The following is a 68963-nucleotide window of genomic DNA, read 5'->3' on the forward strand; positions in this document are numbered from 1 at the left end:
TAGGAACCACGAGGTTGCGGGTTCGATCCCTGGCCTTGCTCAGTGAGTTAAGGATCCGGCATTGCTGTGAGCTGTGGTGTGGGTTGCAGATGTGACTTGGATTCTGCATTGCTGAGGCTCTGGCACAGGCCAGCAGCTACAGCTCCAATTGGACCCCTAGCCTGGAAACCTCCATATGCCATGGGAGCGGCCCTAGAAAAAGGCAAAAAGATAAAAAAACAAAAAACAAACAAACAAAAAAAACAAGAAACAAAAACAAATGTAGCATATCCTAAACAAATCTCTGCCCTCCACTCACTGTCCTAATTAAGGCACCACCAGGTGCTCAGGCTCAACATCTAGAGGGCATCCTTGATTCCCTTATACTCTTTTATATTCAATATTCAAACCTTTAGTAAGACATAGCAGCTATATCCAAAACACATTCCAAATCTGTCTACTTATAATCTCATTGCCTTCTCCTAGCTCCCCTCCATTTCTTCTCATTAGAGTTTTGAGTGGCACTTTCAAAACATGAATCTGACTGCATCACTTCTGTAATTTGATAGCCTCCCTTGGTTTCCAACTCACTTGTAATAAAATCCAAACTCCTTACTGGGGCCTCAACATCACCCCATGTTTCCTTTCCTCTCTCTGACCTTCTGTCCTGCTTCTCCCCGACTCTGGCCTTTCCGCTGTTCCTGGAACATCCAAGCTAATTCCCCATTGAAGACTTCACATTTGCTGTGTCCTCAGCCTGAAAAAAATCTGTCTCCAAATCTTCACAATGGCTTTCTCCTCCCCCAGATTCATATGTCATCTTCAATGTCACCTCCACAGAGGGGGGGATCTTCCACCATCCACTGCCTAACACTGCTATGATACATTCGCAGCACTTGGGGTTGCCTTGAGTCATGTGACTTGTGGATGGAATTTACAGCACTAGCTTTTGGAGTGTGGCTCTTAGGACTCATTTGCAGAAGAGACCGGGCATCCAGACTACTCAAAACTTACCCAGTCAGCACCAGAGGAAATTTCTGCCTCATAACCAATTGAACTCCCACAGCAAGGACAAAGAGACAGAGGTCTCCAGAAGTGCACATACAAGGTAGATTCTGAGTCTAACCCAGGTGTGCTGAGTGCATGGGAGCAGGAGTGAAAGAAGAAGGCACCATCTGAAGGGAAGGCTTGTAGAGGAGGGATACCTGATTGGGGGGCAGCGCCACCAAGCTCTACAATCAGAAACTACCTCCCCTTGAGAGTAAGGGATGGAAAAAAGGCCTCGCTAGTGGAAGATCCTTCAGGAAACAAGAGGCCTGAGGAGTAAAGACCCTTCTCTCAATATAACGAATATAGTTTCAGGAAATTGACTGAAAAGCAAGTCAACTAGTTTTTCTCTAGAAGATCCTCTTCTAATCACGACTCAATACTGGAAAGAATATAGTCTCTGTGATGGCATGCAACCTTTTAAAAAAAAAAAAACCTGGAACAGAATGGGATTAAGATGGTGGAGTAGAAGGACTGGAGCTCACCTTCTCTCATGAAAGTAACAAAATTACAACCAACTGCTGAACAAACTTCAACAAAATAGACTGGAAACTATCAAAAAAGATATCCAATTTCAGAAGACAAAGAAGAGGTCACATCAAGATGGCATCAGGGGCAATTACATGATATAAGCAAGCCGACACCTGCCAGGTGGGCAATCCACAGACTGGAGAGTAACTTTACTGCAGAGACTCACCCACAGGAGTGAGAGCTCTGAGCCCCATGTCAGGTTCCACACATGGGAATCTGGCATTTGAGAGGCATTGAGGGCAAGTGGGGCTTGTGCACAGGATCTCTACAGGTTTGGGGGAAACAGAGATTCTACTCTTGAAAGGTGCACATAGGTTTTCATGTGCACTGGGGCCCAGGGCAAAGTGGAGACTTCACAGGAATCTGGGTCAGACCTGCCTGCAATTTTTGGAGGATCTCCTAGGAAAACAGGGGGTGAGTGTGGCTCGTTGTGGGGGAAAGACATTGGAGGCAAGGGTCTCAGGAATAATCATCAGCATAAACTCCTCTAGGGGGGCCATTTTGGAAAAATCTGGCCCCACCCATCAGGGCTGAGAAGCCCCAGGCCAAACAACAAACCAGGTGGAAACACAGTCCTACCCATCAGCAAAGAGGCTACCTAATGACCCCTAGGCACACAGTCACCTCTAATCATACCCGGAGACAAAGCCTCACACACCTGAGGGACAAGAATCAGCTCCACCTACCAGTCAGGAATCCTGCAGCAAGCCCCCATACCAACTTCAGCCACAAGGGGGGAAGACATAAAAAGCAAGAGAGGCGAAAACACTACTGTGTGCTAAAAGGAGACCACACCAAAAATCTATACAAAATGAAAAGGTAAAGAATTATGATTCAAATAAAGGAATCAGAAAGAAAAAAAAACAAAACAAAACAGAAAAACAGCTAAGTGATCTGGAGATTACCAACCTCCATGAAAAAGACTTTAGACTAATGACAGTAAAGATGATTCAAGATCTTGGAAAAAGCTGGAGGCAAAGATTGACAAATTGCAAAAAACACTGGACAAAGAAATAGAAGATTTAAAGATTATGCAAGCATAGATGCAAATTACAATAACAAATAAAAAATTCACTAGATGGAACCAATAGCAGAATACAGGAGGCAGAAGAACAAATAAGCAAGGTAGAAGACAGACTGATGGAAATCATTGATGTGGAAGAGAAAGAGAAAAAAAAGATTGAAAAGAAATGAAGACAGTCTAAAGGAACCCTGGGACAACATTAAACACACTAATATCCATATCATAGGGGTGCCGGAAGGAGAAGAGAGAAAGGGCCAGAGAAAATATTTGCAAAGATAATAGCTGAAAACTTCCCTAACATGGGGAAGGAATCACTCACTCAAATCCAAGAAGCATGACAAGTACTATATAAAATAAACCCAAGGAGGAACACCCCTAGACACCCATTAATCAAACTGGCCAAAATTAAAGACAAAGAGAGTATATTGAAAGCAGCTTCAAGTAACATACAAGGGAACCAAATAATACACAAGGGAACAAACAACATACAAAGGAACCCTGATAAGATTATCAGCTGATTTTTCACAGAAACCCTGCAGGCCAGAAGCGGGTGGCATGATATACTTAAAGTGATGAAAGGAAAAGACTTCCAACGAAGATTACTCTACCCAGCAAGGCACTTATTCAGATTTGAAGGAGAAATCAAAAGCTTCACAGACAAACAAAAGCTAAGAGAATTCATCACCCACTAAATCAGCTTTACATTAAATACTAAAGAAACTTCTCTAGGTGGAAAAGAAAAGGCCAAAACCAGACAAAAATATTACAAATGAAAAGGCTCACCAGTAAAGGTGTACACATAGTAATGACAGGAAACCATCCACACACAAATATGCTACCAAAACCAGAAATCATGAGAAGAGGAGGATACAAATGCAGAATACTAGAGACGCATTTCCAATTAAGAGACCACAACTTAAAACCATCTTGTGTGTATATATATGTGTATGTGTGTGTGTGTGTGTGTGTGTGTGTATCTATATATGTATGTATGTATATATAGACTCCTATATCAAAACTTCATGGTAACTGCAAATCAAAAAATCTACAACAGATACATACACAAATAAGTAAAAGCAATCTAAACACAACACTAAAGATAGTCATCAAACCACAAAAGTACAGAAGAAGGAAAGAAAAAAGACCAACAAAAATAAATCTACAACAATTAATAAAATGGCAATAAGAACACATATCAATAATTATCTTAAATGTAAATGGACTAAATGCCCCAACCAAAAGACACAGACTGGCTGAATGGATTCAAAAACAAGACCCATATATATACACTGTCTTCAAGAGACCAACTTCAGTTCTAGGGACACATAAAGTGAGAGGATGGAAGAAAATAATTCTTGCAAATGGAAATCAAGAGAAAGGTGGAGTAGCAATACTCATATCATACAAAATGACCTTAAAATAAAGGATATTTTAAGAGACAAAGAAGGACATTACATAATGGTCAAAGGATCAATCCGGGAAGAAGATATAACAATTGTAAATATATATATATATATGCACTCCATGGAGGATCACCTCAATATATAAGGCAACTGCTAACAACCTTAAAAGGAGAAATCGACAATAACACAATAATAGTGGGGGACTTTAACATCCCACTTACAACAATGGACAGATCATCCAGACAGAAAATCAACAAAGAAACAGGCCTTAAATGATGCATTAGAACTGATGGGCTTAATAGATACTTATAGCATATTCCATCCAAAAGCATCAGAATACACATTCTTCTCAAGTGCACATGGAACATTCTATAGGATAGATCACATTCTGGCCCATAAATCAAGCCTCGGTAAATTTAAGAAAAGTGAAATCTATCAAACATCTTTTCCAACCACAACACCATATGACTAAAATCAACAAGAAAAAAACTGCAAAAAACACCAACACACGAAGACTAAACAATCAACGGGTCACTGAAGAAATCAAAGAGGAGATTTAAAAATACCTAGCAGCGAAAAAAAAAAAAATCATACATTATTTGACTGACAGAAAGGGCGATCTTAAACTAGGAATTTTATAACCCACTCTACATTTCATCTCCCACATTGCTGGTGGGAATGCAAAACAGTGCAGCAATCTGTAAAGTAGCTTATCACTTTTTTAATAAAGTTGAATGTGTTCATTAAAAAAAAAAAATTCCTAGAAGCAAATGACAACAAAGACACAACAGTCCAAAACCTATGTATGGGATGCAGCAAAAGCAGTTTTAATGGGGAAGTTTATAGCAATACAAGCCTACCTCAGGAAACAAGAAAAAACTCAAATGAACAACCTAACCTTACACCTAAAGCAACTAAAGAAAGAACAGACAAAACCCAACGTTAGCAGAAGGAACAGAAGCCATAAAGATCAGAGCAGGAATCAATGAAATAGAAATGAAGGAAACCATAGCAAAGATCAATGAAACTAAAAGTGGGTTCTTTGAAAAGGTCAACAAAATTGATAAACCCATAGCCAAACTCATCAAGAAAAAAAAGAGAGAGGACTCAAATCGATAAAATTAGAAATGGGGAGTTCCCTTCGTGGCTCAGCAGTTAATAAACCTGACTAGGTTCCATGAGGACGCAGGTTCAATCCCCGGCCTCGCTCAGTGGGTTAAGGATCAGGCATTGCCATGAGCTGTGGTGTAGGTTGCAGACATGGCTCAGATCCCGTGTTGCTGCACCTGTGGTGTAGGCTGGCAGCTGTAGCTCCGACTTGACCCCTAGCCTTGGAACCTCCATATGCCTCAGGTGTGGCCATAAAATAAATAAATAAAATAAAACAAAATTAGAAATGAAAAAGAAGTTACAAAGAACATCATAGAAATACAAAGGGTCATAAGAGACTACTACAAGCAACCATATGCCAATAAAATGGACAGCCTAGAAAAAATGGACAAATTCTTAGAAAAGTATAATCTTCCAAGACTAAACCAAGACAAAATAGAAAATATGAATGGACCTGGAGTTCCCTTTGTGGCTCAGCGGTTAATGAACACAACTAGGAATGATGAGGATGTGGGGTTCAATCCCTGGCCTCACTCAGTGGGTTAAGGATCCAGCGTTGCCATGACCAGTGGCATAGGTCACAGACATGGGTCAGATCTAGCACTGCTGTGGCAATAGGGTAGGCCAGCAGCTGTGGCTCTGCTTCTACTCCTAGCCTGGGAACTTCCATACGCCACAGGGGTGGCCCTAAAGAGACAAAATAAATAAATAAATAAATAAATAATACAAATACAAAGACAATATCTACAAAGCTACAGCCATCAAAACAGTATGTACTGGCACAAATACAGAAATAAAGATTGATGGAAAAGGATAAAATGCCCAGAATTAAACCCGTGCACCTACAGTCAACCAATCTATGCCAAAGGTGGCAAGGATACACAGTGGAGAAAAGACAGTCCTTTCAAGAAGTAGAGCTGGGAAAACTGGACAGCTACATGTGAAAGAATGAAATTACAACACTCTCTTACACCATACACAAAAATAAACTCAAAATGGATTAAAGACCTAAATACTATAAAACTGTTGGAAAAGACAGTTTGAACACTCTCCAACATAAACCACAGCAATACCTTCTCAGATCTACCTCTTAGAATGATGACAATGAAAACAAAAGTAAACAAATGAGACCTAATTAAACTTAAGTTTCTGCACAGCAAAGAAAACCCTAAAGAAAACAAAAAGACAACCCACAGAATGGGAGAAAATATGTGCAAATAGAGACTGACAAGGGATTACCATCCAAAATATATACACACCTCCTAAGTAAAGTTAGTCAGACAGTGAGACACGAACATCATATGCTATCATTTACATGTGGAATCGAAAAAAAGCAATCAATGGGAGTTCTGTCATGGCTCAGCAGTTAACAAACCTGACTAGCATACACGAGGATGCAGATTCAATCCCTGACCTGGCTCAATGGGTTAAGGATCCAGCATTGCCATGAGCTGTGGTGTAGGTTGCAGATGTGGCTCAGATCCTAGGTTGCTGTGGTTGTGGTGTAGACTGGCAGCTGCAGCTCCAATTCCACCCCTAGACTGTAAACTTCCTTATGCCATGGTGTGGCCCTAAAAAAAAAAAAAAAAAAGACAAAAAATTTAAAAATAAAAATAAGGAATTCCCATCGGGCGCAGCAGAAATGAATCCGACTAGGAACCATGAGTTGAGGGTTCAATCCCTGGCCTTGCTCAGTGGACCCAGAATTGCCATGAGCTGTGGTGTAGATCGGAGACGTGGATCAGATCCCAAGTTTCTGTGGTTGTGGCATAGGCCGGCGGCTGCCGCTCCAATTAGACCCCTAGCCTGGGAACCTCCATATGTGGCCCTAAAAAGACAAAAAAAGACAAAAAATAAAAATTAAAATTAAAAAAAAGATACAAAGAACTTATTTGTAGAAAAGAAACTGACTCAGAGACTTGGAAAAACTTATGGTTATCAGAAAAGTCAGGCTCGGAGGGAAGGCATGGGCTGGGGGTTTGGGATGGAAATGCTGTAAAATTAGGTTGTGATGTTGGTTGTACAACCACACATGTAATAAAATTCATTGAATTAAAAAAAAATCTGGAACATTGCTCACTCTTGGCTGGTACACGACCTACAGCAAATTAAAACACACGCTGCCCTACCCCACCTCCAACACCTCTTCTACATGAACTTGGTTACATAAGTTAATAATCATCCTACTTCTCCTGTCTTTCATGTCATTGACAAATTAAGTTGCCTTTCTCTTTAGTGGCTGTACCATCCTTCTATATCTCTGTGAATATTTTGCCTCAATTGTAGGCTCCTCATTTCAACCAAGGAAGTAACATGGAAGTAACAGACTTATTGTGCAGAATGATGATACCATGTTGAAGGTGCTTTAAAAAAAAACTGTAGAGAAGAAAACTAAACCCTCCCTCTTTCTCCCATCTTCCCAAACTCACCCTCATGATTCTCCATGTGTTGAGGGCTAGGCCAGGCCTGCTCATGCCTCTTGTCATTTTTTGTTTATATTAAATCCACAGAGATAGTTTACCTGAATGTCCTACCTTGGTCAGTGTTAGTCCCACTAAGACTGTAACTAGTGGGAGAGGGATTATTCTACCAATAAAATCATGAAGCTGTTAGCAGAAGACAAGAATGGATGACGCTGGAGACTAGAGATGGGGTTGGGTGGGGGTGGAATGGATAAAGATCCACATGAGGTTACCAAGTGACTTACTGATGGAAGGTGTTTTCATCTTGGTCATGTATTTTACATATTAATTTGATGACAGTGACCAATGAATATATTATTTAATATTAATTGAATATATTAAGAGAGGTCTCTTTCTCTGTGCATGGGCTCAGCAATCAGGGACAGCTACTCAGCCTGGTGATTGTCTTGAAGTTACACCAGAGGAAAGACTCATGTTCCACTGAGGGTACAGACTCTCTTTTCCCGTGAGCACACAAATTCTTTTCATCCACTTCTCACAGGGCACAGGCCTCTCTGCTCTTCCCTTTTTCAGTTTTATGACTGAGGTGTATCTAATTCCCGGTACTGTGGTGTTTATGGACACCCATAAACGGAACATTGGTACACTGTTTTTTCACTTTTGCTCTATGGTTAACTTGGGGGAAAAACCTAGTCCCGTCATGGATGGTTAAACATTAACATTTCCTCCCATGAGTCTCTGAAACATGCCAACATTTATTACATTGGCTTTTTCATTGTGGATTTTATTTTTATGTTCTTTGTGAACCGAAGTCAATTGTAGAGCTCATTTATTTAGGCCTTTGGGTTTTTTCCTTGTAAAGATTCTGACAGCTATTTTTAATAGCCCATGTATTGTATTCAAAAGTAGAATTCCAATATCATTTGTGGTGGTGGTGATAGGGGGTGGGTGTGTGTGTGTGTATGTGTGATTTATGTGTGGATTTTTTTCCTTTTTTTAAAGACTCTGGCAGCTAAGAGAATATTTGTACTTCCTTTTTTTGAAGCACAATTAAAACAACAGTTTAAAATAAAGCACTTTAAAGCTTCAATTTAATAAATTCCGTCATCACTCACGAGTGCCATGTATACCACTGGTCACTGCTGCTATGTTTTAAGGAGTGGCAGAAATGACTGGGTGTTCTGTTTTTTAACCGCTCGGAAAGGGATACGTTGCCAGGCATGTGTTTAGAGTCCCTAACTCCTCTTCTTCCCTCCACACTGATCATTCAGTCCATCAGCGATCCTTTAAGAAGTACCTCTAAGCATCAGACTATATCCTGCCATGCCTATTCCCATTATTAGTATCCTAGTCCCAGCCACCACCATCTCTCATCAGATCTATAGGGAGAGGCTCCTAAAGGTTTCCCAACTCCCACTCACAACAGGCTGATTCTCCAGACAGCAGCCAGAGTTATTTTTCAGTAGCATGTCAATTTGAGGTCAGAACCCATTTTGAGGCTTCCCTTTGCACCCAAAAGGAGATCCTAACTCCTCCATATGGTCACCCTCAGGCCTGATATAAAGCACCTGTCAGCCTCTTCCACTCAGGCACTATGTCCTTGTCATACCTTAAATAAACAAGCTCCAGCCCATTGCAGGACCTTACATCTGCTATTAACTCTGTCTCAAACACTGTCTTCCAACAGGGGTCCAGCTCTCTTCTTTTTATCCACCAGGTCTCGTGCAAATGGCAGATCCTTGTAGGGGCCTGCAGGGACCATTCTTTCTAAACCACTGCTGCATTCCCATTCTGACTCATTCTCCATCCCTCAACATTGCTCTTATTGTTTCCTGCAGAGCATATATTCATATCTGAAATTATTTTCTATACACCTCTCTATAAGCTCTGTGAAAATAGGACTTTGTCTTGACTGCTAATTCCCCAGCTCCTACAACAGTATCTCACAGTATGATCTCCAACAATACCTGTAGGAGGGATGAATTCTACTTGTGAATATCTTTATTCCCAGGAGCTACTTATGATCCCAGTTATCATAACAAAGACAGCTTACGTGGGTGCTGAAAAGGTAAGATGAGATGTCTGAAAATGAAACAGAACTGGAAGGGCCCCTAGAGATCCCAACCACTTCAGACAGCCTCCTCCACTGGACCAGATGGCACTGTCACTGAAAGACTGTCAGTAATTCCTGGCTTCCTGTACCTGAAAGATCGCTGGCAAGAATTCAGAGTTACTTGAGGGTATAGTAACTCAAAGGATGAAAAATGACAAGGAAGCACCTGTTCTTTAGCAGTCAAAGGGAACCAAAAATCTAGGCCTTCCAGAATATCCAGGCCATGTCTTGACATCATAGAATCTGCCCAACCTCCTCTGCAGGTGAAGGCTCTGGCCCTACTTTACTAGCAAGCCCGTGCACGGTAAGTGTAGTGGCAAGAACTCTGCACTTGGAGTGAGAAAATATCTTTAAAGTTTTGTGACTGGTCAAGTTTCAGAGGAACTTATTCCCTTATCTAGTAAGTGGAAATGGTGCCCCTCCTTGCCAGGTCATCATGGAGTGTCAGCAAGGTGTGACTTCAACAGAGCCCAGCCCCGTGCTTGTACACAAGCCCTTAGTGCATGTCTGCTTCTTTCCTGCCTTCGCCCTCTGGAGGTCACTTCCTTTTGTCCTTGATATACTCATAGAATTTGACTGGCAGGTCATATATGCTCTAAGAACATCAATATATAGGCTTTTAAGGTTTGTTTTCTGAGCCTCACATAATCAGAAGAGTTAGGTCTAAACAGCCAGATATACAGTCCTCCTTGGATAGTAACAGCTTTAGATTTTGAAAACACATTGCTTTCAGTGTGTTTTATTCTTGGCGCATCACTAAAATGACAAGCTGCTTTCCTCAGAATGTATCAGGAATTCTGTTTCTTAGCAACACCCCTCCCACAGGCAATGAAAGAGAGAACAAAATTCCTTTGGGCATTAGGAATCTGCTCATCATACTGAAAATGTGGCCAATTTTCTCTTCGATGCAGAATTAGAAATCAGTCCTCCACCTCTGAAAGACAATACAATTGAGACCCTTCAAAGTAAAGCTTTTGAAAAGTTGAACACATTTCTCATTCCAGGGCCTGCTACTGAAGGGCTTATTGTAATGTATTAGGTCTCACAGCCTTGCTCTGCAAGATTCAAAATTAAGAACGCAGCTTTTTCAGGAGTTCCTGTGTGGCTCAGTAGTAACTAACTCGATTAGTATCCATGAGGACTCAGGTTTGATCCCCAGCCTCCCTCAGTGGGTTAAGGATCCGGTGTTGCAGTGAGCTGTGGTGTAGTTTGCAGACATAGCTCAGATCTGATGTTGCTGTGGCTGTAGCATAAGCCGGCCCCTAGCCTGGGAACTTCTCTGTGCTGCAGGTGTGGCCCTAAAAACACCAAAAAAAAAAAAAAAAAAAGAATGAAGATTTTCTAATTCTAAACTCTCTCCTCCTGCTACTACCCTCCAAGTTCATCTCTCAAGAAATTATAACTTACTAGTTTGGAATATCAGCTGCACTCTTCAGTTTTATAGCTTAGATTTAGAAAATGAAAAATTTACATTTTTGATCAAGTATAAAATAAGCTCACTGTAACTATTAAGTTTTTTTAAAGATTAAAATCCAAATAAATCCAGCATTTATTTTATTACCTACTTTTCCACCAAATAATATTAATAGCTATTACATTTACTAAGAAATTGTGTGCCAGGTATTTTATTTAGCATTTTATTTTATTTTACTTATTTATTTATTTTTGTCTTTTGTCCTTTTTTCAGGTCCGCACCTGTGGCATATGGAGGTTCCCAGGCTACGGGTCTAATCTGTGCTACAGCTGCTGGCCTACGCCACAGCCACAGTAATGCCAGATGCGAGCCGCGCCTGTGACCTATACCACAGCTCATGGCAATGCGAGATCCTTAATCCACTGAGCGAGGCCAGGGATGGAACCCCCAACCTCACGGTTTCTAGTCAGATTCGCTTCTGCTGCGCCATGACGGGAACTCCTCTACTTAGCATTTTAAATGTTTTATTTACTCCTCAGAAAAACCCTGTGAGGCAGGCATTATTAATTCTCATAAACTATGGAACTGAGGCTTAGAAAAGTTAAATAACTTGCTCAAGGTCACATAGCTAGTAATAGAGACTCACACATCAAGTAATATATCAATCTTTACACTAGTAAAGCATTTATTAATTTTTAAGTTTGTGTTCTGCTCATCACTGCCACTGTGCTGATTTGTTGAATCTAACCAAATAAATAAATAAAATCACATGTAATTTTACATTTCTTGAAAAGGCAGTATTCAGTAGTTACCTAAGGAAACTGAACATATCCATAGTTAATACTTAATCATTTAATACTCTAATTGTATGTTTCAAAGATGGTATGCTGAATGAATTCAAAGTAGTAAAAAAGCTCCAATGAGGTTTGATTTATTTTCAAAACAGATAAACCTCTCACTAACCAGAGCCAAACTATGTTTTTAGCTGTTTGATATTCAGGATGATTTACCACATCTTCCCTGGGTCTGCAGTTCTGTCCTAGCCTGTGGGTAACTAGGAGACTAGCAAGCAAAACAAATGCGGTCACAATTATTTAAAGTCTGTTCCCATCTGAGGGACTCAATTTGTTCTTAGACACCTGACCTTCAGATGGCTATCATTTTCTATGCCTAAAAACAGTCTTGTCATTATAATTAAATAAGCCACTCCTTAGCTTTAGCACGAGCACTGCAACAAACATACTATCTGTTATGCGGTTGGCACAATCCAACAAAGATTGTTACCATTTAGCTAGATATTAAATGGTATCTTGGGAAGGATCTCTCTTCTCTCTCTCTCTCTCTCCCTCCCTCTCTCTCTCTCTCTCTATATATATATATACATTTGTGTATATTTATTTGTATGTATATATTTTTATATATGTGTATGTTACATGGAGTGTCTTCAGGGTCAACAAACAATATGTATTAAGGGAGTGCTTATGATGAAAGGATACATTAAATACACATTTCTTTTTACATATCTAGTTCATTGCTAGAGGCATATGACATTCTCTTAAAGGGCCATTAAACACTAAATGCCTCACATATATGCAAATAAGAATAAAAATAAAAGTTGTACACTGTATCCTTAAGTAATCCATGAGTGAATTAGGGGAAATGCATTACACAAACCGTCATCCTTCCTTCTGCCCTGGACTTTGCAGGAGAGTTTACTGAGCTCGTTCTACACTCCGTGACTACAAAATGAAGACTGCTCTGTGGCTCAGGGGTTTCTCAGCTCCAAGTCTTGGCCTCGTTACAGGTTGTTTAAAGCAACTTTGCTTGCTTGTGGCCAAGGAAAAACAATGTTCACATTCAAAACTGAATTTCATGGCACACTCAAGGTCACAACTACATTTCTATGCTTTCCTGGTCCATGAACCAAGTATAACTGATTTCAAAGGAGAAGATCAATATAAGAATAATCTTGGATGTTCCCATGTGGTACAATGGATTAAGGATCTGGTGTTGCCACATCTGTGGTGCAGATCTCAACTGTGGTAGGGGTTTGACTCCTGGCCCTTCCACATGCCACAGTTACACAAAAAAGAATAACCTTGATTCATCTTTAACTTATAAAACTGAAACCCCCTTAATAGCTCCAGTACTTGGGACCCAGCAGAGGAGCAGGGCCTGAAACAAGACTGGTGGGTGAGCTTAGTGGAGACTCTTTTCTCATTTCAAACACATGGAAACGACGGATAAATTTACCTCCTTCCTATCATTTTTTTTTTTTTAACAGGAAGATGAGCTAGTAAGAAAGGAAGGCCCTTAAATTTTAGGAATGAAGAGGGGAATTCAATGCCAGGGCCTAAATGCATGAGCCAGGGCCAACACCGACAGAGGTAGGAATTTCTAACAGTGAGGGAATGAGGGCTTAGCACCCACTGAAGCCATCTCCATGAGTCCCAATTAGACTGGAAGCTGGCATTGAATTCTACACAGAATGTAAGGAACCTAGGAAACACTATCCTTGAGTAAAGGGGCCAAGAAAAGCTTAGCTTTCTAGTCCAGCAAAGCAACAAGGAGCCTTTGTTGTCTGTCCGTCACTATGGATTGAGTTAAAAACAACATGCTTTCATGAGAAACTGGAACTTTAAGCCTACATTTTGCACACAGGCACACCTTGGGAGCATTGCAAGCTGGGTTCCAGATCACTGCAGTTAAAGCAAACATCACAGCAAAGTGAGTCACAGGAATGTTTTGGTTTCCAATGCATATAAAATTATGTTTGCACTACACTGTAGTCTATTAAGTGTGTGATAGCATCAAGTCTAAAAAAAATGTACATACCTTAATTTAAAAATACAGCCTTGCTCAAAAATGCTATCATCTGACAATGCAGAGTTGCCACAAACCTTCAATTTGTAAAAGACAATTAAGCGCAATGAATGCCTATATAGAACCCAAATTCACTTCACCCTCTTTAATAGGATACCCAAGTTGAAAACTTGATATAAAAACTGATTCTGAAACCCCTGGGACCCTGGTTGCTCTGTAAAGATACTCCCAAAGCCCTGAACACAAGTCTTCCACTTGAAGAAATACCACATGCTGAGGATAGCTACAAAAATGAAATTACAAGAGTTCCCTTGTGGTGAAGGGGCAGTGGGTTAAGGATCCAGCATTGTCACTGCAGTGGCTTGGATTGCTGCTGTGGCATGGGCTCAGTCCCTACCCAGGAGGAACTTCCACATGCCACCGGCACAGCCAAAAAGAAAAATTAAATTAAATTAATTAAATTAAATTAAATTGAATAATTAAATTAAAACCTCCAAGAGACAAGGAGCCATCCTGAAGAGAGCAGCTCTATAAACAGAGGGATTGGCATGCCAGGCTCTCAGTATAATACACCTGCAAGGGACGATAAAGTAGGAATGCTTAAAATGATGAAATTGAGATTCAAAAAGGAACAGGAAAACTTGAACAAAATAGAACTTCTAAAAATAAAAGCATTGAAATTTTAAAACTTCATAGTTGTGTTTGCAGATTAAGCAGAAATGACAAGATTAATGAAAGGAAGAAAGATCTATGAAAATTAGAGTCTAGTACAGAGAGACGGAAGATACGAGAAAAGGTAAGAGACGAGAGATAAGTTTAAAAATATGTCTGATAGGAGTAACAAAAATGGAATAAAGAGAATGAGAAGCTTCTGCTGTGCCACAGTGGGTTAAGGATCTACCATTTCTGCCCCTGTGACCTACATCACAGATTCAGCTATTGGCTCAGGAACTTCCATGTGCTGTGGGTGTGGCCAAAAATGAAAAAGAATGAGGAAGGAAAAAAAAGAATAAACAAAGATATAATGCATGATAACTTCCCAGAATGAAAGAAAGGCATCAGCCCACAGACTGAAGAATCACGATGAGTCACAAGCAGGACAAATAAATCCCAATCTAGTCACATCAGAAGGAAACTGTAAAATGCTGAAGACAGACAAAATCACAATGTAAATGAGGAAAAAAAAAAAAAAAAACCACATGACCCACAATGGAACAAAGAATGACAGGACTTCTCAGAAACATTAGAGGCCAAAAGATAATGTAATAGTCCCTTCGAAATGCTGAGGGAAAAGCTGCTACCCCTGTCCCCAAAAGAATATTAAAGTACTTTAATATGTATCTTTAAAATGTCTAAAGTGCTTTAAAAGAAGACAATTTCTTCACTCCCTCAATGAAGGAATACAAACGCAAGTAATAAGTAATGCCATTAACAAAACTGGTAAATAAGAACATCTGAGCACAAACTAAAACAACAACACAATGATTCACGCGGATGGGAGGAGAGGATAAAACCAAGGTGAACCATCAGCTTAGATCTGTAACCACCCAGATGATGAGAGAGGTGACAGGAGTTAAAACGTTGCAAGGCTCATGTAGTACCCATAGCTCTGTTGAGTCAGTTTGAAGGTTGTGCAAGCTTTCTAGAGCTGTCATAACACTTCCCCATAAACTTGGCTTAAAACAGCAGTAACTTATTCTCTCATAGCTGGGGAAGCCAGATTCCAAAATCCAAGTGTCAACAGAGATCATTCCTCTGGAGGCTCTGAGAAAGACTGTTCTGTGCCTCCCTCCTAGTTTTTAGTGGCTGCCCGCAACCCTTGGTGCTCCTGAACTTGTAGCTACACCACTCAACCTCTGCCTCCGTGTTCACACAGCTTCCTTAAACTCCTGTAGGCTGCAAATATACTGAAGGTTAGGGCATTCTCCCCTGCTGTCTGCTGTCTCTTTTTCTGTCTCTTATGGGCTCATGGCCCTTTCTCATCCCAGATGATCTCATCTCAAGATCCTTTCCTTAATTATATCTGCAAAGACCCTTATTCCAAATAAGGTCATATTCTGAGGTCCTGGACAGACATATCTTTTGAGAACACAATTCAACCCAGTACACATGCTACAAATATATAAAGGAAGCCACTAAAAATGTCTTTGAAAAAGTGGAATGTATAAATTCTAAGCAAATTTAGAAACACAGAAAACAATCTCCTTAAAGGTAGGAAAGAAGTAAAAGCTAAATAAAAAGCATGGCAAATAAGACATTAGAAATTAAGTCCAGGAGTTCCCGTCGTGGCGCAGTGGTTAACGAATCCGACTAGGAACCATGAGGTTGCGGGTTCGGTTCCTGCCCTTGCTCAGTGGGTTAACGATCCGGCATTGCCGTGAGCTGTGGTGTAGGTTGCAGACGCGGCTGGGATCCCGCGTTGCTGTGGCTTTGGCGTAGGCCGGCGGCTACAGCTCCGATTGGACCCCTAGCCTGGGAACCTCCATGTGCCTTGGGAGCGGCCCAAGAAATAGCAACAACAACAACAAAAGACAAAAGACAAAAAGACAAAAAAATAAAATAAAATAAAATGAAGCAAAACAAAAGCCCCATGTCCCACTGGTGATCAAAGCATTCACATACTTGGGTTCCATTCCAACACTGTCCTCAGTACATTCTCCTTTGATTAATATTCTGAAATCATTTTCACCTGTAACATTAAGGACCAAACTGTAAACTAAGGTTGCAAAATAGAAAAAAAAGAAAAAAAGTGTTTTCAACCCAAATTCCTCCTATTCTAGTGGTAGCTAAGGAGTTAAATTTTCTGGATCAGTTTTAAGATTTTTTAAAGGTAGTTTTAGATGGCCTAAAAGAGTAACAAAAGGTTAAAACTGTGAGATTTGTTTTCAATTCCTCACTCATCTTTATTTTTCCTGCCAATTCTACCTCTTAATAAAAAAAAAATTATTTGAAAGTCCAGACTAGAGAAAACAGATCTTGTTAATGAACCTGGTAGACTATGACTGCTTTTCAATCATGGGGAGCATGGATTCTGAATGCACAGCATGGGCCAGATTTAACGAGTTCAGAATACAAAAGACATCACTTGGACACATACACACACACACACACACACACACACACACACACACACTTTCACCCACTCGAAGGATAGCTCCTATTATTTTATGTAAGGAAAATTATACATGTCAAATAAAATATAAAGTACAAGTTTTAGCACAACAGTGATCTCAAAAAGACAATGAAAATTCAATTAATGGACCATGCACTTTTCCTCTAACCCTCTTTTTGGTAAAAAAGATGAAGTAGCTAGACAGTCCTAAAAACGTGAACAATGTTTTTTGTTCAAGTGTACAAAGCAATATAATGTAATCTTTTTTTTTTCTTTTTTGTCTTTCTAGGGCTGCACACATGGCACATGGAGATTCCCAGGCTAAGGGTCAAACCAGAGCTGCAGCTGCCAGCCTACACCACAGCCCCAGCAACACCAGATCAGAGCTGAATCTGAGACCCACATCACAGCTCGCGGCAACACCAGATCCCCAACCCACTGAGCAAGGCCAGGGATCAAACCCACGCCCCCATGGACACAGTCAGATTCATTTCCACTGAGTCATGACAGAAACTCCAATATAATGCAATCTTAATTCAAGATCTTTCTCAATTCTTATTAAACCTGAAAGTTAGAAAAACACTCTGCTCTTAGCAGTTGAAAATTACGTTTGCCTCCTTAAAAATAGTGCTCCGTCTTCAATGGCTGGGTTGTACTATTAATCTTTATATCCCCATGCACTGCATAGTGCTTGATGGTCAAAAAACTTATTGAATGTATGAATTTACACTTATCAATTCCTCCTAAATTATTTCTCTTCTGTCAGAAAGTCTTTCCCCTAATCTTCAGTAGATTTGCAGCCTAGAGGAATTTAAGGTCTGATAGTCTGATCTAACAATATTCTCTCATGTCACTGAATGGAGGCAAAGTAGTTGGGGGCCTAAAGAAAAGCCAGTGCATTCAGTACAGAATCTACAAGGTGGTCTGGGAATTACCAGCAATTCTCTTATTTGGGCTTTTAGCGCAAATAGTTCTGGTGTTTCTCTCTAAACATAGAGTATAATTTCCTTTTAGTAAATATCTTTCAGAAAATAATTAAAAGACTCTTCCAAGAGTTCCTACTGTGGCACAGTGGGTTAAGGATGTGGCACTGTCTCTGAGACAACACAGGTTTATTCCCTGGCCCAGCAAAGGTTAAGGATCCTGCATGCCACGGCTGTGGCCTAGGTCACAGCTGCAGCTCAGATTCAGTCCCTGGTTGGGGAACTTCCACAGGCCACACATACAGCAAAAAAAAAAAAGAAAATGAAAGACTCTTCCTTAACCTTGCCCTCAACTACTCCTAACAGTTCTCAAATATCTCTTCATTGCTAAAGTCTATTCGGAATGTCAGGAAGACGAATTTCACCAACTGAAATTCTGATTGTATTTCAGTAATACAACTTCTAAATTTAACATTAAAAAGCTTGAAAAGCAGCAAAAGCAGTAAAAAGAAACTTGAGCTAGATTTGCTGAACAATCAGCAGAGACAGGAAGGAGAAAACAATTTTAGTTAGAAACAGGTTAAACATGTGTATTCCTACTTTAAAATTTTATACATTATGTCTTTTATACATTTGTTTCTGATGGTGAGCTATAGCTTGTAGTCAGAAGCTTACACAACCCTAAAGTTACTCTCCTTGATGCCTATTACAAAATAGTCACTAAAAAGTTTTTTGGGGGACAAAAAAGGCCTTAAGAAATCTTGGAAAATGGTGTTTTGACTAAATATGATAAGGGTAACAACAAAAATAGAAAAGAAATGTGCATAAGCACTGTATTATACTAGGTAAATTTCCCACAAGGATGCCAAGTTAGCACTTCTAAAACTACTTTATATGTGCACCAGGGTTGAAAAAATAAGTGAATAAAATGTAGAAAATGGGATTTGGGTTTGTCAGTGACAGGGAAAGGAGTTCAAATAAGCAAAGAAAGCTGTAATGACTGCTGTGGTTTGTTTTAAATATATAAACATACAGAAACATTTAGAGACAGGTGTGCATACATGTGTTGTTTTGTTTGTTTGTCTTTTTTGCCATTTCTTGGGCCGTTCCTGTGGCATATGGAGGTTCCCAGGCTAGGGGTCTAATCAGAGCTGTAGCCACTGGCCTACACCAGAGCCACAGCAATGCGGGATCCAAGCCGCGTCTGCAACCTACACCACAGCTCAGGGCAATGCTGGATCCTTAACCCACTGAGCGAGGCCAGGGATTGAACCCGCAACCTCATGATTCCTAGTCGGATTCGTTAACTACTGAGCCACGACGGGAACTCCATACATGTGTTAATATACACTCACCAAGCACAAATAAGCACATCCAACAGTCAAATCTTGGATTTTTTTTTTTTTTTTTTTGCATTTTAGGGCCATATTGGCAGCATATGGAAGTTTCCAGGCCAAGGTTCAAATCAGAGCCTTAGCTGCCGGCCTACCCCACAGACACAGCAATACTGGACCTGAGCCACCTATACAGCAGTTTGCAGCGACGCCAGATCCTTAACCCCCTGAGTGAGGCCAGGAATCTAACCTGCATCCTTGTGGATACTAGTTGGGTTCTTGACCCTATGAGCTACAAGAGAAGCTCCTCACATCCTGGATTCTAAATACCATTCTCCAATTAGAGCAACAGGGCTCTAGAGAAATGGATGATTGTAGGGCTGGGCAGAGAAAGCATAAGACAAACCTGGAGTATCTTACAGTGTCAGAAAGCAAGGAAGGCTAAGGAGGAAAAATGGGGTCATATCAAAATGACATGGCTGACAATGGCCAAAGCTGAAACAATCTGAGCAAGAAGACAAACTACTGTTTGATTATAACCCACACAAAGTATACATCCATACGCCTATACTGAAAAATGATTGAATGAGGGAGAAGGGACAAATCTCTTACAATAGAATTTTGAATTAGATATGATAGATAGATAGATAGATAGATAGATAGATACCCCTCTCTAGGAAGAGGAGCTGAATTCCTTTCTTCCTTGAACAGGGCAGAATTTAGCAACTCATTTCCAAAGACTAACATATGAAATGGAAAAACAGTAACTTGGAGTTCCCATCATGGCTCAGCAGTAACAAACCCAACTAGTATCCATGAGAAAGTAGGTTTGATCCCTGGCTTCACTCAGTGGGTTAAGGATCCAGTGTTGCCATGAGCTGTGGTGTAGGTGGCAGACACGGCTCAGATCTGGCATTGCTGTGGCTGTGGTATAGGCCCACAGCTACAACTGATTCAACCACTAGCCTGGGAACTTCCATATGCTGAGAGTTCGGCCCTAAAAAGACAAAAAAAAAAGAAAGGAAGAAAGAAGAGAGGGATGGAGGGAGGAAGGAAGGGAGGAAAGAAAGGGAGGAAGAAAGAAAGAAAAACAGTAACTCTCCAATAGAGAAAGAAGCCCCCCAAATACCATTTTAACCAAGTGATCTAGGTTATCATCAGTGTTGTCCTGTTGGTATAATGCACCCTTGAAGTGATGTAACGAGAAGGGTACATAGTCGCCTCATGGTATTCTTCCCCAGAACAATCACAAGAAAATATCAGATAGATCCAAAGTGTAGGACATTCTACAAAATATCTGACCAGCATGCTTCAGTAACGTCAAGGTCTAGGAAAACATGGAAAGACTGAGAAACTGTGAACAGACTAAGGAGTCACAATGAGTAAATGGAATGCGTGGTATCTTCGATCTCATCCAGGAACAGAAAAAAGACATTAGTTGAAAAACTGTGAACTTCAGATAAGGTCTATAGTTTGACTAACTGTATAGTTGGGTACAACTGTATTGCACCAAAGTTAATCAGTTTTGATAAACAAGTACCACGTATGAAAGACATTAACTTTAGAGGAAGTAAGACGAAGAGTATACAGGAATTCTCTGAATGATCTTCACAACTTTTCTGTAAATCTAAAATTAATCAAAATTTTTTAAAGTTTTGAGATATTCATAGAAATGAAAATATTCTACAATCACAAGTTGTATAATTCATCTGTAAAACAAATAATTTTCATAATTCAGTATATCGACTTGCTCAAAATAAGTCAGTGATGTAGAAAAAGAATGAAATATCAAAAACATCAGCTTATTTTTAAGCTTAATAGAAAAATGAGAAGGCTTTAAATGTATAAGCTCTTCATGTGTAACTAAATCTTTCATAATTTCTTTAATAAGGTGAATTTAGATGAATAGACGCTAACACATCTTCCACGATAAAAAGGAAGAAATTGTCACTTACTGGCAAAGAATGTGGACATATTTTTCTGATTTTTTTGGCAAAGATCACTCTGAAAGGGCAAGGAGAATATGCCTAATATTCCCCTAACAGTCCACTATAAATAGGTCACACTCATTTAAATTTATCCTTAACCTCACTCTATTTTCAGAATTTTAGCTACCACCAGCTACTTTACCAATTTGTTTGGGAATTCCAGCCATGAGGCAGTGGATTAAGACTCTGACTGCAGCTGGTGGCTGTGTAGCTGTGAGTTCAATCATTAGCCCTGGGCGGTGGGTTAAAGGATCCAGCATTGCCCGCAGCTGTAGCTCAGATTCAATCTCTGGCCCAGGAAATTCCATATGCCTCAGATGTGGCCATTAAGGGGAAAAAAATTGTTTGTCTTGAAAGAACTTAAGATTTAAAACAGAGCAACAAATAAAAACCATACCTAAGCATTAACTGTATAACTGGGAAGGTATGAGACAAGGGGTTTTCTTTCTGTTTATTTTCAAAAAACTTACACATTTGACACAGTGCCTGTTACTGCAAGAATTCAATATTATTGATTGAATACTAAACTGCTATTACTTTTAAAGAATCAAGATGATCAGGATGGCCTCCCAGAACTCGACACACAGCCGCCCTTAATGAAGAGGAACGTCCCCAGCTGGGACACTGACAGCCACTGGGCAGGAGGCTCCAACGGGAGCTGGTGACCCTGGGGATATCTGGCGACAAGGGAGTTTCTGCCTACCTGGTATAAGACCATTCCAAATGAGTAGGGACTATCCACGGAGCAGAGGAAACAGGCTGTGAAGACCTGATGTCTCTGGCCCTGCAGTTCCCAGGGCTTCCATCCCAGCGCCTGCGCAGTGAGGCTCCTCAGCCCTGGACCACCGCCACGTGGACACCGGCGTCACGTGGCCCTGAATACTTTGGAGGGTAAGTGGGTCGCCCTGCGTGATAGCAGGACCATCCTGCTCTCCTCACAGAGCCTACCAGAACCCAACATCGACAGCCCTTTGCGTACACATTCGGCTAAGTTCTAGAAACATCTCCAACCTTTAAAGAAGTACCTGCAAGAAAATCTAGTTAGAGCACGTCTCTTTTAGAGCCCTCACCCTGGTTATCCAGTCTTGGTTTTTCCTTTGATGGTGTGTCCTTTCTTTCATTTGTTACCTTAAGCTGTGATGTGACTTTTTTTTTTATCTTCAGTTGAGCCCTTGTAATGACACATTCAATAAATACATTTTGTTTAAAAAGTATCAAGGTGCCTACTAAATTTTAGAACTAAGCATTACCACAAGTATCATTTATAGTTTTGTAATCTACAAATACATTCACTTATAAGGATGAAAGGATTTTAGAATTAAGTATCAATCCTAAAATCAATTAGTACCCACTCTTATGTAAATGAGAGGGGAATCTGCTACTTACAAAATTATACTGGTTTTTGGAAAAGAAAAAATGTAAAATAATAAAGCTCAAACATGCCTAAAACAAATTGAGTAGACCTCATTTTCCTTTAATACACAGAATCATTTTTTTGTTCTGTTTTATTTTGTTGGCCCCATCTGCAGCATGTGTAAGTTCCCAGGCCAGGGATCAAACCCGTGTCACAGCAATGACCGGAGCTGCTGCAGTGACAATGCAGGATCTTTAACCCACTGTGCCACAAGGGAACTCCAGATGGAATCTTTTTTTTTTTTTTTCTTCATTTTGTAACCGAGTCACTGTGGGACTCTTGGGCACACAAGACTTTCTGTGTCCTCCACTTTTTGTTTTTAGGGAATAAGCTTCAGCCTCCATGACCTTCCCTGAGTTCCAAAGGGCAGGTTCAAACAGTTGCTAATCAGGCAAAGGAAGGGATGCATAGACAAGGGAGCTGTAGTCAAGAGACAACAGTGCAGTCTTGGGGCTGGATCCCGGTTCCTTTTCAAGTAATATACATAACAGTATCTTTGGGCCCTTCTGCAGAACTGAAACCTCCAAAAAATGGAAGATGTTAACTACTCGATGGAGCACTCTTCATTCCAGAAAGGACACCAGAACCAGTCCTGGGACCTCTAAGCACCAGCTTTGAGAAACAAATGCAAGCTTGCCTCTACACTGACACCTATCTGCTGCCTAATTTTCCACTTCCAAAACTAAAAAACCACCTCCTAATGTATTCTGGGGGCGGGGGGGGTGCGGGGAAGGGGCACAGTCTTTAAGGCATTAGCTTGCTGTGGCCCCCTTTGCCTGGCAAAGCAATAAAAGCTATCTTTTTCTCCTTCACTCAGAACTCTGTCTTCATGTTTCTAGGCTGAGTTTTGGCAATATTTTGGCAATGTCAAATACTTTCAACCACTCCACTCCTTGACTTACAACAAAACATACAGTGATTATTAAGCACTCAAATTGTTTTACGGGAGTATTACAAATCAAATCCTTCTTTACTGTGAACATATGTGCCTCAAGTGTATTACTCATAAAAGTGTGAATTTTCATTTTTAAGGGAAAAATGAAGGGAACTTCATTTTTATTTTTAAAATCAGACTTAATAAAAGAGCTAATTATAAAAAACGGGGTTGATTTTAGGAAAGTCTTGTTTCAAAGAGCCTTTATAATAAACAAAATGTAAGGTCATGTGTGTGGCACACAGGAACCAACTACTTCCCAATTCCTACAACCCCAAATCACTAAAGAACATTTTGGACGGGCAGAGATGGAGGGGGAAAAAAGGATTAAAGGTATCTTGAGAAAATAGAGTATTTGGAGGATATAACTTTTTGTTGTTCAAGTTCTAAAAAGTATTTTTACCCTTACAAATAAGGGTAAGACTTTTGTTTTTAGAGACACATCCATGGTATATCGAAGTTCCCAGCTAGGGGTCAAATTGGAGCCACAGTTGCTGGCCTACACTACAGCCACAGCAACACAGTATTCGAGCCATGTCTGTGATCTACACCACAGCTCATGGCAACCCTGGATCCTTAACCCACAGAGCGAGATTAGGGATCAAACCCTCGTCTTCTCAGATACTAGTCAGGCTCATTACTGCTGAGCCACAGCAGGAACTCCAAGACTTCCTTTTTACATATTGGTGGTGGCAGCTGGAGACAACCATAGAACCAAGGGTAAAGAAGACTAATGATTAAAAGGATTCTGTCAAAAGGATGACAGATGGAGTTCTCCATACGGCTCAGTGGTAACCAACCCAACTAGTATCCATGAGGATGCAGGTTCGATCCCTGGCCTTGCTCAGTGGGTTAAGGATCCAGTGTTGCTGTAAGCTGTGGTACTGGTCAAAGACGTGGGTTGGATCCTGCATTGCTGTAGATGTGGTGAAGGCTGACAGCTGCAGCTCGATTTGACCTCTAGCCTGGGTGCTTCCATATGCCACGGGAACAGCCCTAAAAATCCAAAAAAAAAAGACAAAGCCTGTACTTGTTATGGACAAGGTAATGATTCAAAAGGGGAGAAAGCCCATACAACTGAATTAAGATAGAAGATACAATTGCATTAAGTTAACATCAAGTATTGAGTTAATAAGATACACTAGTATTTGGTGCAAATTTAATTTTATTAAACCTTACAATGAATGTTGTGGCATATCATTTTCCATTGTGTGACAATTTATTGGCTGGCATCTGAATAACAGTACTTTTTGGAAAAAATACACAATGGGAATTGACAAAAGGAAGAGAAACTAGTTGTTTAGTGATATATGAGGGCAAAAAAAGAAAGGTGACAATCAATTAATTTTAGTTTTCTTAGCATCTAACTCTAAAATGGTTAAAGTTCAAAGCAATAATGCTGCTGTCACAGTGTACAAGAATATGGTTATCTTATCCGGCCCCCACACTTCTGAGAAAATTATTACACCTGTAAATTTCAACCTAAGGTTTCTGTTGGATAGTATCACTTTAAAGAGCTACTTTTCCAATATAACCCAAACAATTTTCCCAATCACAGTAGATGGGGGTCTCTGAAACACTGTACATTAATGTAGTCATTTTACAAGTGAGCAATCACTTAACTTCAAATCATAATGGGCACCAAATTATCTTTTGCTGATTTGGGCTTATGTCCCTATCAGATTTATGGATAAGAAAATGGCTATTTTTGAAATCTGTAATCCACCTGTCTTTATAAAGTAGACTGATATCTAATGTTAGTAAGTCACCATTTCTTTTACAGAAATGATCAAGGGTAGAACATCTAAAATTCGGCAGGCCTTAACGGGGCATTTTTATAGAAAGTAATCAAAATGAATACATTAGCTCCAGCCAACATTATCAGACTACAGTGTACAGTTAAGTGTGACTCAAATGAGTACAATTGGCTCATTAAGTAATAAATTATTCATCTGTTGATTAAAAAACACAAATTTAAGGTTTTTTTTTTTTAAATTCAGTCTCATAATTTTGAGAATACTTTCTGACAAAGGCCTTAAACAGTGTCTGAGGTCACATTTATTAACCAACTTCCTATAAAAGAAAGTGGACAATTTTCAGCTTTTAAACTGATTTTTCAAGAGATCTAACAGCATCTGGGGAGATGGCAAACAGAGGAGAAATGTATCCTAATTAAAATAAGGCATTTCAATTATCAAGACTGAAGAAGAGTTTTAAGTTATCCATATTCAGTGGTGGGAAAATGACATGTAAAGAAATCCTTATTTTATACTGGAGTTGCACAATTCAAATTCACCTATAAAATAGTGAGCAGTGCCTTACTATATAAGAGAGTTGTAAGTCCCCTCCCCACCAAAAATGAGGAAGGAATATTAAATCACTTAAATTCCAACTGCTCATCTTTTGCCCCCAAATTATTGAGCTCAATTAATGTAGACTACTATAACTTGAAAAGTTTTCCTTTTTTTGAAAAAAAAAAAAAAAGAAAAAGTAGCTCATGTATATAATTCTTATACCACAGGGTAGAGGCAAATGATTTCAAAAATTGTTGTCTGATATTTCTAGATATTTGTCTAAATCACAAATTATTAATATATGTGGCAGTTCAAATATTTCAAATTTGCCCATAGTAAACCATTTCCATCCAAACCACCTTTTTCAATGGTGAAAGTAAATTTACAACCTAGTAAAATGAGTAATGATATATTTTTTAAAATTAAACTTTGATTTAACCAGAAAATAAGTTTGTTTTTTGTTTATTTACTCTTCTTTATTACAAGTTTCTTTACTGAATAAAGATGAAATAAACCTAATGTGACTGCAATGATGACTCCTTAAATACCACTATATCAACCCTCAAAATAAAATGTCAACACAAAAATTCGAGTGAACAAGCTCACATTAAACTCACAGGTAAACTGAGTTTTTCTCAAACCAATAAGGAGCTTTTTATTCAGAACAATTTCATTAAGACATTTGCAGGGCAAATATGCCATCATAAATTTTATTCTGAATAACAATAAAGTGCTGAATGATAATTACCTGAATCTTTTTTAGTACTTTTCACTTATCTTTTCTTAAAAGAGCCCTTTCTGTGGCATTAGCAAAGCTGTTTAAGGAAAAAAAAGCCAAGAAAAAAGAGAAAGAAGAAAGAAAAGAAAAAAGGAGGGAAAGAAAGGAAAAAAGAAAAGCTAATTTTCCATAAGGGAAGAGGAAGCACTGCAACCTTTGTGTTTAATTATGGTGACAAATAATTGAGGCCAAAGTAATTCATGCAAGTTATCTTCAAAGCTAGACTTAAGCTTGAAGAAAGAAAGAACACTGTTACTGACCTTTGATACTACGGCAGTAAATTGCATACTAAAATACCTTAATTATTCTAGATGCCTAGATCTGGCTTGGCAAGCATCATGCCACTGACATGCTTTAGCTCTTTTTTTGTAACTAAAAGTGATTTGCAGTTCAATTACTAAATATTTCAATGTGACTCATTAAGCTGTGTGATAAACTTTGAGGTTAAATTTAAGCAAATTCTCTACACCTAATCACATCATCAGCATAAGCAGGACAACGCTGGCGCAGCATGAAAGGTGGGTCACTTTATACTCTTCCTTTTACTGCATGATATATTAAGATGACAGACCTAAATTTCAACTGGGTTAATGAGTTAGAATAGATTTGTTTCCCAAATTTAGCACACAATAATTTCAGTGGATTAGAGAAACCTCAGATGTAAAGAAAGAAACAACAAAAAAGCTTGAGCTCTGGTAGCCAACCAGAAGCTCTAAAAATTGTCATGCTACAGGAGTACTTTCATAAGATGAACTTTGTAACATACTTAACAGTGTTTGGAGTTGAAGTTGACCAACTGCTGCATAGAAAATACGCTAACATACAACAGTCAAGTTTAAGCCGGTGCATAGAGAAGATAAAGCACTTATGGTAACTGCAAATGGTAACAAGTCCATGAAGTTTTGTACAAACATGGGTCCATCAGGGGAAAAAACTGATAAGTAGAAATGGTTAAGTTAAAAATGAAGTGGAAACAGGGACAAGCTTGGAGAAGAAGCAGAAAAAAAAGACCTTCAATTGTATAAAATTGACAAACCTGAAAAGTAAGTATAAAGACACCACTGAAAAATGGTTAATTCTGTTACAAATACCCAACAGAAAATAAAACCAGAAGGGACAAGCCTTTGGCAGATGATTCTAGAAATCTGAATATGATATTACATTTCTCAATAATTCACAAACAATATATTATATGGTATATTTATATTAAATACTGGGAAACCAATCCTGTAAATTTGATGCTTATCAATGCTTTAGCCAATGAGAGCACAATGAATTCAAGCTAAATGAATGCTGGTGTAATCACAACAGTGCTCATTTATGAAACAACTGTTACCAATTCGTGCTTTAACAGTGCTCAAACACAGTCAAATCATCATCTGTGAAGAGAAACAAAGGTCTCTAGCTTCTCTGGGATATGCCCTTTATAGTATATTCTATGATTCACTATGACACGAGCAGCAAGACACTGCAATGTGGTATGATTTATGGGCTGGATCAAATTTTTAGCTATTTCCTTCTCATCCAGCAAGTCACTAGCAGTTTGTTTGTGCAAGTTTGTGGCATCAAAATGTGCACCTGATTTAATAAGAAGATTCATGATGTCTGGATGGTTGTTCAGAGCAGCGATATGGAGGGGACTGTTGTCATCGGAATCTCTGACGTTCACATCAGCACCACATTCTATCAGTATCGCAGTAACTTGCAGAGATGGAAATTTACAAACAGGGTAACGCCCTACGCACGTAGTATTCTTGTCCACAGCCAGATGAAGAGGACTGAAGTTATTCTTTCCCCTCGGATGCAACTTAAGAAACCTGTATATAGTTTGTTTTTTGAAATGGTCTTGTTCTAGAGTACAAGGAACTTTTTCTAACAAGCAAATCAAGTGCAAAATGATGGAAAGAGCCTTATTCAACTGTAATGGGTCAGCTGGACACTGAGTTTGTTTGATAGCTCGCTCTATTTCAAGGACACTTTTGCAGAGTATGCCCATAAGATCATCAAATGTAACAGTGGTGCCCAGCAGGCCTTTAGCCCTATCCTGTAGCATAAAAGAGAACAGTTCTGCAAAAGATAATAAGCTGCTGGCGGTCATTGGGCTTAGAGGGTCCAAATTGTTCTGCTGCATATCCAAAGCATACTTCCATAGGTTGATGCATCGTTTGAAATTTCCAGAGTCTGCATAGACAGCGCCTCTGTATCTAATATAGTAAGAGGTATCCGGATGAGAAGGACCAAGAATACGTTCTCTAATTAATAGTGCCTGCATTCTCATCTCATCAGGATCAGCAATGAGACCTTCTAGCTCTTCTGCACTATTTACCTCCTTGGCATAATCATAAGCCATTATTAGTGTCTGTGGTACTGGTTTGCTAATTATATTAGTCCTATCACTGTACCTCATGTTCATTGCCTTTTTCCAGTATTTCAAAGCCCCAAGAAGATCTCTTTTTTTGTCTACAAATGTAGCTCCCAGAAGCTCTAGAGCATTGATCCGTTCAGTCTTGCTGGTCTGCGCATGGTGAGTAAGAAAATCCACAATATTTGTGTGACCAGTCACACTTGCTGAGAGAAGGGGAGTCATTCCATAACCATCCTTTTCCATCTTGGCACAATACATAAGAAGCATCTTCATGATGTCCAAACTTCCAGATTCTGCACAATCATGCAATGCCGTATTACCTTAAGGAGGAGGGGGAAAAAGACAACATATTGAGGGACCAGGATACAATATAATACATGTATGCACTTTAGAATCTAAAGAAAAGCAGGCAGCTCCAAGCTGCCCTCAATGGGACATACTTTAATTTGGTTACAAATAAGAAAAAATGATCCCTAGCACCTGAAATTAATGTCTGACACACAGCAGGGGTAAAAAATATTAAGTTCTTCCAATAAGTGAAATGACCAAATTAGGCACAATAAGATATTCAAAGTCACTTAGTGAAATTCGAAATTAGTCAATAGCCTAGCAGTATTTTTCAATGTTTTCAAATGAATATTCTACAACTAAAAACAGATGAAATGCAATTAACCAGCTCTTCAGTTTTGCTGACAGTCACTTAACTTTCTGGGTCAGATTCAACATTCAAAGTCTATAATACCTAACTAAGGTTCTCCAATTTGATTTTAAGAGGTAGAAATTATTTTTTCAATATTTCTAATTGCCAAGTGAACTTCAGCTGTTTTAGTCAAAAATCTTGGTAACAAAGTACTTTCTTCAAAAAGCTCCTGTAAGAAAAACAAGTCCGCTGAAAGATAAAAAATATGTGGGTGGTTCAATATGAACTTTAAAAGGAGACATCTGAAGTGTCCTTTCATAGTGGATTATTTCCCACTGTAATTTAATTTTCTTAAACATCCCTTTTAGATGTACTAAATGTTCTAACACTGTCCTGTTCTTCCCACACATGAATTAAAACTGAAAACAGGCACTGGCACATTAGTAAAAGCCTGGATGGATGGAACATATAAAAGATTACAAACACTCAAGTTATTTTAGCTACCTAAGTTTAATGATAAACATCCTATTAATTATCAAAACAGAAGTTATCATGGAGACTTTGCTATTTGGATACAATGCCTACAGAAGATTTCATAATGAATCATTTTAGGCACATTTGTGAAAAAGAGCAGGCTGAGAAGGCTATCCTTAGGAAGAATTGCTTGTAAGCATGGCCCTGGGCTGGCAACTAGAAACTTGTTTGGTTAACACTTTGAAAATACAAACTTTCCCCAAATGATAAAGGGTGGCTTTTATGCTGACTACCTGCTTTCCTTCCGGGAGCCTGGAATTTTGGATATGTGCTCAGCAAACAGCACTTAATGTTACCAAAGCCCAATACAAAACCTGGGCACTGAGTCTCTAATGGGTTTCCCTGGGCAGCAGCATTGCACACCTGCATTACGTTGCTACGGGAAGACTGTGCTCTTTGTGACCTCTCAGGGGAAGGATAGAGGTAAAAAAGCCTGCACAGAGAGATCCCTCTAGACCCTACCTGTGCCTTCGTCCTTATAATCAGCTGTACATCCTTATTCCATCACTGTAATAAACCTTAGCCACGCATACAACTGTACATTGAGCTATATATGCAAACACGGGTATGGCCTTGGGGACCCCTGACACTGCATGTGTACCAAAAAGTGTGGTTTAAACCTGAATACATCACATAATGAATCCATAGCTAAAATTTGAAAAGTTGTAACACATTAGGACTTTAATCTCTTCACAAGTTTATCCTGTTCTTCAGTCTTCCATGATATCTACAGAGACTAAATTAAAAAGGGGACTACATAAAAAAAAAAAAACCCAGGATTTCAAAGATCTACAATAGGATGGTGTCTGATGGAATGTTTTGTCAATGTGTATGATAACCAAACAGAGACCCCAGAACTTCTGAGTACTAATGTTCATTTGCTCAAAATGCTTTCAATTAAACATTACTACTCCTCAGTATATTTTAAAAACCTTTTTAATTACAAATCCCTAATATTTCCATTTTCTCTAAGAAATAGACAATATAATAGAAATATAAAGAGAAGGTTTAGATGGCATTCTTCTCTATTCAGAGTTACAAAATCAGTAAGAATGCACAAAAGCCAGATTTTAAGTTAAATGAATTGCTGTACTGGAAAAATATATTTTTTGAATATACCTGTATTCAAAAATGGTTTATTTATTTAGCCTTTTTTTTTTTTTAGGGCGGCACCCATAGCATATGGAAGTTCCCAAGCTAGCGGTCAAATGGGAGCCACAGCTGCCAGCCTACACCACAGCCACAGCAACGCAGGATCTGAGCCACATCCACAACCTACACCACAGCCCATGGCATACCAGATCCCCAGCCCACTGAGCAAGCTGCATCAAACCCACATCCTCATGGGTACTACTCAGATTCGTTCCCACTGCACCACTATGAGAACTCCCAAAATGGTGGGTTTTTTCCTTTTTTTAAAAAAAGGAAGAGTCTCACCCTCCCACTAAGAACTAGAAGAGATGAAAATGCATTTTTAAAAATCTACATGACAGCATGTAAGAGCTCACAAGGGGATAACGTTCAGGAGAAGAAAGTAAATTAGCTAAGTCCAGAATTTGGAGAAGCTTCTCCCAGTGACCTCCACCAATTCTGGAAGAAGCAGCTGAGTAACTGGGCAAAGCTACTCACAACGATGCAGTGCTAGAGGAGAAAAGCAGAGTCTAGAGTCCACTAAGAAGGGAATTTTAAAATTCCCTTACACTTCAGGTTTACAGCTCTGAAGGGCTGCACTCTACGAGTTAAAGTAAACTGCAAATAAACCAGCCATGATAGGAACTGAAATGCAATTTGAAATCTTTATATTGAATTAAAGTAATCCAGGACTGATAGTACATGTAATCAAAAGTCAGACGTGAATAAAATACTATTTAGATGAAAATAGTATCATATTAGGGCTCAAGTTATTTTTATATATTCTTCATGTATAATGTTTGGTATCCAATCAAAAATAATAGACAGAAAACAAGGAGCCACAACACAAAAACCAAGAGAAATAAGAGCTAAGAGAAGATCCAGATAATGCAGTTATCAGACACAGACTTAAAAATAATAATTACGCTTAGAATATTCAGAAAGTTTTAAAAAATTTTCAGAATTAGAAAACTGGAAACTACAAAAAAGAACCAAATGGACCTTCTAGAACTGAAAAAGTCAACAGGTGGCTTTAAAAGCAGACTACACACAAATGAATATAGAGAATTAGTGAAATAGAAAATAAGTCAGATAAAAATACACAGAAAGAAAAACCAAAGTGAAAAGATGGAAAAGCAGGAGACTTTGATAGGGGAAACAATGTCAGAAGGATTTAACATACTTAAAAATAGAATTCCAGAGGGAAAAAATGGGCCCAAAGCAATATTTAAAGAGATAAAATCTGATAATTTTCTGAAGTTGATGAAAGATTAACCCACAAATTTAATACGTTTACAGTAAGAACGATAAATAAAAGGAAAGTCGCACAGAAGCACACTATAGCAAAAGTGTTAAAAACTAAGGACAGAGAGAAAAGTCTTAAAACCAAAGAACAGGTGAAAATGAACTGCAAAAGAGCAACAATTAGACTGAAAGCAAAGTTCTAATCAGAAACAAAAGCAGCCCAGGGGACACTGAAATATCTTTAAAGCATAAACGGAAAATAAAGCCAACTTAGAATTCTGTGAAGCAAAGGACCACTGCAGGTGAGAAAGAAAAGAAAGAGAAAAAACTAAGATGCTTATTATCTACCAACAGACAGACCTAAACACTATATTCTTTTTTTGAATTTTTTTAAAATTATAGTCGATTTATAGTGTAGTACCAATTCCTGCTACATCATATATATATATATATATATATACACACACACACACACACATTTTCTTTCTTATATTATCTTCCATCATGGTCTATCCCATGATATAATTCCCTATACTATACAGTAGGACCTCAGTGCTTATCCATTCTAATAGTCTACATAAATATTACAGAGTATTCTTTAGGGAAAAAGAAGATGAGCCACATGGAAGCCTGGAGAGGTGGGCAAAAATATTGACCAAAAAAGGGTAATTTGTCAAATAACCTAAATAAATACTGACTTTAAAAATAATAATGTCTTGTAACAGGGCTTGAAATACATATGGAAGAAAAACGATTGACAGCAATAGCATAAAAGGAGAGTAACTGAAATTAAAGTATTCTAAGATTTCAGGATTACTTGCAAAGAGGTAAAATTAGAAATTTGTTTGCCTTTTATAAAAAAGTCAAAGTAGTACTATCTAGAGTGACCACTAAGATAATAGAAGGTATGCATGCAGGTAATTACTAAATACCTTCTAATAAAATGATAGATGTATGTATATATTATACACATGCACACAATATAGGCAAAAAAGGAGAAGCAACACAAAACAGGTAGGACAAATAAAAAAATCACTAAGTAGTTAGGAGATTAAAACCCAAATATATATAAGTAGTTACATTAAATACAAGCAAACTAAATGTCCCCATTAAAAGACAAAAACAATTGGACTGAAAATACAAACACATAAAACTCAACTACATGCTGCTTACAGGAGACATACTTAATGTCAGGATAGAATAAGGCTTAAGTGAATAAAACAGATATACCCTATGCAAAAACTAACCATAAGAAAGTTGTCTAATATTAAAATAGCAGAAGAAAACTTTAAAACAAAACACGTTATTTGGGATAAAGAGAAACGTTTTCAAATGACAAAATTCAAAACCACATAAAGATATAATTCTAAATTCACTTTCACCTAAAAACACAGGTTTGAAGTATATAAAGCAAAAATCAACAGAACTACAAGCAAAATCAGATCCATTCAGAGAACATTTGAACACACCTTTCTCAATACAGGACACCACGACAATTAAGGATATAGAAAATTAAATAAACATTATGGAGTATCATTTTTTTCCTAGGGACACATGGAGCATGTACAAATACTGATTACATTCCAGGGCATAAAATGAATCTCACACAAACGTCACAGGACTGAAATTACTGAGTATGTCCTAAGTCCAAAATGCAAGTTATTTTAAAACAAGCAAACGAGCAAAACAAACAAAAAGAAAACCCTAGGAACATCTCCACATATTTGAAATTTAAAAATACACTTGTAAATAGTCCATGGGTCAAAGCAGGAATTCCAACGGAAAGTAGAAAATATTTTTAGCTGGATGATAATGAAAACATTAAATAAAAAATCTTGTGTGATATGGCTAAAACTATGCTTAAATGCACACTAGAAAAGAAAGGCCTTTTGAAAAAACAGCTAAGTAAGTTTCCATCTCAAGAAGTTACAGGTGAAAAAAAGTAAATTAAACCTAGAGAAAGTAGAAGCAAATAATAAAGAGCAGAAGTAAACGAAGAAAAAAGGCGCCGGTATGATAGAACAGCCATTTTTCCCCTAAATTTTATGAACTACTGCCCCTTTGTAATCTTATGTTAATAATTATGCAAGTATAAACTTGTCCTACATATAGAACCCTGCAGAGAAATCAGTAGTAAAATAAAAACTCATGTCTCCCAACTGCCATATCAATGTACTGCTCACTTCTAAGGTATTATTTCAAATGCTACACTCCAGTGATTAAGTTCTTTCCAATAAAAACCAAACCTCATAATAAAACTTCCACCAATCACATGACTTTCCAACTCAAAAGATTTCATGCTTCCTCTAAGGAAAAAGCTAAAACTCTTTTAAGATTTCCAAATTCTATAGCATTGATTCTCAAAGCACTATCTACATGAGGCTAAGAAAGCAACAAGGAAGAAATCCAGTTTCAGAAGGCATGTTATAGGAAGTAAAGCTTAATATTGGTATTAAGTGGGAATAAATATAAGCCACATTATAGGAAGTGGATTTTTAAAAACTAAGAAAAATTTCCCTTACCCTACCTCTCCAGCCTCATTTCTCGTCATCTCCAGCATGAATGCTGCTCTGTAAATCTAGCCCAGGAGCCACCAAACCTCTTCTGTAAAGGGCTAGATAGTAATTTTAGGTTTTGCAGGACATAAGATCTCTTGTTGTAATCGCACAACTCTGCCATATAATAAAAAGTATCCAGAGGCAATATTTATACTGATGGACATGGATGTTTTCCAACAAGACTTATGGACACTGAAATATATGGCTTTTGTGTAATTTTCACATCATGAAATATTATTCATTAGATTTTTTTTCAACCATTAAAAAAATAAATAAATCATTTCTTAGTTATCATGCAGAACAAAACGGGGTGGGAAGGATTTGACCTCTAGGCCAGCTTGCCAACATCTACTCTAACCCCAAAGACATTATTTCAATACCTGCCATACACAAGGCAGAGAAAGTGCCCAGGCCTCGGGTCATTTTACCCTAAGTTCTCTCTTCCAGCACCAGGAGAGTCAGTACTGCTTGACATCCACTTCCAGGCCTCATCTCTTAATTTTCCTGTAATAAATCCTTTCTTTCTTCTTTCCCTTAACTTCTCACCCTTCAAGTTTCACCAGAAATTTCAGCTGCTCAAAGAGGCCTTCTTGGTTATACCATGTCAATTTATCATTTTGAAAATGGCTGGTGAATAAAAGTTTTACTCATCGTGGTAAGTACCCATATTACATCTATTATAATCTTACGTAATACCTTACATAATATAATGTTACTACTTCACAAATAGGTTTTCTCACCTTAACTGTCTATTCCGAAGTTCACAGAACCTATACTTCCTTTGTATCCGGCATAGCATGAATAAGTGATTGTTTACACAGGACTGCCCCCAATCAGCCACTTAAATCATACAAGTGCTTCAACAAAGCATTCATAAATGTATCAGTTTGGGGAAGATTACTTATACTCACTAGGATCAGAATTATCCATTTTTAAAGTACTCCCAAGGAGCACGCAAAATTAATCTTTTTTTTCTTTCTTTCTTTTTAGGACAGCAGCTGCAGCATATGGAAGTTCCCAGGCTAGGGATGGAATCCAGCTGCAGCTGCTGGCCTACACCACAGCCATAGCAACACCAGATCTGAGACACATCTTCAACCTACACCACAGCTTGGCAATGCCGGATCCTTAATCCACTGAGTGAGACCAGGGATCAAATTCCCATCCTCATGGATACCAGTCAGATTCATAACCTGCAGAGCCACAACAGGAACTCCAAAATGAATGTATCTTTTTAATGAAACAAAAAAAATCCTCATAAAAGCTGTAAAATATTTAACAAATACAAAATGTCTAACATAATTTAAATTGCTTTTTCTAGCAGTAACAATTCAACAGATTCCACTTTTCGTTAAGTCTTCACAGTTTAATCTTTGTATGTTTTTTGGTATAAGTCAAAGGATCATAGAAAAAATAGATTCTGACTCAGATGATCTGGGGTGGGTTCAGGTGATGACTATGCTGCTGGTCATTGCTAGTTTGAGCAGAAAGGAAACAGAAGAGGAATCTTAGCTTCTAGCTTACTATACAGATACTTGCCATACAGCTGACATCAATACATGTGAATATAAGTTTAAAAGGAGGATTAGGTCACAGCCCTGTTTTACACTATATAGAAATCAATACTCACTGTTCCTCTTTATTCTAAATTTAAACATTATATGTCATGGCAGGAATAGGATGTTTTACAACTAGATTACAGTTTGATCCACAGAAAAGTTCCTGTCTATGTAGCAAAAAGTATCAGTAAACCCTGTAGTCTATTCTTAGTAATTTTTTTTGTTTAATAAATAAAATCTAAGTGATACACAGTCAAATTTTTAAAAATCTGTAAAATAAAATCCAAATTGCTCTAGACAATTTCATCAAAAGAGTGAAAAAACAATCCAAAGAATAGGAGAAAATATTTGCAAATCATATATTTGATAAAGGACTTGTTTTCAGAATATATAAATTACACTTACAACTCAGTAATACAAAGATAATTTTAAATTATCGGAGCTCCTGCTGTGGTGCAGATTAGAGAGAAGAACTCAACTGCAGTGGCTGGAATCACTACAGAGACACAGGTTCAATTTCTGTCCCAGAATCAGGCATTGCTGCAGCTGCACCATAGGTCACAACTACGGACTGGATTTAATCCCTAGCCCAGGAACTTCTATATGCCACCAGTGTAGCCATTAAAAAATATATATATCAACTTCAAAATGTGCAAAGGATATGAAGACACTTACTTCTTGGAAGCTATACAAATGGCCAATAAACACATGAAGAGATGCACAACATCACTAGCCATTGGAGAAATAGAAATCAAAACCACGATGAGATACCAATTCACACACACTAAGAAAGCTATTTAGGAGTTCCCGTCGTGGCGCAGTGGTTAACGAATCCGACTAGGAACCATGAGGTTGCGGGTTCGGTCCCTGCCCTTGCTTAGTGGGTTAACGATCCGGTGTTGCCGTGAGCTGTGGTGTAGGTTGCAGACGCGGCTCGAATCCCACGTTGCTGTGGCTCTGGCATAGGCCACTGGCTACAGCTCCGATTCGACCCCTAGCCTGGGAACCTCCATATGCCGCGGGAGCGGCCCAAAGAAATAGCAAAAAGACAAAAATAAATAAATAAAGAAAGCAAACAAAAAAAAAAAAGAAAGCTATTTAAAAATGAAGAGTAAGGAGTCCTGTGTGGCTCTGTGGGTTAAGGATCCTGTGCTGTCACTGCAGTGGCTCTGGTTGTTGCTGTGGTGTGGGTTCAATCCCTGGCCTGAGAACTTTTGCATGCTGTGGCGGGGGGCAAAAAAAAAAACCAGGAGGATATTAACAAATGTTGGTGAAGGTACGGAAAAATCAGAACCTTCCTTCAATGTTGATAAGCCTGTAAAATGGTGCAGTCACTCTGGAAAACCGTTAGCAGTTCCTCAAAAGGTTAAATAGAGAGTTACCATGTGACCCAGCAATTCTATATGTATCGGAGGGAAATGAAAATACACATCCACAGAAAATGTACATGAATACTCACAGCAGCATTAGTCCTAACAGTCAAAAAACAGAAACAACCTTGAGTTCCCATTGTGGCAGAGCAGGTTAAGAATCCAATCAGTATCCATAAGGATGTAGGTTCTATCCCTGGCCCGGCCCAGTGGGTTAAGGATCTGGCAATGTCACCAGCTACAGTATAGGTGGAACATGCGGCTCGAATCTGGCATTGCTACGGTTGTGGTGTAGACTGGCAGCTGTAGCTTGGATTTGACCTCCAGCCTGGGAACTTCCATAAAAACAAAACAAAAAAAACCCCAGAAACAGCCCAAGTGCATATTAACTGATGAATGGGTAAGTATATCTATACAATGGATTATTCAGCAATAAAAGGAATAAAACACTGATGATACAAAATGGGTGAGTCTTGAAAACACTACACTAAGTGAAAGAAGCAAGTTGCAAAAGACCACCCACTACAATTCCACCTAAGTTAAATGTTCATAGCAGGCGAAATTAGTTGTTATCTATTAGTGCATTTCTGGGTGAATGGAAGAGAGAATGGGATTGACCATTATTGAGTATGGGTGTTTTTTTTTTCGGGGGGGAGTGATGATGAAAAAGTAACTGTGGTGATAGTTGCACAAACGTATCACTAAAAACCAGTGATTTAGGAGTTCCCGTCGTGGCGCAGTGGTTAATGAATCCGACTAGGAACCATGAGGTTTTGGGTTCGATCCCTGGCCTTGCTCAGCAGGTTAGGGATCAGGCGTTGCCATGAGCTGTGGTGTAGGTTGCAGACGCGGCTCGGATCCCGCGCTGCTGTGGCTCTGGCGTAGGCAGGTGGCTACAGCTCTGATTAGACCCCTAGCCTGGGAACCTCCATATGCCGCGGGAGGGGCCCAATAAATGGCAAAGAGACAAAAAAACAAAACAAAACAAAAAAAACAGTGATTTAATACACTTTAAGTGGGTGAATGGTATGTGAATTATGTCTCGAAGCTGTTTTAAAATCAAAGTATTTGTGTTTTGGGTGAAGTAAAAATCTTGATTGATAGAAGCCGCAATGAAAAGGTCTTTTACTGTAACAAATTTGGAAATGCACAAAACAATTCTCATCTCTCTTTAACATACTGTGCTTGACATCCACTCTTCAAATTTGCACATGGGGCTAAGCTGAGTCTTTAAGAGAGGTCCACTAATACAGTATTTTATTCATGGAATAGCTAATTGATATGTATTCAAGGAGCAAGTGGGAAGAGAGAGAAACAATGTAGGTATCAAAGGAGCACCAGAAGATTCCTCTGTTCAGAATGTTGACCTTCCCCAAGCATACTCCAACAGCAGAGACACTCAAGAACAGGAGTTTGAAAAAAGGAATAAAAAACTAACTGTATCAAGATGACCATGTGCCCTCCCTTCATTAATTCTTCGTATAAGGCAGGTTAGCTAGGAGCATAGAGAAATTTAACAAAACAGGTCCTTGAGCTCCCATTTAGTTAAATGCTAAAAAATGTATAAAATGCATTCTTAAGACACCAGGGGGCTGAAGACTTGCCTACGAAATGGGTCTTAATCCCAAGTAGAATTTTCAAAGCTAAGATCTGAGCTAAGGATCAAGACTAAAATCAACTAATATTAGTATAACCTGATGAAAATTATACAAATTGATGAAAACATCAACATTACAATTCAGTTCAGACTCCATATTCAACTGCATCTCTTCCCAAAGGGAGGGGGAAAAAAGAGAAAAAGAGATGTTTTGGTTAACTTTGCATCCATGTGACTTCTTTACCTGGGTCTTTCCCCACTCTTCCACCTCTATTTTCCATCACATACATTCCTGATGTCTCAGTTGTATAAATCTTGAAAATGCTAAGAGCTTTCTGAATTTTGCTTAAAATAAATATAATTAACTCTCATAAAGATGAATTCAGTGAGGGGACCACATGTACCCAAAGATCCGTAAGTAAAACCTAATCTCTGCCTTAAGTTGGTGTTGCTGTAGCTGAAATAGCAGTAGTGTTCAGAATCTATTCATTTTCACCACCATCAGTTGAATTTTGTGAGGATTCACAGTTCAAAATCCAATATTCAGGGATAGAGGAACACAATGGATATTTCCCTACATACTTCCAACTTCACTTCCACTCAACTTCTACATCATTTACAGCTTACCTTCCCCAACCAGGATATGGGTCCCTCTGAAGATACAGAGATGTGTGCCAGGGGATACAGAAGGGAAAAGAATGAACAAGAAACAATTTGCAGGAGCAACCTGACTTGGGATTAAAATGCTAATGAATTCAACTAATAAGTTACATAAATACTACTACTGAATCAAAATGAATAGAATGTTACAGAGCAGAAAGAAATTTTAAAGCCCTCTTTTACCCTTCTCTGCTGGTAGGTGTGTTTTGAGGCACCAAGAGCTGAGCAAGAGTTCTCAAAAAAGAAAAAGAGAACTTCAGCTTCCAACATTGTCAGTCCAGAGGTACAGAAATAACTTATCCACATAACAAAAATCATTACTGGAGTTCTCTCGTGGTGCAGCGAGTAACCAGTGAGTAACCAGCACTGTTCACTGTGACAGCTCAGGTCGCTGCTGTGGCATGGGTTCCATCCCTGGCTTGAGAACTTCCACATGCCGGCAAAAAATAGAAAAGTTCCATAATAAAGAGGCAAACTGCCTGAAATAGCTCTCTCAAACCCTTTGAAAGCTAACTATACTCAGGAGCCAACATGTCTCCCTTTTCCAAACCTCTACAGAGTTCTGCCTGTACCACAATACTGTTTTATTTTCTTACTTCAAGTCTTCATGTATGCCATTCTGTACTGAAGGGATGACAAAAGGCTTGCCACCAAAGGTTTTGTGGTCTTTTCTCTCTTAAATCTAACACATTCATTTAACAAGTTCATTTACCAAATACCCATTGTGAGCCAGATTACTTTCTAATGTACTGATACAAACACCAGGTTTCTAGCCTCAAAGAGCTCACAATCTAATAGAATTAGAATGTAATAAGATTGGGTTTTCTAAAAATAAATTAAAAATTAAAATTAAAAAAAAAATCCCAGTTATTCCTCTGCTAAAAACATTCACTGGCTTGCCACTGCATAAAGAATAAAATCAAACTCCTTTAGCTCAAAGCCTGAGTGCCCTTTGGCCCAAATACACCTACTTTTCAATTTCTGTATTCTCCAAGCATATTTCTCAACATACCATTCCTATGCCTTTCCTAAGCCTTAAGAACTGTATCAAATCCCTCCTGGAGATGTGAACTAAAACAATCCTTTCAAAGCCCAGTTAAATTTTCTCCATGAAGCCTTTCCAGTCAGTACACTCTTCCCAAATTCTACTTAATGAATTTATACCATTCCTTTAGCAGTGAACAAACAGTGATGTGCTCTATCTTTTCAAAGCCTCCACAATGTCCAACACAATGCCTTGCCTACAGAAAATGAACAGGAATTGTGTTATTACCAATTTACTTAATTGTCTTGGGTATCTAAAATGACTGACCCATGCGTGAGAACAATGTGTCCTCTAGGGCCAGTCTCCCCAATCCTAAGAGCTGTTCTCTAGGTCGGTAGGACTCAACCAATCACTTTCTGCTGCTCAACTACACCCAGTCAAAGCTGGGTACAAAAGAAGATTTGAGGGTTTAAGAACCTTTTTCATAGATCTGCAAAGTTTTATTCTGAGTCCAAACAAAAAAATAACCAAAAATCTCAAGAAATAACCAAAGAAAGCCAAAGATGATTAAAGCCATGAAGTACCGAGATCTGTGTGATAGTACTAAGATGGGCTGTCTAATCACTTCTGATTTGGGGTCCAACTTTCCTGTCTCAAAAACCAATTGTGTTAAGGTGGACAGGCATTTCTAAATGTTTTTTTTCTCCCTTTTTTGAATGGCATGGGGGAAACAAAGGAACCCACTATCCCCACAGGTAATAAGTTAGTTGGGGATAAAGTATTTCCAAAAATCTAAAAGAAAGCACTACTGTTGCACTTGGCAAATCTTAAGTATCTGCTTATGAACCTGTCTGTCTGATCAAACCATGAGCTCAAGAGCAAGGAATCAAGGATTGGATATCTTGCCTTACTCATCTTTGTATATATATCCTAAGTCTAACAGCCTGGTATACTCAAGGGACTCAATAAATGCTCTCAATTAATGAATGAATTCCACCTTAGGTTAAAACATGTTCAAAATGCCAACAGCCTGTTAAAAAGTAATGGAAAGAAGTTAAACAATATATTCAAATGGTAACTGCCTGTTAAAAAATAATGGAAAGTATAAGTTACATGCTTTTTATCTTTAAGCAGACCAAATATAATCTACCGGCATTTTCTTTCTTCACAACCATTTCCAACAGCTAACATTATAAAATTGCCTGAAAAGTTATTTCATTTTATCCCTAATCTTAGCAGTCTTTTCCATTTTTTTGGATAGGGGTAAAAATGTGGGGGAAAAAAATCCTTCCTTGATGCTTCCAGATCCTTCTCCAATGCTCCTGCCTCAGTTTCAACTAGTTCCTGTTTTTTTATTACTCCTTAACCCATAAAAAAAATTGAGAAGTCAACAGAGTAATTATTAAATAATGGAAACTTCAGGATCAGAGTGGGGGAGGTATATATATACTTTAAGCTACCCCCAACAGTCAATAAGAATCACTGTCAGGAGTTCCCATCATGGTGCAGTGGTTAACGAATCCGACTAGGAACCATGAGGTTGCGGGTTCGGTCCCTGCCCTTGCTCAGTGGGTTAAGGATCCTGCGTTGCCATGAGCTGTGGTGTAGGTCGCAGACGCGGCTCGGATCCCGCATTGCTGTGGCTCTGGTGTAGGCTGGTGGCTACAGCTCCGATGAGACCCCTAGCCTGGGAACCTCCATATGCCACGGGAGTGGCCCAAGAAATGGCAAAAAGACAAAAAAAAAAAAAAGAATCACTGTCAAATTTAAAACACATCACATAAAAGTTAATGTACTGCACATACAATGATATATATGCATATAATACATAACTAAGTATTTGTATGTATGTATGTACATAAAATTGAAGCTAGGAGTTCCCATCGTGGCCCAGCGGTAACGAATCCAACTAGAAACCAAGAAGTTGAGGGTTAGTTCCCTGGCCTCACTCAATGGGTTAAGAATCCAGCGATGCCCTGAGCTGTAGTGTAGGTCGCAGACATGGCTTGGATTCCACGTTGCTGTGGCTGTGGCGTAGGCCTGCAGCTGTAGCTCTGATTTAACCCCTAGCATGGGAACCTCCATATGCCGCACGTGCAGCCCTAAAAAGCAAAAAAAATTGAGGCTATGTGAAAACAATTTTTTTCTCTCATGTGTATTTTTTTAAAATCCATAAAAACTACATATTGATACTGGGTTAAAAAAAAAAGACTCTAGAATTAGCCATAAGAGGGAACATACACATGCTCAAGTACAAAGCTACACAATGTTAAAAGGAACATTCTTTAACAGCAAAGGTATTCAAGTTAACTATTATTTACAGTTTACTAGGCAAAAATGCTCACTAAAATATGGGCTATTTATAGCATAGTTCCCCCATACTATCTCTAGTAGTATAAAAAGCCGAACTTTGAAAAACAGAAGGGAAATAGTACCCATATTAATTCATCTCTCTAATGACATGAGTTTAAAATATGCCCCAATTTGGCTTAAATACATGAGTTTATCAACAATCTGCACATTATTAGGCTGGTAAATAAAAAGCCCAAAACCAACTAAAAATTCAACAAGTCTAAACATGCTGCCATACCTTAACCCCTTCTCTTCTGACTATGATTTCAAAGCATTCCCAATACTAACATGGTCAATTAAGCAGTAATTTCTTCTTTTAAAACAAGCATTGTTTTAAAAAGTGATGCTTTAAAAAAAAAAAAAAGCAATATCCTTTGACCCGACACCTAGCCCCAAAACAATCAGGAACAATGAAAACATTTGTAAGAAAGAATGTTTACAGAAATATTCCCTATAGGGAGAAGCGAGAAGCAATATAAAACTCCATTAGTATAAGGGCATGCAGCTACAAAATTAAAGAGCTATAATTACTAACAGTAAAGACAACATTTATTAAGCTAAAAAACAGGTTAACAGAAGAACATATAAAATAAAATTGCACACATATACCTTAGTATCTTTGGGAGGATTATTTCTAAGGGCTGGAATTTTGTGAGATTTTTATATTTCTTTGGGAAAAAAATTTACAAAAATCACCATGAGCCTGAATCATTTTTACAACAAACTTTTTAAAAAATGATTATACTAACTTTAGTAAATGTTAGTAAATAATCCAGTAACTATGCAGTGCCCCGTAATTGTGTGGTTTAGCTGCTCTAAAAGGCAATCAGACACTATCACAATGATAAACGCACATTCACTTTGATTCAGCAATCCACTCAGAGGTATTTATAATACAGCTATTTTCACACAAGTGTGCAAAGACACACATTTATTCAAGAATATTCACAGCAGCATTGTTTATTCTGGATGTGACCTAACTGTCCATCAACAGGGACTAGATAAATCATGCACACTCATACAATGAAATACTGTGTAGCCACGAAAGAGAATGAGGTGGCTATGTGTGCTGGAGTTGAATAACATCCAAGATAAACTAAAGTTTAAAAAAAAAAAAAAAAAGAACAGAACAGTATGTATCAGCTAACAGAGAAGAAAGAGGGAGAGATATACAGACAAGAATACTCTTTGCATAAACTATTTCGAGGGCACACAAAACACTGTAAATATCGTAAACAATCTGTATTGTGTGATTTTTTTATTACCATTTATCCTTTTAAGTTTATTGAAACTATTAAGTTTACTTTAAAAACTATTAAGTTTTTTAACATTGGGCAGTGAATTACCTGCTGTTGTATAAATAAATACGTTGAAGGAAAATAATCTTATATGTCAATATTATACTAACAAAACAGTTGTCTTTAAAGGTTGAAAAAAATCCTGAACTATCATCTGAAAATTACACACAATTATAAGCCTGAGCTCTTACTCTGGAAAAAGATGTTTACACTGTTGCTAGCCAACAAATCCACATCTGTTGAACCTAGTCCTTGTTTTTGCTCTCAGCATTCTAGCAGTTTAAAAAATGTTTTCTCTCTTGCTATATTTAATACATGTTTTATAAAAAAGGATTTTCTATTGGCCACACAATAAGTAGGGAAGAAGGGAACAGATTTCCTCCTTTACTTTTGTATTAATCCTTCCAGGTCTGTTTGGCCTGGCCTTCCCTGACAGAATAACAAATGAAATGCCTAAGACAAACAAGACAATGACTCACTAAGTATAGTAGTTTCTATTCCAAGGGTGTTCTAAAAAAATAAAACTAAGGGAAATATATTAGATCGAAGTATATTCTCAAGTAAACACAAGTCTAATGGCTTAGATCAACTGCCACTAGCATGCCCTCTAACTTTGGGGAAACCACTTTCCAAGCAGTGGAAGTTACTCCAAATAAAGACAGAAAATTCAGCTTAATACAGTGAGAGGAGACTTTTATATCACACTTGTTCAATGTATTATCAAATACCAAAGAAACACTCAACAAAGTTACACCGGAAGGGATAACTAATCAAAACAGGTCTGTCGATACTGCTTACTCAACACCACTGCTTATAATCATGTGTCAAACTTCCTAAAATAAATGGTAAACCCTTAAAAAATTAAAAGAGGATGAACTCACCTTTAACGCTTTTTCTGTTAACATCTGCCCCCTTTTCAAGTAAATACTGAGCAATCTCTTTGTGTCCTTTGTAACATGAGATCATCAAGCATGTATGCCCATGGCGGTTTGACACTTCCAAATCAGCTTTGTGTTCTACAAGGTACTTGACTATTTCCAAATGGCCATCGAAACAGGCAGCCCGAAGAGGAGTGGAGTTGGTTAAGGTCGTATTGTTGACAGACGCTCCATGATTTAACAAAGACTGAACCACCTTCAGATGTCCTGCTGCAGAAGCGGCCCACAAAGGGGGAGCCCCCTCAATGGTTTCTCCATCAAAATTGACTGAGCCCCCGACTTCTATCGAAGCACTGCACTGCTCTAGGAGGAATTCCACCATGTCAAGGTGCCCATACCTGGCAGCCATCAAGAGTGGCGTGGCCCCATTCGTTTTTTCCGAGATCAAGGAGGAAACCTCCTCTTTGGATTTGCTTGCCAACAATTTGGTGAGAAGCCGGAGTTTGCCATCTCGAGCTGCGTTAAATACTGCTGTCTTTAGATCCATTTATGTCCAGTTGAGAGGCTGTGCTTTATTTATCCTTCGAAGCAAAGCTCCAGCTTAACTCTATCGACACAGACAAGAGTTACAGTAACCGAAGTTCAGTGTTAAACACTGCACCCCAGGACTGGTATAAAACCACAGCGAGTAGGTTCTGTCTATTGCCTTCCAACATCTGACAACCAGGGCACCAAACTAGAGAGAAGGGGAAAAAAAAAAGGAGCAGTTTTGAATTTTCCATAGGTTAAGGTAAAAACCACTAGGTTTTCTTAATTTCTACTCTGGGAGAGCCACACTGTAAGGGACTACTCCGCCCCTCCCCCCCCCCCAGAAAAAGGTGGGAAAGGAGAATACATAAAAGTACAGAGACGCAAATGTTTTGGTGGGAGGCAGTCTCACCTCTATATACCGTAAATGTAAACGCTACAGGCAACCGGTTTTCTCGCCTCCTAACCAGCTAAGCTTTGTTCTAGCTTTGCTTTGCACACGCCCAGAGAGAGTACAAGCGAAGAGGCAAAGACCCGGGCGCAGAAATGTTTCACATCTGCAGAGGAGAGCGGGCCAAGGGCGCGAGGCTGAAAGGCCTCGCTGTGGCCAGGAGAGGGAATAAAAAAGGTCGGAGCCAACAAACCGCGGCCGGCTAACGCCAAAATCCTCACCCGAAAGGCTCTCTTTCCTTTAAAACTACTCGAGACTCTCAGGAAATCCGGCTGCCTTTTAGCTAACTTTGTCCGCCCCATTTTTTTTGATTCTCCCACCGCGCGCCCCGCCAAAAGGGACCCGCAGGTTCCCCAAACCACAGCTGCCGGTATATAACCTTCACCTCTACCTTTTCCAGAAACCGGCAGCCCTCGCCCCAAGTTCCTCGATCGACCTCTACCCGCTCTATGCCGGCCGACGAGTCTAGGGCCTCCATCCCGCTGCCCGCCTTCCGCTGCTGGGGGCGCCCTCCTTCCCCTTCCCGCCCAGGCCTCCCCGTGGACGCCTCAGGCCGCAGCTCGGGCTCCGCCAGGCCGCCGCCGCTGCCACTGCCACTACCTGCCCTGGGGTTAGTTCTCCCCGCTGGCCGCCCGGGCTCGGGCCGGCCCCTTCAAATTGAAACCGTTGTCCGCGCCGCCGCCCGGGCCGCGTTGCTCCGCCTGCGGCCGCACAGCTCGTCCATGCCCCGCGCCCCACAGGAATGAATCCAGCCGCGCCGCTTGCCCCGCCCCGCCACGCCGAGCTGCCTCCCGCCCTCCCAGTCTGCGCGGGCTGCAGCGGCTGCAGCGGCGGATGGTGTAATGGGCTACGGGCCGGGGGCCGGACAAGCCCAAGCTCTGCTTCACATCACTGACGCGGCAGCAGTGCCATTGGGCCGGGGGAAGGCGGCGGCCGCCGCGAGCAACTGCCTAGGGGCGGGGCAGGGAGGCCGCCAGGGCGGGGCGGCGCGGGAGGGGGTGGGGCCATGGCTCGAAGAAGGATGGGCCTGCGTGCGGCTCGCGAAGGGGGCGGGGCCACGCAGGCATCCGCGGCTGGGGGTTGGTGGAGCGGCTGCGCAGATCTCGCGGGCTCCTCCGCTCTCCAGGTTTCAGGGCAAGCGTCTCAGGGGCTCTTTGGGTCCCACTGCTGAAGCCCCCGGAGGCGTGGTAGCCATTACTACTTTGTCATTATCCTCTCAGACTAGCCTCTCCTAAGGCTCTTTCCTTTGGTGGGCCATGGAGTTCGTTATGAGAACTCAAAAAGGCAAAACAGGAACAACACAAGAATGAAATTTGGGAAAAAGGCTACTTCTGGAGGCTGACAATGAAGACTTTTAAAAAATATATGGACTAAAAAAATATATAAAACTACAGGGAATGGTAAAAACAGAGCAGTATAAATCAACAAGGTCGAATTCTTGACTGTAAACAATAAAACCAGGAAACGAAAGAAAGGTACGAAATTAATATACATAAAAATAATTACTACTTCACACAGCAGGAAACGAATTTGTGGAATCCATGACATTAACACATGGGGTGTGTTAAACTAGGTCAAGGAAGAGTTTAAACATGTTTGGAGAATGACACCCATAGTGAATCATGAGAAAATAATTTGGAAGAACTTGGTGTTCAATCTGGTGAACACTTTATTTGGAGGAACTTAAACTCACAGTTTCTTGGTACCACTGAGGGAAAGAAAATATTAGATTATAGCTCACAAGTTTCCTTTTCAAAAAGCTACTACCTCTTACTATAACGATGTCTCACGTTTTTATAATTTTAATAATCATTTTTAAGTGGAGCATTATATTGGCATTAGGCAGTCAGCATTAGGGTCAACATTAGTAACCCAAGATTCAAGTGAAGGTTACTACCACTGAGAAGAAAATTTAGAACAGAATATAAAAGATGATGGAGTTCCCTTCCTGGCGCAGTGGTTAACGAATCCGACTAGGAACCATGAGGTTGCGGATTCGGTCCCTGCCCTTGCTCAGTGGGTTAACGATCCGGCGTTGCCGTGAGCTGTGGTGTAGGTTGCAGACTCAGCTCGGATCCAGCGTTTCTGTGGCTCTGGCGTAGGCTGGTGGCTACAGCTCCGATTCAACCCCTAGCCTGGGAACCTCCATATGCCGCAGGAGCGGCCCAAGAAATAGCAACAACAACAACAAAAAAGACAAAAAAAAAGATGAGAGTAACTGTCTATACAAATCAAAGAGTCAGGAGAGATTGACTGTTTTAACACTAATGTTACAGGTCACAGTTCTATACTCTCAAAGTGTAAATACTAGAGACAGTTTCCCACCCAAGGCCTAACCTGGGCTGACCTCTCTTATCAGATTCAATAAGATTATGTGAAAATTTACAACAGTGTTCTTCAAACCAACAAGTGCATCCCTAGGGGGATTTCCACGGGGTAGATGCACATTTAGTTTCAAGGCCACCAGTTTCTGAATATTCACCTTGCATCTATATTATTTCCTAAAATTAATCTGCTGGTAAAGGAAAGCAATTAAGTTTTCATTTCCTAACTCTTTCACATGAGCCATATTTACCCACATATATTAGCCATATATCCAAACCACAAAAAGAAAGATCATGACTTCCACTGAGAATCTTAAAATGGTACATTGCTCCAGGGTATAAAAACCTAAGGCAACCTTTGTCAATTCTTTGTCAATTTAAAACATTGGGGGAGTTCCCATTGTGGTTCAGTGAGTTATGAACCTGACGAATATTCATGAGAAGGCAGGTTTAATCCCTAGCCTCACTCAGAGGGTTAAGGTGTTTCTCTAAGCTGTCGTGTAGGTCTAAGATGTGCCTTGGATCCTGAGTTGCTGTGGCTGTGGCCCTGGATGGCAGCTGCAACTTCAATTTGACCCCTAGCCTGGAAACTTCCATATGCCACAGGTTCAGCCTAAAAAGCAAAAAATAAATACATACATAAATAAATAAAAATAAAACACTGGGCTGTATTGAGAAAGAGTATACTTCTAATGACCTGACCAGGTAACAAATTCTCTTACAAGCCAGGTGCTTTCCAAATAATTGCTTTCAATGAAGTATGACCTCAAGGTCACCAAGTGAGTTCATAATTGGAAGGAGTTCAAAGAATTGAATGACACTGATATGACAATACTTATTAAATGATATTAATTAATGTAAAAACATTTCCTTAAAATTTACAAAAATTAAAAATTGAGAAAACATTGATGCTAAACCCTCATTATTGTAAGATGAAATACTTAAAAAATGCAGGAACTACTTACAAAAAATTACATGTGTAATAATTATAAACATCTGTAACATTTTATATTGTTTTGAGTACTTGATCTTTACTAATATATATAACAATATCTAGATAATAAGACAATAATATAAAAATGTTTTAGCACACAGTCTTTCGGTCATAGGAAATTTAAAAATTGTATATATTTACATTTTCATTGCAGAGGAATATTATAGGATGATTAATAAAACACATCTAAACATAAAAATACATTAAATTAGGATATACTCCTGAGCGGTGTGGATATGGGAGTTATAACTGTGAAAAGAAAAATAAATTATGTATTCACTGGATTAATTTTAAAAGAGTGGCTAAAATATCTATTTTATTTTTTTGTTTTTCATTTTTTGCTACCACGCAGCATATGGAGCTCCCAGGCCAGGGATCAGATCTCAAGCACAGTCACAACCTAAGCCGCAGCTACAGCAAGGCCGGATCCTTAATCCACTGGGAGAAGCCAGGAATCAAACCCACATCCTAGCGCTCCAGAGATGCTGCCGATCCTGTTGCACCACAGCAGGAGCTCCACATCTATTTTAAAAACGTCATTTTTATAGTATACAGGAAATTGCATGCCTTGTAACTTATTTAACTTGTGACCAAAAAATTTAGATGTTAACCTAGAAACATGGAAGAGAGTAAATAATATTTCATGTATATGAACAAAAATATTTGGAGATATTGATTTACTCATCAACCTCCTGTTGAAGGTTGTTACCATTTCAAAAGATTTCTTCCAACCTTGGTATTTAGTTTTTGTTTTCTGAAATAGAAACTCAACTAAAATTCTTTTTTTTTTTTGGCTGTACCTGAAGCATGCAAAAGTTCTGGGGTCAGGCATCCAACTTGTACCACGGAGTTCTCCTTGTGGTTCAGCAGGTTAGACCCAACATGGTATCCTGAGGATGGTGGTTCAATCCCTGGCTCAGTAGGTTAAGGAACATGCATTGCCACAAGCTGCATCATAGGTCACAGATGCAGCTTTGATTGACTCCTAGCCCAGGAACTTCCACATACCCCAGGTGCAGCCAAGGGGAAAAAAAAAAAGAAGAAGAAACTGTGCCACAGCTGTGACTCAAGCCACAGCAGTGACAACGCTGGGTCCTTAACCCACTGTGCCACCAGAGAGCTCCAAAAATTCCTCTTTATTTTTGGCTCAAAGATCTTATGTTGTGTTTCTAAACACCTATATCCTAGGGTACCTTCTGTGATTAGTAAGGAAAAGTTTTTTGTTTGGTTTGCTTGGTTCGATATGGATTGATTTGGTTGTTAAGGCTTTGGACTCAATCAGCAATCACTGTCTTCCTAAAAGCCTCAGAACATTTTGGGGGGATACAGCAAGGAGAACCATGGACTCAAAGTCAAGGAGTTTACAGATGGTACAGGTGAGAACTAGAGAAGTTAAAAAAAAGGGGGGGGAAGGAAAGGAGGGAGCTGATGTAACCCATTCTGCTAAGTGCCCAGGGGATGGCAGACCAAAGAGGAACCACTTGGAGGAGGCAAGGAAAACACCTTGTCTACCTCTGAGGGGAAGCTTCATGTCACAGTATCCATCCGCAGCCCTGACTCCTCAGCCCTGAGACCCAAGGCACTACAAGGATTCACTGTAAGCCCAGAGGGAACACTACCTCAAAGCTGAAAGGTTGGCACACCAGCCGAGAGGGGGACATCCTTATTACTAGGACAATAAATATTTTCAAGTTGTCTAAGTCATTTTCGTCTTTTCATGTATTGATTTGGTATTAATTCCCAGGAGTTGGATTATGGAACATCCGTCTGGCTTCTCCTATATATTGTTATATTGTTTTCCCAAACAATTAGGCAATTGGTACAATCACTGTGGAAAATAGTATGGAGGTTCCTCAGAAAACTAAATATAGAATTATCATATGACCAAGCAATCCCACTCCTGGGCATATATCCAGACAAAACTACAATTCAAAAAGATATGTATACCCATATGTTCATAGCAGCACTATTCACAATAGCCAAGACATGTAACAACCTAAATGTCCCTTGACAGATGAATGGATTAAGAAGATGGGGTACGCATATACAACAGAATACTACTCAGCCATAAAAAGAACAAAATAATGACATTTGCAGCAACACAGATGCACCTAGAGATTCTCATACTAAGTGAAGTGAGTCAGAGAGAGAAAGACAAACACCATATGATATCACTTATATGTGGAATCTAAAATATGGCACCAATGAATCTATCTACAGAACAGAAATAGACTCACAGATATGGAGAGCAGACCTGTGGTTACCAAGGAGGAGGGGGAGAGAGTGGGATGGACTGGGAGTTTGGGGTTAGTAGATGCAAATTATTACATTAAGAATGGATAAGCAATGAGGTCCTACTGTATAGCATGGGGAACTACATCTTATCACTTGTGATAGATCATGATGGAAGATAATATAAGAAAAAGAATGTGCATATATATGTATGACTGGGTCACTTTGCCGTAGAGCAGAAATTGACAGAAAATTGTAAATCAACTACACTTTAATTTAAAAATTTTTGAAAAAAAAGGCCAATTAATCTACTGTAGTAGCAGCAAGAGAGTGTGCTGAATTCGCCAAATTTTGTCCCCACTATATACTACATTTTTAAAATTCTTGCTAGCGTGGTGTGTGTAAAATAGTACATCAAATCTTCCCAAATTTGCCTGGCCACCTCGTGATTTTTTGGGTCCATATAGTCTTCTATAATTAGTAAAGTATATCTTCTATGGTTTTTCTTCGGGGGATTTTTCAAAGGTTTTGTTCTTGCTGGTCTCTGCTTAAACCAGAAGCCTCAATGAAAGAATGTGCTTGTATGTTTTCATAAGCTTTGTTAACATGGTCTAACCTAGGGAAAGGATAGGACGAAAGAAAAAATACCTCTGGTTTTTAGTGACTAATCAAACACCAGTTTAATTGAGGAAAGTATGAAAAGAACCTACTTTAATGAATATAGAAGTTACACAAAAATAGCATAGCAATGTGCATACATCTCAAGCTATTTAGAAATCTATTCCAATAACACTGATAATTTGTTTTGCCAAAGTATTTTAATTGTCATAAATTCATTAATCACGTCAATAGTGACTGAATCCTATTGTGCACTATGTTAGATGCTAAATGAGTATGATCTCTGCTTTCAAGGATTCACGGTCTGTGGGGGAAGTGTAGCCATAAACCCACCAGAATGAAAAAAAATATATAAACGACTGTGAGAGACTAAAGGACAGAGCCACTAATTTTCCTCAGGCCAGACTAGAAAGGAGGTGATGGTTAAACTGGATCTTCAAGGATGAGTGGGTGGCGGCCCAGCCAAAAAGCAGTAGGAGAGAGCAGAAGCCCTACTGAGAAAGCAAGGAGCTGAAAGAACACAAGACATGACCCGCCCTTTCTCTCTTTTTATTTACTTCTCTCTCTCCTCCACCCTCACCCAGGTACAGGGTGGAAACCTAGATGACCTTGTGAATGTACAAAGTCTCCACTCCCCTCCCTCAAAGTGCATCATAATTCACAAATTCCTATTTCTGCGACTCAACCAGAATTTACTTTCTCTCAGGGCAATTTTCTCCCATAGGTTTTAGGAGGAAGGCATCCTGGTGAAAGCAACCTACTTAAAGCAAGGAAGGGTGCATCCTTGGGGTACTAGCACTTTGAAAAGGAATCTTGTAAGCTCAAATGAATCTTAAAATGGTAAAAACATGCAGGGCAGTATTCTTTTAGCCAAAAGATTTCCGGATCCCTCTCATGTATTTTGCTTTAGCCTCTCTTTTCTCCCCTGAACAATGAAGGAGGAGGCAACTGGGTCACCAAATTCTGCTGTTTTCCTTTGGAGTAGTCTCCTTTCTTGGTATGATGCACTCACATTATTACAAGTATTCGCTGTAAAAGTGTCTGTTTCTTTCCTTTATCTCATTTCTTGAAGGTGTCAGGCCCTGACTCTGGCTTTCTGGGAGCAAAGGATGGGGAAAATTCTAAAGATTCTTAAGAGTCAGCTTCTACCCACTGGAAGCCTCCCCACTCACATCCCAGTCCATCCCACTCAAGTACTGTTCAGCAACTCTGGCAGAGACGCCTAAGTTTCTTAGAGAAATAGGGATGCAGATGGTAACTCAGAGCAGGGAATCTGTTCTGAGGATTGTTACATAGCTTAAGAGAGTCTCCCAAGTGTGGGACAGGTGAAGGAAGCCAGAGTCACCCCCTAGATATGAGGCCACTCTCAGCAAAACCCTCCTGTCAGCACATCAAGAATAGCTGGAAATGAGCCCTAAATGTTGATGACCTTTGGCTGCAGCTTCCATTTGATTGCTTCTTCCTGCCCTAACCTCTGTCCATGCCCCTAAACAGACTACCCAGGCGTGTGTAGGTGTCCATCCAGTCAACCAGGAATAGCTCTAACCTCACTAGCCTCAGTCAGCTCAATGCATCCAGAAATTATTCAGCATCAACACCTACCCATCTTATCTCATTTTTATCAATCACTGCAGTGTCTGATGATCACATCTCCCCCAAACTTCTTACAACTACATCAGGAACAAATGGAATCGGGCCAGATTTTACCCAGTCCCTGTACGATGAAAACTCCATCTCCATGTGCCACAGCAGAATGAGCCTCTGCACTATTGTCTTAGAATATGGCCCACAAACCACAGGAATAAGAATCACCTGGGAAACTTGTTTAAAATGAAGATTCCTGGGACATGCTCTCAAAAATTCAGACTAAGTTTTAATGGGAAGCACAAGAGTCTTCATTTTTAACAAATCCTAGAAGTCATTCTTACGCCCACAAACTTTGAGAATTATGGTCTGCTAAGTTGTCCTTCAAATTTCTAAAGAGAAGGTGACATCATAGGTATAGGTCTCAGCCATGTTTCCTTGAATTACATTAGCGTCTGCTCAGCAGGACACATTGGGAAGAAAACCCAAAACCTCTATAGCATTCTTTAGCCCAGGCCAGTATTGCTTTATGGCTGATGGATGACCCCACCAATATTTTGAGAACTGAGGAATTTGCCAACTTGGTTAATGGCTTGATGAGCCTCACCCTAGTGAAGAACCCTGGTCAAACCAACATCAGATGGCCAGGTTCTTGTCAGTTACAAGCATATGAGACCCCACCCAAATCTTAGGAACAACACTTGACTGGAGAGGGAAGAGTCAGATGGCTTCTAACCCAGAAGGCCATCTAGGTGCCCTACTGCCACCCCAACTGGGTTGCCCTCTCTCCTAGCCCTGGGAACAAGGCCTCAGACACCACTCCAAAGTCCCTGTTGGCCCGGCCCTAAAAACCCCAATGATCTTCCAGTGCCTTACTTCTTCCAGAGCCCAGGAAATGAATTTTGCTTTCACAACCCTCATTCCTTTGGTGTTTTCACATCCTGAATCAGTTTCAGACTCTTAGTTCAAAGCTGTCTTCTCTCATATCGGTCTATACATCCCCACATCAGGAGTTCCCAGGCACTTCCTTGGAGGCTTAGCTTGAAGGCCCTCTTTGCTTCATCAGTTGGAATAAATCATTACTGATTATTCTCTCTCTTCCAAGGTGACTGGCCCAAATTCCAGAACTCCTTCAATACCTCCCAAGTACTTACAGCTCCAGGCAATTCCATCAGCCCTCCCAGTGGAATCAGCTATGTCCTAGTGCAGAATTATGCAGGGTGATTCTGCCCTAGGCTCAGCAGATTGACTAGATGACTTCCTGAGCATCTAGTGACTATGTCCACTGATTCTGTGCCTCCCACTCTACCTTTCAGGTCTTTCCTCCATGGGCCCAACATGTTCTACTGCTGACCCTCTCTGAAGAAGCAAGTGCCACAGCACAGTCACTTTCCCTGACCCCAGTCCTACTTGTTTCTATCTTCTTTCTCCTGACACCAACTGGCAGTCCCACCATGTTTTGGGCCAACCCCAGACCTGAACTGATGCTCAGGACCCTGTCACTTCTTCTCTTTCTTGCTGAAACCACTCTTGAATACACCTTCAAACTTTCAGTACTTCTGATTGGAAACCCTCTTACCTATTGCTGCCTCAGCTGTGACTCGGGCTACTACATTTCTCGGTAATAGTAGCTCCTGACTGGTTCTTCTACTGGCATTATTCTCCACAACTAAATTGGTTCTTCAAAGCCTGTCCCATGCTAAGAGGAAAACAGAGCAGGACCCTATGGTCCTAACCCTCCCCCATGCCTTCTGACTGCCTTTTATCTACATGAAAACTTTAGCCAAAGAATAAGTTTAATCAGAGAAGTGAGAACATGCAGAAGCAAAGGAAAGCAGTCAAACAGGACAAAGTAATAATAGTCATTAAACAAAGGTCATTAAACAACTCTAAGGCTATAGATAATATTTTGAGCCATATCCTTTGAGCAGTTTTGAAGATATTGAAACCCTGTCAGGTGGAAGAACTTAACTACATGATGACCAGACTGTAGACTTGACATAAGTTGCCACGATTCTGAGAAATGGCCTCAAGGAAATGGGAACAAATCAAACCTGGAACTGAAGATTAACTGTACTTAAAACAATCGAGATGCTGCTGCTTAGACCACTGCATGACGAATTTCAAGGTGACTGTCAGAGCTGATCATGCTGTTTCTGTATGCAAAAGCTCTGCTGCACTGATTGTCAGTGGAGGAGAATTGGCCTTTGGACAACAGGTCTGACCCCCAACCCACACTATAGCCCACCTCTGAAATAAAGCAAACTTTCCTCTCCACCAAACTTGCCCCTCTGTTGGCTTTCAAGTAGTGAGCTACTAGATCCCATTTTCAGTAATAGTAGGTAGGTTTCATACTAAGTCTCAGCCTATCTTCTTTACCCATAAGGCCAAAGAAGCCCACTTACTTACAATCCAATCTTGAGTTATGATCCCTAGTCAGAAGGAGATGAGGCATGTAGCGTCAGTTTTGTAAGTTAGTACTCTTGTGTAGTGCCTCTGAGAAACCGTCTGGTAGATCTGTGTTACAGACATAAGGTTCTGCCCGTGAGAATTATAGGTGCAATCTCAGGAGCAGATAGCAGATAGCTGTGTATCCATTCTATTTAAGCTCAGTACAATCAATTTGTTCACCATGATTTATTATATTTTGGCTAAATCAGTTTAATATTTTATTATTTTACTTAAGCATTTTCCTATGCTTCTGTACAGGTTTCACTTCCTTATTCTATGGTGCCCAATCCAAAAACCCCAAAAGCACCCTTCACCTTCTGGGTCCCTATTCAAAATAGCCCTCTGATTGGTCATTTACTGAAAACAGGCATATTTTTTCCATTCATTCATTTGTTGAGTCACTCAATCACTCATTCTTTCAACACATATTTTTGCTGACTCTGTGCTATGCCCAGTGATGAGCCTGGGAACACAGTGTGTGAGCAAGGTCATGTCATACTTATCCTCCTAGAAGCAGAAGTACCTCATTTGGGCTGGGTGCATGGGGTATTGTACAGAGGGGTTTTCCAGAGGTGGTGATGATTATGCAGAAGTTTGCAAGGTGAGTTGGAGTTTTCACAGATGAAGAAGTGATGTGAAGAAAGTTTGAGACAGAGCAAAAGACTCAGGCAAGAGAGAGCCTGGCTGCTGAAGAGCTGAAAGAAGTTTCATATGTCTGGGAACCAGTCTGCAAGAGGGGAGCTGAGACATGAAGGCAAAGAGTTTTGGAAGAGTTAGGTAATGGATCATCCTAGGAAGCCGTATAGAATAATTTGAACTCGATGCTGTGGCCATACCTCTTTCCTCAGGTAGTATAAAGGGTGCCAGGTAAAAATCAGCTTCCACTTTTACTGAGAGCAAGCTGGACAGAATGCTGAACACTGTCTGGTTAAGTAACTGGCTCTATAGTCAAGGAAATACCTCCAGAACAAGTCTTTTATCTAGATGTCAAGGTTAGCCTTTTGGATCAATGAGTAAAACCAGCAATTTGTTCACTTCCCTCTCAAAAAAGAACAACAAAAAGAAACAATCAACAAGCATGCATCCAAACTCTAATATAGTGCATCTCTTCAGTAAATTTTGGTCCTAGAACCCCATATTTTCCCTGCTCAGAAGAGCCCTCCTGTTACAGTTCTGCCTCACCTAACCTCACAATAAATAACAACATCCACAGTGTCATAAAATCACCTGCCTAGGTCCCTTTTTTACTTTATCTCTGAGTCTAAGTCAATGCCAGGTATCCTGCTGGACCTGAGGCAGGAAGATTCAGCCTCTGACTTAGTTCCCAGACCAAAACAGACACAGAACAGACTAATCCAACCATTCTTAGCCTACTCATCAGAACAGCAGGAGTGTGACTTGAGACCTGAAGAAGATAGAAGTTGTAGCCAAATATAAAGGAAGGAAAAAGTGGTTCCAGGTATATCGAACATCTTACGCAAAGAAAAGGGGCATGGCCATTGAGAGCTAGCACTAAAAGTTCAAGGACCAACCGTGGATTTCCCATATGTTTCTCAGGTCCCTTTGTTGCTAATTAGTACTATAATTTGCTGCTATTGACAATACAATGAGCTTTTATTTGGTGCTTCTATATGCAAGGGGTTATGCAGAAAATCTTCAGGACTGTTGCTTTATTGACTTTTCCTAACACTCTTAACACTATTAGAGACATGGAGAAACAGAGGGACCAGGAGGTTGAATAACTTGAGCAAAATCACATGGTGAGCAAGTGGTAGGTCTAAGAGGTTTCCAGACAATCTGACTCCAGAACTCAAGCTCTTAACTGTGCTGCTACATGCCTCCCCCATGTACTTCCTCAGTAACGGGTGTTTGCTTTTCAAGTTGCCAACTTCCCAGGCCTCTGGGTCCTGGAGCTGAGCTTTGGCTTCTAGTAGGCTCCTCTAAGAGCTCTGCCTCTCTGGGACCTGCCCCACAGTCTTTAGCAAAGACTGTGTCCCTCCACCACTGGGGAAACACTCATGAGAACAGGATCTGAGCTCCATCCTACTCATGGTTTGAATCCCTTAATTGCTTCCCACCAGCCATCTCACCATATCTGGCTCCAAGACTCCTGCTTCTGAATTAACTGCCCATTTGTAGACTGATTTGCCCTACATCCCTGACATGTGACCATATCCCACTGGAACCCCTGTGTGGGTGGCACATACAGATTATGGTTTACAGTTTGTCCAATTTCTCTTGTTATTCCATGTGCTCTGGGAAATGGGGAGGAAGTTAGAGCAAGAAAGAATTTCCATAACAGTTTTCTCTGTGTTGTTTATAGAGTTAGTTTTAAATCATCAACAAGAATTTGCATGAATGAAGATTTTTACGAATCAATATTTCTGCAGAGAAAGAGTCCTTCTCTGGAAGAAGGAAATTCTTCTGAATTTCTAGAAGGACTTCTAATGCTAAAACTCTTCTTGACTCCAGGCCCTAATTATGTCCCTGCCACAATTTTATAATGTTTGATGGCTACTAGGTTAGGAAGTTAGCACATCATACTAGAGGATAAGAGTACAGGCTTTAGAGACAGACTATTCAGTTCAAAACATGTATGCCTGCACTAGCTTCAAAATAAGACAGAATCCCTCTCCCTGTGACCCCATAGCCTGCTGTGAGCAACAGACACAAAAACAGGTAGTTTCAACTGAATAGGTAAGCTATGAGAAAAGTACACAGAGTACTACAGAGGCCACAAACACATACTAATTGTGTGTCCTTGGGCCAATAGCAACCTTTCTCAGAGCCCCAGTTTCTACATCTATAAAATGGGGTCTAAGTTCCTACTGCCTAAGGATTGCTTTGAGAACTAAATGAGATGATATTTGTAGAACATGTAATACAGTGTTTTACACACAGGAGGACCTCAATAAATGGTGTCCATTAGATAATTTAATAAAGCCAGAACCCAGAGTTTTTGTTCTACCTGTGCTAAGTGTGTGTGATTCTTCCACTACTAAATGAATTTTCATACAGTCCTAACACTATAATAATTATAACAATAATCCACTATAATACTTTCCCTTGTTCACAGGAGAGACTGGATAAGAAAAGATGACTTAGAAAGCACAGACCCACAACTATAACTTGAAAAATGCCTCAGAGAATGTTCTGTGCTCACAGTGCGCATGGACCATTGTTTTAATACTCATATCAGGCCAAAGAGACTTTAAAACAAAGGCCATAAAGAAAAATAAAGGACACCATTTAATGATAAAAGGATCAATTCAAGAAGAGGATATTACACTCATCAATATATATGCCCCTAATATAGGAGCAACCAAATATATATAACAAATACTAATGGATGTAAAAGGAGAAATTGATGAGAATACAATAACACTAGGAGATTTTAATCCTATACTCACATCAATAGACAGATCCTTTAGAGAGAAAATCAATAAGGCAACAGAGATCCTAAATGATACAATAAAATAGTTAGACTTAATTGATATTTTCAGGACATTACATCCAAAAAACCCCCCATAAATATACATTCTTTTCAAGTGCACATGGAATATTCTCTAAGACTTACCAGATACTGGGGCACAAAACTAACCTCAAGAAATTTAAAAGTATAGAAATTATTTCAAGCATCTTCTCTGACCATAATGGCATGAAACTAGAAATCAACCATAGGAAAAGTAATGAGAAGAAAACTGATTACATGGAGAATAAACAATATACTACTAAAAAACAAATGAGCCAACAAGGAAATCCAAAAGGAAATTAAAAAATACCTCGAGACAAATCACAATGAAAACACAACCATACAAAATCTATGGGATGCCACAAAAGCCATTCTTAAGAGGCAAGTTTATAGCAATATAAGTCTTCCTCAAAAAAGAAGACTCTCAAAGCAAGAACTTAACCCCAAACCTAAAAGATTTAGAAAAACAAGTAAAACCTAAAGTTAGCAGAAGGAAGGAAATCATAAACATTAGAGAGGAAATCAATTAAATAGAGATTTAAAAACCAAAAACAAACAAACAAAACAAAACAAAAAACCAAGAGCTGGTTCTTTGAAAGGGTAAACAGAATTGACAAACTTCTGTCCAGACACATCAAGAAAGAGAGAGAATGCAAATAAACAAAATAAGAAATTAAAAAGGAGAAATCTCAATGGATACTGAAGAAATACAAAAAATAAATAAATAAAAGAATACTATGAACAATTATATGCCAACAAATTTGACAGCCTAGAAGAAATGGACAACTTTCTAGAGACATATAGCCTGCCAAAACTGAATCAAGAAGAAATAGATAATGTGAACAGACCAATCACTAGAAATGAAATTGAATATGTATAAAAACAAAAAAAGTCCAGGACCAGAGGGATTCACAGGCAAATTTTACTAAATGTATAAAGAAGAACTTATACCCATCTTCATAAACTTTCCGAAAGACTGAAAAAGTCCCAAAGACATTCTATGAAGCTACCATCACCCTAATGCCAAAACCAGATAAAGATACTCTCAAAAAAGAAAATTATAGGCCAATATCTTTGATGAATATACATGCAAAAATTATTTACAAAATTTTAGCCCACTGAATCCAATGACACATAAAAAGGATCATATACCATGACCAAGTGGGATTCATCCCAAATTCACAAGGAGGGTTCAACATACAAAAATCAGCTAATGTCATACACCACATTAACAAAGGTAAAAAAACACAAACAAACAAACAAACACTGTGATCATCTCAATAGATGCAGAAAAAGCATTTGACTAAAATCCAACATCCATTCATGATAAAAAAAAAAAAATCTCTTACTAAAGTGGGTATGGAGAGAACATACCTTAACATAATAAAAGCCATTTATGACAAACTCACAGCCAGCATAATACTTCCCACTAAAATATGGAACAAGACAAGGATGCCCACTCTTACCACTTTTATTCAGCATAGTATTGGAAGTCCTAGACAGAGCAATCAGACAAATAAAAGAAATAAATGTTATCCAAATTGGAGGAGAAGGAATGAAATTGTCACTCTGCAGATGACACAATACTATATATAGAAAAGCCTATGAACTCCACAAAAAAACTACTCAAACTGATCAATGAATTCATCAAAGTAGCAGGATACGAAATTAACATTCAGAAATTGGTTCTATTTCTGTATATTAACAAGGAAATACTGGAAAAGGAATATAAAAATACAATACCTTTTTAAATTGCACTCAAAAAATACCTAGGAATAAACCTGACCAAGGATGTGAAAGACTTATACGCTGAAAGCTATAAAACATTAATCAAGGACACTAAAGAGAATTCAAAGAAATTGAAAGACATGCTATGCTCCTGGATTGGAAGAATTAATAGTTAAAATGGCCATACTACCCAAAGCAATCAACAGATTCCATGCAATCCCTATCAAATTAGCCACAGCATTTTTCAAAGAACTAGAACAAATATTCCTAAAATTTATATGGAGCCACAAAAGACCCATATTTGTCAAAGCAGTCCTGAGGGGAAAAAAAAAAAGAGAGCAGGAGGCATAATTCTCCCAGACTTCAGACAACATTACAAAGCCATCGTAAGCAAGACAGTGTGGTACTGGTGCAAAAGCAGACATCCAGACAAATGGAACAGAATAGAGAGCCCAGAAATAAGCCTGGACACCTTTGGTCATTGATCTTCAACAAAGGAGGCAAGAATATAAAATGGAAAAAAAAGACAATCTCTTCAGCAAGTGCTGCTGGCAAAATTGGACAGAGGCATGTAAATCAATGAAACTAGAGCACACCCTCATACCATGCACAATAATAAACTAAAATGGCTTAACGTCTTAAACATAAGATATGACACCATAAAACTTCCTAGAATAGAACATGGGTAAAACATTCTTTGATATAAACTATACAAATGTTTTCTTAGATCTTATGTCTTGCCTTTTCCCAAGGCAACAGAAATAAAAACAAAAATAAACAAATGGGACCTAACTAAACCTACCAGCTTTTGCACAGCAAAGGAAAACATCAACAAAAAAGGAAAAGACAAACTATGGAATGGGAGAAAATAGTTGCAAATGATGCCCCTGACAAGGGCTTAATCTCCAAAGTATACAAACAACTCAACAACAACAAAAAAACACCACAATCAAAAAATGGGCAGAAGACCTAAGTAGACATTTCTCCAAAGAAGACATACAGATGGCAAGTAGGCACATGAAAAAATGCTCAACATGACTAATTATTAGAGAAATACAAATCAAAACTACAGTAAGGTACCAGCTCTGTCAGAAGGGCTATCATTAATATGCTTACAGATAACAAATGCTGGAGTGGGTGTGGATGAAAAGGGACTCCTCCTTCACTGCTGGTGGGAATGTAAATTGGTACAACCACTATGGAAAGCAGTATGGAGTTCCTCAGAAAACTAACTAGAACTAAAATATTAGCCAGCAATCCCACTCTTCATATATCCAGACAAAACTGTAATTCAAAAATATATGTATACTTATATGTTCATTACAGCACTATTCACAATAGCCAAGACATGTAACAATCTAAAGACCCACTGACATATGAATGGATTAATAGATGTTGTACATAAATACAATGGAGTACTACTCAGGCATAAAAAGAACAAAATAATGCCATTTGCAGCAACATGGATGCAGCTAGACATTCTCACACTAAGTGAACTGAGTCAGAAAGAGAAAGACAAATACCATATGGTATCAGTTATATATGGAATTAAACTATGGCACAGATGAACCTATATATAAAACAGAAACAGACTCACAGACATAGAGAACAGACTTGTGGTTGCAAGGGAGAGGGAGGAGGAAGTGGGATGGATGGGGAGTTTGGGGCTGGTAGATGCGAACTATTACATTTAGAATGGATAAGCAGGAGTTCCCTTGTGGCACAGTGGAAACAAACCCAACTAGTATCCATGAGGATGCAGGTTCGATCCCTGGCCTCGATCAGTGGGTCAGGGATCCAGCATTGCTGTGAGCTGTGGTGTAGATTGAAGATGGGGCTGGGATCCCACATTGCTTTAGCTAGTGGCATAAGCCATCAGCTGTAGCTCTGATTCAAGCCCTAGCCTGGGACCTTCCATATGCTGCAGGTGGGCCCTAAAATGCAAAAAAAAAAAAAAAAAAGAATGGATAAGCAATGAGGTCCTACTGTACCTACTGTATAGCACAGGGAACTATATTCCATCTCTTGGGTTAGATCATGAAGAAAGATAATCCAAGAAAGGGAATGTATATATATGCATGACTGGATCACTTTGCTATATAGCAGAAACTGGCCAACACTGTAAATCAACTATACTTTAGTTTAAAAAAAAAATTCCTTAGACAAAAAAAAAAAAAAAAAAAGAAGGAGTTCCCGTTGTGGCGCAGTGGTTAACGAATCTGAGTAGGAACCATGAGGTTGCAGGGTCGATCCCTGGCCTTGCTCAGTGGGTTAAGGATCCGGCGTTGCCATGAGCTGTGGTGTAGGTTACAGACACGGCTCTGATCTTGCGTTGCTGTGGCTCTGGTGTAGGCCAGCAGCTGCAGCTCCGATTCGACCCTAGCCTAGGAACCTCCATATGCTGCAGGATCGGCCCTAGAAAAAGGCAAAAAGACAAAAAAAAAATTCCTCTAGAAAGTCATGCATGTGCTGGACACTGGATTAGGTCTGTGGGGGAGCTCTTATTTTATATTAAGAAGTTGATTACCTAAACACATGGCATTTGGTTGGTTTTTTTCTTACTGATGACATTTGACTATTTTAGAGAAGACACAGCTTAAAGAAATGCTAGTAGGTTTTGTTTAAAGCATTTATTGTAACCTTTTTTTCCTCAGTTCTTTGGTTCCCTCATACTCAATCTTGAGATAATCATCTATCAGATGACCATTCCCAGTGGATGTTCCTTACTCCTAGAAGACATCGTTTTAGGAGTATGAGCTCACTGCTCAGGGGCTGACTCATAATCTGACCAAGGATGGTTAATATCACTGTGCTTTAAACTTGAGGTGCCATTTTATTAGCATTATAAACATTTGGGTTATGCTTACCAGCATATCAATCATGTGTTCCCGTGTACCTGCCATGAATTCCTCAAGATACTAGAAATTCAGGATACACAAAAAAATCAAATAATTGCTACAGTAGCATTAGTCTAAGAATGACCTCCAGTGACCCTCACTCAGAGGGCAGAACCAAGAGCCTGAAGGGAAAAACCAAGAGCCAAGAGAGTGAAAAAGAGTCAAAGGGAATTGTTCTCAAGCTTTCAAACCTAATGAGTTGGCCCAGCTGGATGCCAAAACTGCTTTGGCCTGGCAACTTTTGTGCCTTGCATTTACCCTTTTTGAGCAGAAATGCCTACAACGGTTACCTCATGCTTATGTGTTGGGAGTGTGGGGGCAAATAATGTCTCTGTGGTTTCATGGGCTCACAAATGAGAGAGGAATTGTGCTTAAATTAATTACATGCTAGACCCTTGTGGGTGCCTGATTTAGATGATGGTATTTTAGACTTTTGAGCTAATGATATTTAGAGGGATTTTGGACTTTGAACTGGGGCTGGAAAGGGATAAGACCCTTGGGAACCTTTGGAAGAGGTGTGTGTATTTTGTGTGTGGAACAGATGTGGATCATCGAGGGTGAGAGGGGGAGACTGCAGTACTCAGAATTCTACCCCAAAGCCTATCAATCTTGTGTAATCAAATCACCTTCCCTTTGCATATGGGCAGAACCTGTGAATGTGAGGAGCTACCATTCCCAGTGACTATGTTAATGTCGAAGGGGAATTTATTCAGCTGAGCCTATTCATGTAATTACAAGAGTTGTGTAAAAGCAGAGTTTTCTCTGGCTGGCAGAGCAGAGTCAATGCAAGGGATATTCTCTAGCCGGCCTTGAAGAAGGCTGTTGCTGCCATGCTGTGAGAGAGTCTGCGAAGAGAAGTATAAGTGGCCTCTGAGAGTGGAGAGCGGTCCCTGGGCAAGAGTCAGCAAGAAAAGAAGGACCTCTGAGCTATAACCCACAAGAAACTGACTTCTATCAACAACACAAATGAGCCTGGAAGCAGGTTCTTTTTTTTTTTTTTTTTTGACTTTCAGAGCCACAGGTGTGAAAGTTTCCAGGCTAGGGATCAAATTGGAGCTGCAGCTGCTGGCCTGCACCACAGCCACAGCAACTCAGGATCTGAGCTGTGTCTGTGACCTACACTAGAGCTCATAGCAACACTGGATCCTTGACCCACTGAGCAAGGCCAGGGATCGAACCCACATCCTCATGGATAAAAGTCGGGTTCATTTCCGCTGAGCCACAATGGGAACTCCCAGCAGGTTCTTCTTTGGTCAAGCCTCTAGAGGAGAATGTAGCCAGTCAACACAGATTTCAGTTCTGTGCAGCTCCCAGAGTGGACCAGCTCTGCTTTCCAGGCTTCTGACAGGCAGAACTATCACCTGATAAATGGGTGTTACTTGAAGACACTAAGTTTGTGGTAATTTGTCACATAGCAAGAAAAAACTAATACAATTTCTAAATATTCTGGACTACGATCAGTGTTAAGTATGTCTTCAAGTGAAGTCAATTATTCAGACCATAAATTTTTCATTGTCCTATGAGCTAGGATGACAACAATCAAGTCACACATTTTGATGTCCTTTGAATTCCCAACGAAACTAATTCATTACACTCAGCACAGCAATGGAACTGAACTCAATCAGATTTCTATAGGTGAAAGGTTTCATGAGATCCTTAGGTAACAGAACATGGAAGGTCAAGAATGGTTGAGTGTGGAGCTCCCACTATGGCACACTGGGACCGGTGGCATCTTGGGAGCTGCTTGCAACCCAGGTTCAATCCCAGGCCTGGCACAGTGGGTTAGAAATCTGGCATTGCCACAGCTGTTGCTTAGGTCTCGACTGTGGCTCGAATCTGATCCCTGGCCCAGGAGTTCCATATGCTGCAGGTGGCCAAAAATTAAAAAAACAAAAACAAAAACAAAAAAACACCTCTTGGGTTAGAACATGATGGATGATAGTATGGGGGAAAAAAAGAATGTATATGTATGTATGTATGACTGGGTCACTTTGCTGACTCATGTATATGTATGTATGACTCGGTCACAGCAGAAATTGAAGGAACATTTTAAATCAACCTTATTTTAATTAAAAAATAAAAAAAAAAGAGGCTTCGATGAAGACAGGGGCTGGCAGGCATGTGATCACGTGGGTATGGGAGGCAGGGTGGAGGTAGGGGCCAAGAGAAGATTTCAAGGATCTGGAGCTCAGGCTAAGATCTTAAAGACAGCGTCAGGAACACGAGCAAAGAGCCTGCAAAACTGGTCAGGATCCAGCCTGAGAAGACTGCAAGCTTCAGGTTCTAGACAAGAGGTCCAGAAAACAGAAGCTAGAAACAAGAAGAGACTTGAGATGAGGCCACCCACAGCTGATCTCAGTGAGATCTGAAAGGAGGAACCTGTAACCCACATGGCTGGGAATTCAACAGGCAGAAATATATCAAAAAGAGTAAATGTTTTAAAATGTGGTTCCTGAAGCAGCATTATCATCATCACCCGGGAATCCACTGGAATTACAAATTCTCTGCCCTACTTGAGACCTAATGAATCAGAAATTCTCGGGAGTAAGACTGAGCAACTAATGTGTTAACATACCCGCTGGTCATCAAAATGCACAACGAAGTCTGAGAACTTCAATGGCAGTGCCTGCACACTTACCTTCTACTGACAAGCATCTTGAGATCCGCAAAGACAAGCCACTAACCTAGCTTCCTCTTTCCTCACTAGCCAGCTTCTCTTTTCACACTAGAGCCTCTCTGTCAAGAAGCATAGAAGGGGAGCAAGAGTCAAATGCTACTCATTTCACATTTCATCTTGGGTCTATCATATTTTTGTTGAGCTACATGTAGGCATATTAATTCAATACAGATTTATAACAGATTATAACTTATTATTTCAGGAACAGGTATAAGTTGAATATGTTCTAGAAGAGAAAGGGGAAAAAAACAATCCGTACTATGGCCAAGCACAAAAGAAGGAAAACAAATCAGTGAGAAAGCTGAAAGTAATCCTCAACCCTGAGATCTCTTAAATGAAAAATATTTTAGAATACAAGTGTTTATATAGTTTTTCTGAGTGAAGAAAATGGTTTTTGCAACATAAATAAGAAAATCCTAAGTTAAAAAAATCACACAAGAGTGTTGTATGTGAGAGAGTTTGGAGCTTATTTGGGGGCGGCAGTTAAACATCTATTCCCTTTATTATACAAGCACTATTTATTTTTTTCCAGAAATGACATTTACTAAAATGCTTTCCTTAAGTGTCTCCTTGACTTTTCCCTATGAAAATGTATTTTCCAACTTGTAATCTGGACTCTATAACTACAGCTTTTATCATTATTCCTACCATTATGTCTTCATGACTTATTATCAGTTTGTAACTGGTCACATGGCATTGCAATATTTCTAGAACTGACATATATATCAATTGAAGCTCATCTTTGCTTATAATACCATTTCCTATACATTGTTTAACAAGTTATTATCACTACCATGGTCTTTTGTAATCTTTTATTAAACATAAACAAGATTAGATACAAAGGCAGACGCCAAGAACAGTTAAAGAATTTTTAAAAAGTAAACACCAGATTAAAAAAAAAAAAACTAAGAATGATATCTAGGATTTTTTTTTTTTTTTTGTCTTTTTAGGGCTGCATCAAATGCATATGGAGGTTCCCAAGCTAGGGTAGAATTGGAGCTGCAGCTTCTGGCCTACACCACACCCGCAGCAATGCCAGATCCAAACTGTTTGCTACCTATACCACAGTTCACAGCAACAGTGGATCCAGGGGTTGAACCTGCATCCTCATGGATGTTAGATTCGTTCCCGCTCAGCCACAAGGGGAACTCCTGATAGCTAGGATTTGATTGCCAAAAAATAAATGTGGAT

At 39.4% G+C, this 68963-nt stretch overlaps 1 protein-coding gene across 3 annotated transcripts; it reads right to left on the reverse strand.

The window, feature by feature from the left end:
• Positions 1-24719: 24719 nt before the first annotated feature.
• On the reverse strand, positions 24720-47758 carry FEM1C (fem-1 homolog C). Of its 3 annotated transcripts, none has more exons than XM_047778447.1 (3): positions 47396-47758; positions 45820-46552; positions 24720-29329 (listed from the first exon to the last, which is right to left on the reverse strand). In XM_047778447.1, the coding sequence occupies exons 2-3, from the start codon at positions 46361-46363 to the stop codon at positions 28020-28022; spliced, it is 1854 nt and encodes a 617-aa protein (XP_047634403.1). In that variant the 5' UTR covers positions 46364-46552; positions 47396-47758; the 3' UTR covers positions 24720-28019. The 3 variants fall into 3 exon arrangements, with proteins under 3 accessions (XP_047634403.1, XP_047634405.1, XP_047634404.1); XM_047778449.1 differs by lacking the exon at positions 47396-47758 and adding an exon at positions 47187-47377; XM_047778448.1 differs by lacking the exon at positions 47396-47758 and adding an exon at positions 46757-47165.
• Between the last annotated feature and the right edge of the window lie 21205 nt (positions 47759-68963).

The sequence above is a fragment of the Phacochoerus africanus genome, chromosome 4 (genome assembly GCF_016906955.1).
Source record: "Phacochoerus africanus isolate WHEZ1 chromosome 4, ROS_Pafr_v1, whole genome shotgun sequence".
Classification (NCBI taxonomy): domain Eukaryota; kingdom Metazoa; phylum Chordata; class Mammalia; order Artiodactyla; family Suidae; genus Phacochoerus; species Phacochoerus africanus.

Excerpts from the sequence above, each read along its gene's own strand:
- FEM1C (XM_047778447.1), bottom strand. The coding sequence starts at position 46,363 with ATGGATCTAAAGACAGCAGTATTTAACGCAGCTCGAGATGGCAAACTC. Across the intron at positions 29,330-45,819 it reads TAACAGAAAAAGCGTTAAAG|GTAATACGGCATTGCATGAT; the intron begins GTGAGTTCATCC and ends CTCCTCCTTAAG.